This window comes from Strongylocentrotus purpuratus, unplaced genomic scaffold (assembly GCF_000002235.5).
Source record: "Strongylocentrotus purpuratus isolate Spur 01 unplaced genomic scaffold, Spur_5.0 spur5_scaffold_16, whole genome shotgun sequence".
Classification (NCBI taxonomy): Eukaryota; Metazoa; Echinodermata; class Echinoidea; order Camarodonta; family Strongylocentrotidae; genus Strongylocentrotus; species Strongylocentrotus purpuratus.
In genome coordinates, this window is record NW_022145601.1 from 11,574,433 (window position 1) to 11,646,521 (window position 72,089).

The window sequence follows — 72,089 nt, forward strand, 5'->3', positions numbered from 1 at the left end:
AGCCACGTGAAGCATCTGAAGTTCCCGTCATGTTCATCTTGAAGCAAAAAGTCACGAAGCGTATCGCCTTCAAAGTACTGTACAACGGTAATATCAAGGGCAAGAACTCCTTTGGGGTAGGGGGTGGCTTAAAGACTTCCACTGGCAGAGAAAAGCGTATTCTTGTGCGGTTTTAGGAATGGTTATTTGCCTGAGCTTCGGGCAAGCTGTGACAAAACATCAGATTTAACACAAACATAACATCCACAAACACTTTTGGGGGAGGCGTTTTAACTAGTTGTGTAAGAAAGACATGAGATTATACGAATTTACAAAAACGGATTTGTATGGATACTGGACAAACTGCTCTCGAAAACAAAAATGAACTTTTTACCGCTTTTGTCAATACTGGTATCATTTTTACATGTGAAAAGATTCTACTACTACTGATAACAGCGAATTTGACCCACATCATTGGAAGTCCGTTTGTATAGGGCAACCCTGTATTTTATTATGTACATTATTTTTACGTGCAATGTTGTATAGTTCATTTGGTGTAGCAAACGCACCATGGCAAGTGACTCCAATTTGGAATAATAAACGTTTTAGGCTAATTGCTTCTCATCACTTTGATATCGTGTATTCATAATTTATAGATAAATGTATAAATTTATAGATGTGCCGCACGAGAATCCAATTGCCCAATCAACTCCGACAGGATCTGCATCGTCCAAAGGCAAAACTGAACCAACTGATGTTGGACGGGGAACATCCAAATGTAAGATTTAAAGACAAATATTAATACATTTTTCTATTTTTGTTTTTTCATCAACAAACCTTTTGGTATGCAGGGCATCGTTTCACGAAAGCGTCATGGGTATATACAAGTGAAAAACGAGTGTAAAAATAATACGCATTCAATGGGATCTCGGCGAGCTTGTTATATGAAACAATTTCCTTGTTGTAAAGAGACGATTTGAACGAAATCGAACAACTAACCATGTATTTGTGATTTTGATTGACTATTGCATTTTCAGCATCTCAGCTCTCCGAAGAGCCGACAAGAAGCGAGCATCGTGATCTTGAAACGATAGTTCCAACATCACCTGAGCCTGCATACACAAAGGGTAAGACTTTATCCTATCAGGAGCGGTTCTGGAGGAATACATATGTATGTTTATGTGGTTTTTTGGGGGGGGGGGGACGGGGGAGGGAGGGGGTGGGGTAGTGGGAGTGGGGTCTTCTAGCATCCGTTTTCTACATAAGCTTGTTTTTGGGGAAGGGGGGGGGGAAGCGGAATTAGAACCGCTACTGCGGCCTATATATGTGCTTGGAATTAGTCTTTGTTTTAAATGTTATTTAATGTATTATCAATTATTTTTATACCTTATAATTTTCACCTCTTCGCTACATGTTCAATGATATTATCTCAATCATGTCAATAAACCAAACTAATACAACATAAGTCGAGGGTAAACTTGCGATAAATAACGGATCAAGTCACACATCATTTTCTAAAAGCTTTTTGTTTTACATTGCTTTTTTTCCAGACGGAAGTAGTCCTACTGAAATTCTTACAAGGCCTAGCCCATTGACTCCACCATCGACAAAGTCACAGTTATGTGAACATGCCTACCAAGTCACACATGATTTAGTAACAGAGACAGGAGCAATCGGTAAGGAGCTGAAGGTTAAAGTCGTGTTCTGTGCTCTGTAACAACGAAAAAGTCAATTTTATCTCCCAAAAATTAGTCTTATCATCTCCTCAATCAATCGTAACTTTAAGACGAATCGTTACTGACATTTAATTTTGTGTTACAGATAGTAACGAACGAACATCCTTTGGCAAAACATTAATCTATATATGCTACACTCGACCCATATGTAATAAGTGGGTAGGCTACCTTGAACGGCTGGAAATTAACCGGGGTAATAATATCATAAGTACTTTGGAAGCACATATACTTGTGATATACGCTTATTTCCTTTAGACGCTCTTTGGAAATTCGAAATATGTTATTGATTTACGACATATCATCAATTTGTTCGGTTTGTTTTAAGCTCCGACATCATCGACAGTGCCCGTCCATCCGGCAGAGTCTGCAGCAGAGGGTAGGCCTACAATGGGAGCCTTAGCCCTACCAGCATTGGCGAAAGACGTTTTCCAAGAATTGGGTCCAAAATTTTCAGAAGATCAGCGTTCTGGAAACTTCTATTTCAGCTTCCAACAAGTCCAAGCGAATAATTCTCAAGGAAATACTGTTGCCTCTCCCCCTGTTCCAATTGCTTCCATAGTACCTCCTATGCTACAGCATGAGCTGCGTTGCCGGTTGAACAGAGAAAGCCCAGTTTTTGATGACTGGAGGGGTCTTGCCAATCAGCTTAAACTTCAAGACTACATACAATCACTGGAGCAGTGCAAAAACCCGACTGAAGAACTACTCGTTCTTGCTGAGAGTCAAAAGAAGATTCAGAACCTTGGAGACTTGGCCAAGGCGTTCGAACGCATGAATCGTGGGGATTGTCAAGAGCTATGTGAGGACTTTGCGTTTGAGAGAACAATGTCGGCTGATCTTTGGAAGGATCAAATGGAAGATGATGACACAGACACCAGTGATTAGAAAACAGACTTAATCTGTTCCATATCACCCTTTAATCCAGGGTCTATGGCTCGTTATTTGGACAACCTATAAAAACAGCACTTTATGGTTGTTGTAAAAACACAACCATTGGATTTGCTCGAAGAATAATAAAGGTATACTTTAAGGTCGTATTCCCCTGATTTATTTAAGCCATATTCAGGGTATAAAATTCATGTTTAAAAGAAAACTTAGAATGACAGACCTATTTCCTTTTTGAACCTGCATTTATGGACAAAAGTCTGAATCCAGCGTCAGGTTTAAATACTAGCACAATTCGGGCCTATAAAAGTGACTAAACATTAGTTAAAGGGAATATATGCATGTTTGTCGGATATATTATTCCCCAATATTGCGTAAACCTTATTCAATTTGGAGTACATTATACCTATTGTGTAGACGCTTACCCTCTTATTATCTGCTTCGCTGCATCAAGATTGCTTTTAAAAGAACGAAGAAGTGAGATTCACTGTTGGAATATTCATCGATTTTAAGAAAGCAATTTTGACACATTTAATCATAAAACTACTAGCTAAGCTCTCGTATAATGCCACTCGAGGTTACCTCTTGCATGGTTTAAGGACTATCTCAGTAGCAGATCTCATATTGTTCAATGTAGTCAAACGTTATTTGAAAGGAATAAGATAAGATGTGGTGTTCCACCAGGATCAGTACTAGGGTCAACTTTGTTTTTAACTATATAAATGATCTTCCATCATTAACTGATTATTTCAATTTATTGCTGTTATTTTTGCAAATGATTCTAACATCAGTCATACTTATCAAGCTGACAAGTGCGAAATTAATGTGGATGAAGTAGTTTACAACACACAGAAAAACTGGCACATTGCTATAAACAAACTTCAACTAGTTCAATGAAACTTATATCATGTTCATAAGTAGTATGCGTAAAAACAGGTATAAATGGTAAACTGGAAATAGCTTGATAGGATATCAAGGAGGTTGATGTTGTCAATTATGATACACGTCTGCCATGGAATAGTCATATTCTTTATGTAAATCAGTGTATCAGGATTGCAACATTTCGTTCCTAGGCGTACTTTGACATTATCCATTATCATATAACACGTGGATAAAACCACACAGGTGTAGGGAAGCAACATAAGGTTAGCCTATTAAAGGAAACCAAAATCTTCATACTAATTAATTTTTATTGTAAAGTTTAAGATATTTGAAAAATATCAGTGAAAATTTGAACAAAATCGGGCAATGAATAAGGAAGTAAGAGGTTTTTGAAATGACTAGTCACTAGAGGGCGGTATTCAATTTGATGACATCATCTGTGGACAACTCTCCATGCCTTTTGTACATCAAATTTCAAGTTTTTCCTTTTTTCTTGTGATTGAGATAATGTGCTCCCCCGAAAGCAAGATATAGAATGCAAAATGATATTCTACTTCACATGTTATGAAGTCGGATCAAGAACACAAATAAATACGAAGAAAACAAAAAAATTGTGAAATTTTATGTACAAAAGGCATGGAGAGTTGTTCACAGATGATGTCATCAAATTGAATACCGCCCTCTAGTGACTAGTCATTTTAAAAAGCTCTTACTTCCTTATTCCTTGCCCGATTTTGTTCAAATTTTCACTGATTTCATTCAAATCTTTTAAACTTTACAATAAAAGTAACTTAGTATGAAGGTTTTGGTTTCCTTTAAGGAGCATATTGTATTCACAGAAAATGGCAGTTCGTGCTTTTTTCATTTAGAGAGGCTCCGACTCGCAGGCCCAGGTTTAAAACCAGCTGGCTGATCTTACTTTCACATTCTTACTGTCCGAACCTCGCGAGTCTTCTCATTCTTTTGTATCCCAAGTTGGCCACTCAGTATTCAAATTTGCATTTCTTTTCTTATTTAAAATCTTTATATATCAAATTGAAATCCAACTACCACATAAGTCTGTGAATATTGATGTGCATCTCCTCTTTCTTTTTTTCTTCTTTTTTCTGTCTTCTTCCCCTTTTACCAATATTTTGTTCCTCCATATTTGTATTATTATGTATCCTTTGAGGGTAGTCATACTATCAAGCTTTGCTTATTTTGTCAACCCTCCTGTTTGATGTTCTCGATTAGTTACACCCAGCCTTACTTTATTCTACATATATTCTTTTGTCATGTGTAAATTTGCAATGTTTGTTTGTTATATATTTGTAAAAATGCAAAAGAAAAAGAAAATCAAACAGAAATAAATAAATCAATTCAAATCAAATCAAATCAAATTACTCATACAGCTCAATTACTTTCATGTTTGATCTGTTTAATAAAAGTTTGTCTTATATTTTGATAGATTACTGTGATATTCTAGAGTATAGCTACTCCACAGGGCAAACAGAAGGTGACCAATTACGTCTGCCAAAATTTAGAACGACACATGGTCGATCTCCATTGTCTCTTGTGGTTAGTTACTTGATTACCTATTAATGTCAGATTATGTTACAACACATTTGTTGAACAAATCATGAATCAAAAATCCATGCAAATAGTCTGTATGTGTACAACAATTATATTTCGTATTTTGTAAGACATTGTTAAAGTTATATATTTGTATAGTATTGATTGCAATAGTAAATTAATTTCTTTGTTTGTGTTTTGCTTTCTGAAAGTTACTTGTACAAAATACATTGTTGAGCTGTGTATAAGGCGTTAGGGTCGACTAGCTCATATGCTATTATCCGCCCATTTTACCAACCAATATTTTCTCTTCTTGTACATATAAATATCGTTGTATGGAATAAATGGTAATTATTTGCTTTTCGTAAATAAATCTATCAAATACAAAAATCTAATAAAAATAATAAACACTGACAGGATTGTAACCAGAAAAGTGATGTACATGTTTATGGAAGTGAATTAACATCAACTCAAATCACATGATATGAAATGAATTCAACATTTGAAAGTATCTAGAAGGAACCACAGGTATTAAATTGAATATTGTGTTTAAGATTACAAAAACAACTAGACATATAATACTTGTTTGGAACAAGTATAGGTGGGCTGGTCAACTAAAATTTGAAAACAAAATAGAGCAAAAATAAGCGAGATACTGCTTAATTTTTTTTTAAAAAACAATATCATGTAGATTCATTACGTGAACGAAATTTACCTTCTATAGTCATGACACGCAACTTAAGAAATTTCTGATATGTGCCCTTTAATCGTAATTTTTACTCTGATGACGGCAGCAAAATGAATAATGGTTATTAAACTTGTAGAGAATTATCTTAGCTACAACATATCGAAATTTGGAAGAAAATTGATCAATATTTACAGGGATACAGTCAATTTTCCATAAATATGCTGACGTCATAATATGCAAATACGTATTTTGAGTTCCAAGGCCATTATGATGATGTCACGATACACTTAATGGGCAAATGAGACGTGGAATCATATCTCCGACTCATACTCTATCTAAATATGAAAACAAATTGAAGGTCACGGTTCATTTCAAAGAGCTATAATGGATTTTGTATAGGCATGTTTTTGCCCATATATGCTATGTATTAAAAGAGCTCGCGCGCACGGACATTTATCTTGAATTGACGCTCATCTTGTTATTAAAGGTCATAAAGAGATAAACATGGTATCAAATTCCTCGAAAAAATATGAGAAATATCATAAAAGAAAAAAAATGGCGATTTTACGTTTTGTAATGGTGTTACGCGCGAAAACGCGCGCGCATTCGCGCGTGCGCGATTTTTTATAAAATGCTTACAATGACCTGAAACGTATGCAAAATAAATTTGAGACGATTTTGAGCATTAATTTTTTTTTGCGCGCGCACTTACACGCGGACGTACGCGCACGCGCGCGTTTTTGGACATGAAATTGAACGGACTGATATTGACCTTGATCATGATAAACATGATTGAGAAATACCTTTTGGTTATGAAGATATGATCATGAGTAAATTTTCAGAAAATTTCACAAAATGGCGCCTAGATGACGTCATCAGTCAAGGTCAAGGTTGAAAACCTAACTGTGTTATGTCCATATGCCTATACATATGTGTGCTAAATTTCAAAGCATTTGAATAAATCATTACAAAGTTATCATGCTAACAAAAAAGTGGGTCGAAATAAGAAAAATAAACTAGACATATAATACTTGTTTGGAACAAGTATAGGTGGGCTGGTCAACTAAAATTTGAAAACAAAATAGAGCAAAATTAAGCGAGATACTGCTTAAAAATTCTTAAAAAACACTATCATGTAGATTCATTACGTGAACGAAATTCACCTTCTATAGTCATAACACGCAAATTATGAAATTTCTGACATGAGGCCTTTAATCAAAATTTTCACTCTGATGACGTTATCAAAATGAAAAATGATTGTTATTGATCTTGTAGAGAATTGACTTAGCTACAACATATCTAAATATGGAAGAAATTCGATCAATATTTACAGAGATACATTTAATTTTACATAAATATGCTGACGTCATAATATGCAAATTCGTATTTTGAGTTCCAAGGCCATTATGATGATTTCACGATACACTTAATGGCCAAAAGAGACATGAAATCATATCTCCGAATCATACTCTATCAAAATATGAAAAAAATATTGGTGTCCAGTTGCATTCTACAGAGCTATAATGGCGCACGCACGGAGATTTATCTTGAATGGACGCTCATCTTGTTATTAATGGTCATAAAGAGATAAACATGGTTTCAAATTGTTCGAAAATATATGAGAAATATCATGAAAGAAAAACAAATTGCAATTCTATGTTGTGTAATGGTGTAACGCGCAAAAACGCGCGCGCATGCGCGTGTGCGCGATTTTTTATAAAATGCTTAAAATGACCTTAAACGTATTCAAACAAAATTTGAGACGATTTTGAGCATTTAAAAAATTTGCGCGCGCATTGACGCGCGGAAGTACGCGCACGCGCGCGTTTTTTTACATGAAATTGACTGGACTGATATTGACCTTAATCATGGAAAATATGAATGAGAAATGATTTACCGTTATGAAAATATGATCATAAGTAAATTTTCAGAAAATTTCACAAAATGGCGCCTAGATGACGTCATCAGTCAAGGTCAAGGTTGAAAACCTTACTTTGTTTTGTCCATATGGCTATAAATATGTGTGCTAAATATCAAATCATTTGATTGAGCCATTTTCAACTTATCTTGTTAACAAAAAAGTGGGTCGAAATAAGAAAAATAAACTAGATTTGTAATACTTGTTTGGAACAAGTATAGGTGGGCTGGTCGAACTAAAATTTGAGACAAAATAAAGGGTACATATGAGATAGCTTATTGTCTCAGCTACAACATACTTGAATTTCAGCGTAAACGAAGCTAAACGACAGAGATATTGCTCGCGAAAGAATCCAGTTTTGAGAAAAAAATCATGTCCCATAGAGAATACACGCAAAATGTGAAAATTGACATGCCTCCTTTAATCACAAAAATACGCCATGATGCTTTTGTCAAAATGAAAATTTGTGATACCTTCATTTGTAAAAAATTGTCTCAGCTACAACACATCAAAATTTGGAAGACAATCGATCAATATTTACAGAGAAACAATCAATTTTCTAAAAATATGCTGACGTCATAATATGCAAATTGAAATTTTGAGTTTGGAGGCCATTATGATGACGTCATGAGTTAATTGAGGGTCAAATGAGACATGAAATCATATCTCCAATTCATACTTTATCAAAATATGACCCCCAAATTGGGGTCACCGTGCATCCTAAGGAGCTACAGTGGATCTTATATAGGCATGTTTTTGTCCATATATGCTATGTATTACAAGAGCTCGCGCGCACGGAAATTTATGTTAAACGGTCGATCATTCCGTTATTAATAGTCATAAAGAGACAAACATGGTATCAATTTGTTTGTAAAAATATGTGGAATATTATGAAAGAAAAAAAAAGGCGATTCTATGTTGTGTAATATTTTTACGCGCGAAAACGCGCGCGCCGCGCGCATGCGCGTGTGTGTGCGCGATTTTTTATAAAATGCTTAGAATGGCCTAAAACGTATGTAAAATGATTTTGAGATGATTTTGAGCATTCAAAAAATTTGCGCGCGCATTGACGCACGGACGTGCGCGCATGCGCGCGTTATTTGACCTGCAATTGACCGGACGGATATTGACCTTGGTCATGATGAATATGAATGAGAAATACCTTTTGGTTATGAAGATATGATCATAAGTTGATTTTCGTAAAATTTTACAAAATGGCGCCTAGATGACGTCATCAGCAAAGGTCAATGTTGAAAACGTTATTATGCTTTGTACATATGCCTATACATATGTGTGCCAAATTTCAAGGCATTTGATTGAGCCATTTTTAAGTTATCTTGCTAACAAAAAAGCGGTTAGAAATAAGAAAAATATTTAATAACTAGACATATAATACTTGTTTGGAACAAGTATAGGTGGGCTGGTCAACAAACATTTGAGACAAAATAAGGCAAAAATAAGCGACATACTGCTTACAAATTCTTAAAAGACAATATCATGTAGATTCATAACGTGAACTAAATTCACCTTCTATAGGCATAACACGCAAATTATGAAGTTTTTGACATGAGGCCTTTAATCAAAATTTTCACTATGATGACGTCATCAAAATGAAAAATGGTTATTACTGCGCTTGTAGAGAATTGTCTTAGCTACAACATATCGAAATTTTGAAGAAAATTGATCAATATTTACAGAGATACAATCAATTTTACATAAATATGCTGACGTCATAATATGCAAATTCGTATTTTGAGTTCCAAGGCCATTGTGATGATGTCAAGATACACTTAATGGCCAAATGAGACATGGAATCATATTTCCGACTCATACTCTATCTAAATATGAACAAAATTTGAGGATCCCGGTGCATTCCAAAGTGCTATAACGGATTTTGTATAGGCATGTTTTTGCCCATATATGCTATGTATTAAAAGAGCTCGCGCGCACTGACATTTATCTTGAATTTACGCTCATCTTGTTAATAATGGTCATAAAGAGATAAACATGGTATCAAATTCCTTGAAAAAATATGAGAAATATCATGAAAGAAAAAAAAATGGCGATTCTATGTTTTTTAATGGTGTTACGCGCGAAAACGCGCGCGCATGCTCGTATGCGCGATTTTTTATAAAATGCTTAAAATGACCTAGAACGTATGCAAAATAAATTTGAGACGATTTTGAGCATTTACAAATTTTGCGCGCGCAAGGACGCGCGGACGTACGCGCGTGCGCGCGTTTTTTGACATGAAATTGACCGGACTGATATTGACCTTGATCATAATAAATATGAATGAGAAATACCTTTTGGTTATGAAGATATGATCATGAGTTGATTTTCAGAAAATTTCACAAAATGGCGCCTAGATGACGTCATCAGTCAAGGTCAAGGTTGAAAACCTTACCGTGTTTTGTCCATATGCCTATACATATGTGTGCCAAATTTCAAGGCATTTGATTGAACCATTTTCAAGATATCTTGTTAACAAAAAAGTGGGTAGAATTAAGAAAAATAAATAAATAAATAAATAAAGGCGATTTTAACAAAAATATAAGGTGGTCTGTATTAGATACAGCCCACCTGATAATAAAGAAAGGCGATTTTAACAAAAATATAAGGTGGTCTGTATTAGATACAGCCCACCTGATAAAGACGATTTTAACAAAAATATAAGGTGGTCTGTATTAGATACAGCCCACCTGATAAAGACGATTTTAACAAAAATATAAGGTGGTCTGTATTAGATACAGCCCACCTGATAATAATAAATAAATAAAGGCAATTCTAACGAAATTATAAGGTGGTCTGTACGTTATACAGCCCACCTGATAAATGAATAAATAAATAATAATAAAGGCAATTTTAACAAAGATATAAGGTGGTCTGTATTAGATACAGCCCACCTGATAAATAATAAATAAATAAAGGCGATTTTAACAAAAATATAAGGTGGCCTGTATTAGATACAGCCCACCTGATTAGCTCCTGTGGCCAGGAGCAAGGCAAGACCAGCGATTTTATTGCCTTTCATATGCGAGTATCCTTTTTTTTTAATGTCATTAAAAAACAAAAAATATATATTGGAGAGACGAAATCTTTACAAAGAAGACAACTAAGGAATTAAGGAAGAAATCTGCCAAAATAAAGGGGATCCCTCATAAAAAAACTGAACATAATTACGTTTTGCGTACTGAGATCCTTCTCATTCAAACGTTTATTACAAATGGGTTCGTCTTTTATGTTATTTTATTCGACACTTATTCTTCTTCATACTTATCAAACTGTTTATGTATTTTTTATGTACATATATATTTTTAATTGCATTGGATTAATTGAACTTTTATGTATATCATGATGATATTCGTTATAGATAGGTATGATAGGCGCTCCTTTGTTATGAAGTTCATTAATTTTGTATGAAAGCCAACAAAATTGAAACTCATGATTGCAAACGTTTGAATAAATCGGTCAAATAATAAAGCAGTTATGAATGTTTGAAAAATGATATCTCTAAATCTATATGCGAATCTCAAATTGGCAATTGGGTCAATGGACTGTGATGTATTCGTGGACAATTCTTTCGTTGTTGTGTACAAAAATATCAGGATTTTCTGTTTTTCTCCTTAGTGCCTTCTTCCATGGGGCACTCCTACATGTACATACAATGTATTATGGATAGCATATTACATTATATATTTTATATGATATGTATTTTTATTTGTGTTTGAAATAAATTGAATTGAATTAAGTTGAATATATTGTGAGAATCTCAGTTTGAAAAGAAATGACATATTTGCACACCCAATGACGTTAGATTACCAGTCATTCATAAAGGGCATTGACTGGAACGCGGTCCTATACAGAGTGAGTCAGAAAAAATGTCCCACTTTGTACAAGTTGTAATGTTTGAAGTATGAATATTTAATCATGGGTTTCATGAAATTCTTGATAGAGTTATCCTCCTAGTACATTAAGGTACCATTTTCATTTGAATCTCTGCATGCATGACTGAACATCAGACAATCTTTACAAGACTGCCAGATCTTACTTGCGCCAAGTTACCGGGTGAGGAATAAAACAGTGCATTGAACAAAGACAGTCAGACAGACACACACACACACACGCACACACACACGCAAACCCACACGCACACACCGTGACAATTGTTTCATAATTTCCCCTTTTCTGATTAAGCAATGATTTTTATCAAGATCGTTGAATGTTTAAGTGGCATAGCCCTGACAATATTTCCCTTTAGTACAAATTCACTACTACCATCATGTCATCATCATCATCATCATTGTCATCATCTTAATCTTCATCATCATCATCATCATGAAGCACAACATCCGCCAATACGCACCAAGAGGACAGCAGCCACTCAACTTTCCGTACGAGAGGTAGAATTCCCGTCAAAAAGTAACAGTTTGGGTGGGCCTTGTCTGTCTGGCAGTCTGTGTTCAAAACACTATTTTATTCCTCATCTAGCTACTTGGTGCAAGTGAGATCTGGCAGTCTTGTAAAGAATGTCTGATGTTCAGTCATGCATGCAGAGATTCAAATGAAAATGGTACCTAAATGTACTGGGAGGATAACTCTATCAAGAGATATCATGAAATCCACGATCCACGATCTTGATAAAAATCATTGCTTAATCAGAAAAGGGGAAATTATGAAACAATTGTCACGGTGTGTGCGTGTGGGTTTGCGTGTGTGTGTGCGTGTGTGTGTGTGTGTGTCTGTCTGACTGTCTTTGTTCAATGCACTGTTTTATTCCTCAACCGGTAACTTGGCGCAAGTAAGATCTGGCAGTTTTGTAAACATTGTCTGATGTTCAGTCATGCATGCAGACATTCAAATGAAAATGGTACCTAAATGTACTGGGAGGATAACTCTATCAAGAGATATCATGAAAACCACGATTCAATGTTCTTACTTCAAACAATACAACTTTAAAAAGTGGGACATTTTTTTTCTGACTCACTCTGTAGAGCTCTCAATGCTTCATCAGTGAAGGGTTTTATACACAAATAATTTGGCAGAAAGAGAATAAATTGCTGAGATTATTACATGTATCATGCGTGTTTGTATTTGACAACACTGAAAGTGAACGCTAATCAGTATACGCTCTTAGAATTTAATTGCATGTAGGTAGCTGCTGGTTGTTTAGAGAACTACCCGATTCTTGACAATGTTTTTAACAATTCAGCGCCACAGGTTTTGACCATTCTAGAAGCAATTTACTTACAACAGATATATATTTCATACCATGAAACAATACATGTTGGGGTTATATTCTGAAAACTTCTGATTTTCGGAATACTGAATTAAAGGTATAGTTAGGGTATTCAATCCACAGATGATCCTTCAGCAACGACTTTCTCGGATCCAGTACTCCAGTTTGTATAAACAATTTGACATGGACAAACCTAGGTAACTTTAAACAAAAGTTAAGATATCTGAGGATGTTTGAGGTGATTCGAACCATGTGCTAATTACGAACTGGTCTACACATTATTCTACACAGACCGATTTAATTGTTGATGTTTATATGTGACCAAGCCTATCTAACCTTATATCTCAGTCATACCAATGCGACCGATACCATACTGACTACTCATCAAATTAAAATATTCCCCTATTATATTAAACTCTACCCGTATTATCCAAATCCCTTTTTAATTCATGCAAAAACTATTGCCTTTGTGACCCCTTTCCTCTTACTGGAGAATACGCATTTACAATGTATTATAATTTCTAAACCCTGTTCAATATATCCCGATTTGATCTGAAATTAAAGAAAGAACCTTGAATTCTAAATGTAAATCAATCAACACAAGAACACCTATACTGTGAAAAGTACCAATAACAACTTCAATCCCACATTAAACTCAATATGTTTCTTGCAAAATAATACCCACAGATTTATCCTTGCACTCAGAAAATATCTGGGATAGAAAAGAAAAGGAAAGAAAAGAACAAGAAAGGATAGATTGTTAAAATTCATCACTATAACAATAATACATTCCGAAAACTTGTCTTTGGAGGACAGTGACATAACAATCACGAACCATAATATTGTCTGCTGAATGGAACAAAAAAATAAAGGTGATGTTTAAGTAGTTGCAGTCCCCAGAAAAAGATCCATAAAGAAAATAGAAGTGAACCTTATTCTTGTAATACGTACTACAACAAATCAAATACAAAGACATCCACGTGCACCCAGACCAGAGCAGAGCACCGATTACATTATCCACAGAGGCCAACAATAAGTCAGTTTGAACTCGTTGGGGCCGGTACGAAGCCGGTGTGCCAGTGTGACTGGGGTATTAATCATACCTCCAAACCGACTTCAAATCGACCGATTCTTATAGCGATTCGGGGCAATGTTATAGTGTGTCCGGTCTTTAGTCGGTCTGGCATCTTCTGTTAGTTGAACCACACATGAATCAAAATTTGTCTTTTTTATTTTTAGAACTCATTCTCAAGATATAGGATGATTGTCCATTTTTTTTTACTAGTAAAAGAAAATTCTGAGAATGTATTCAATATGAGAATTATGAGAAAGTAATATATTTTGAGCAAAGTGCATAATATATGTACATGGAGAAAGACGAATGACTAGCACTTTGTTAGCATCTCATAATGCTTATTATTGATGGAGATATACTGACAAATTTGGTTTATATTCTGCCACTTCTAGATCAATGAAGCGAGTACTCTACATCAGCAGGTTACAGAATTACACATGTAGAGTTTCAAAGAAAAGCGATGGTTGAGATTGTATTCATTTATTTTCCTCTGTCCTTTTCATCTTTCTCTCTTTTTCCTGTTTTCTCTCATATTTCTTAGTATTCGATATGTTTGAGTGTGTGTGTTTGTGTGCGTGGGGAAGGGGGAATCAACCTAGCACTGGTTATGAATGAGGCGTAATGAAATATTGATCCGCCATGTTCTTTTTGTTTCGCGCAAAATTAATCTGAAACCAGGTATAGTTCAGGCCCAAATAAATACAGAGGAATGGCAAGGCAATGCGACTGTATTGTCGCAATACGCAGTACAGTAATGTAGGCAGACTTCTACAGCCGAATACGGATCTGAATGCAAAGTCCAATTTATGTAATGCTTTCATATAATCACGCTTGAGTATTCCTTCAGAATAGACCAAATATCATCGGTATAACAGGGTACGGGCTAATTTACACAGTAGTTCAATGTCACATTACAATAAGAAACATGGTGTTTGGAGAGCACGGTGATATATTATCATCAAGAGAAAAACGTTGTGGGTGTGAATTGCGTTAAACATGGCGCTGTTTTCAGCAGCAGCAAAAGGAGACTTCCTGAAGATACAATCATTAATCGACTCGGAGGACAAGTCAGAGGATTCGGGAGGAGTTGATGTAAACTGCTCGGATGCGTCAGGCAAGACGGCCCTCCACATTGCTTCGGAAAATGGACATTTGAAAACGGTTAAATGCCTTACCAATCTTGGAGCAAACGTGAATGTAATCGATGCTAACCTACAGACATCGGTTCACTTATGCTCAAAGATAGGCCATCTTCATGTGGTAGAGCTGTTAATGAACGAAGGAGCAGATATTGAAATTGGTGACAAAGATGGGTTTACAGCTCTTCACATAGCATCATTCGAGGGTCATTTTGACATTGTCAAATACCTCGTTGAGAAAGGGGCACAGCTAGACAAATGTGACAAAACCGACAGGACACCCTTGTCTTGTGCTTCTCAAGAAGGCCATCTTGAAGTCGTCGAGTATTTCGTGAGCAAAGGAGCAGGCATTGAAATTGGTGATAATTATGGGGTTACAGCTCTTCATAAAGCATTATTCAATGGTCATCTTGATATTGCCGAATACCTTGTTAGGAAAGGGGCACAGCTTGACAAATGTGACAAGAAAGGCAGGACACCCTTGTCGTGGGCTTCTCAAAAAGGCCACATTGAAGTCGTCGAGTATATCGTGAACAAAGAAGCAGACATTGAAATTGGTGATAAAGATGGGGTTGCAGCTCTTCATAAAGCATCATTCAATGGTCATCTTGATGTTGTCAAATACCTTGGTAGAAAAGGGGCACAGCTTGACAAATGTGACAAAAACGACAGGACACCCTTGTATTGGGCTTCCGCAGAAGGCCATCTTGAAGTCGTCGAGTTTCTTGTGAACGAAGGAGCAGGCATTGAAATTGGTGATAAATATGGGGTTACAGCTCTCCACAGAGCATCATTCAAGGGTCATCTTGATATTGTTAAATACCTTGTTATGAAAGGGGCACAGCTTGACAAATGTGACAAAAGCGAAAGGACACCGTTGTTTTGTGCTTCTCAAGAAGGCCACCTTGAAGTTGTCGAGTATATCGTGAACGAAGGAGCAGGCATTGAAATTGGTGATAAAGATGGGGTTACAGCTCTTCAAAGAGCATCATTCAATGGTCATCTTGATATTGTCAAATACCTTGGTAGGAAAGGGGCACAGCTTGACAAATGTGACAACAAAGACAGGACACCCTTGTATTGGGCTTCAGCAGAAGGCCATCATGAAGTCGTCGAGTTTCTTGTGAACGAAGGAGCAGGCATTGAAATTTGTGATAAAGATGGGGTTACAGCTCTTCACAAAGCATCCTTTAAGGGACATCTTGATATTGTCAAATATCTTGGTAGGAAAGGGGCACAGCTTGACAAATGTGACAAAAACGACAGGACACCCTTGTATTGGGCTTCCGCAGAAGGCCATCTTGAAGTCGTCGAGTGTCTTGTGAACGAAGGAGCAGGCATTAAAATTGGTGATAAATATGGGGTTACAGCTCTCCACAGAGTATCATTCCAGGGTCATCTTGATGTTGTCAAATACCTTGTTATGAAAGGGGCACAGCTTGACAAACGTGACAAAAACGACAGGACACCCTTGTTTTGTGCTTCTCAAGAAGGCCATCTTGACGTCGTCGAGTATATCGTTAACAAAGGAGCAGGTATCGAAATTGGTGATAAAGATGGGATAACAGCTCTTCACATAGCTTCACTCAAGGGTCATCTTGATATTGTCAAATACCTTGTTAGGAAAGGTGCAGACCCGGGGAAACTTGCTAATGAAGAGGACCACCATGACTACCTTCGCAGTACTTTTCGTGGTAAGGCTTTCCCTGGCTTCATGCCCCCATACTCCCGAACATACGATCCATATCGTACCAGTCCACAAGACATTTCTCGCTTCATGAGGAAGAGCAACACAAAAGAGACAATGAATATTAGTCTGGACGAGTGCAGCATCAAGGTTCCAATTTCACCAGACGATGTGGACAGAGCCAAATATATCACAGCAGAAGCATTGACAACCGTTCCACATGACTTAAACCTGGAAAAAGACGAAGTTATCATCTCAGTTGGGCTCAAGCTATCCCCTCCTGGTCTTCAGTTTAAAACTCCGGTGGAAGTCACGGTCTTGCATAGCGCTATTTTCACCAACCCAGACAAGGCAGAAATTGTGCTATACACCCGAAGAACTGGTAAGATCTTCCTTTTACCATATATCCCATATGTCCATATAAATTCCTTTCTCTTGTTGTGACAGTGCAGAGAGCCCCTGACTGCCACGACGAACCCATCACAATTATGACAGAGATCTTCACACAAAATTAATCCTTTCCTCCTATTCTTGGTATCATATGACCTCACTTCAAGGTTGATATTCCTTTCAGAATGATCGTATTCACTGAGTTTTACTTGATAAACTTCTATTAGAATAGAAATTCACTTAATTTTTTTTCTTCAGTCTTTGTGTTTGAATAACTTATTAGTTGCACAGTTCATACAGCCGCCATTTTCCACATTCTTGTGGAAAGATCGTAGGGAATTGTAGGAATTAAACAAACAAAGATTAAGCATGATCTTAAACATGAAATTGTTTGTGAATAACCAAACGCCAAATAGCAGTTGACATCTTTTAATGACGTTGCTCATAAATAAACAATGACCTTCCAACAAAGCTTCCCAGTCAATCTGCAAACCTTACCTAAAGAAATACTTTCCTTTCTTTGTTATACTAAATCCCTTAGCGTTGACAGTTTACTGCGTAACAAAATTAACACGGTCCCCTCTTTCTATGTGTGTCTTTTTGATAGTGTCTGATGAATTTTCAAGGATAGTTCCTGCTTCTGACAAAGCTGCCCGGTTTGTAGTCGCAAAGAATCACCTTACTCTGTACCTGGACCATTTCTCGGAATGGTGGATTATCTCCTTAATCAAGAGATACTTCATCGGTAAACGGCTCATCTGTACGCCATACGTTCCTCTGTCAACATACAGAGACGTGTTGAACCGCATCTATCTCGTCATTCAAGACGACTTCTACGGCATGAAAGAGGTAGTTTTATTGGTTATTCATTTTCAGACTTTGTCCAATCGATTTCATAATTTTGCATCTAATTTCGTCAAAGTCAAATCAAGTTCGTCATCTTTTGCTGCCAACGTACCATGCAATTTTGCCCTTTTGCAACCGATTTCGTCAAAGCGTCATCCAAATACACCCCTCGTTCGTTATAAGGACTTGTTTTTGCGACGAATATGAATGAAATTCTCTTGAAATCGATTGCACAAAGACGAATTTGGACCGCATGATGAGACGAATTCGAATGAAATCTGACGGAAATAAATGGACAACCGTTGATATTGATTGACTATTCACTAACTTGGATGACAGTATTTCTAGATTGAATTTGACATTCGTACGAATCCGAATTCCTAGGGTAAAATTAAAGTGCACGAAAATGAATTTGAATTAAATAAATGTTAAAATGAATAGGAAATCCTATAGTAAGTCAATGGAACTTACACTGTATTTTTGTTTGTTTAGCAAACACTGAAATTGGAACAAAAAGTTTTTAGACCATATTTATTGAGATGACTGTCAATTCAATTCAAACCAGATACCCGTTTAACATCTTGGAGTAGATGATCATGTAGAGACCCATAAAAGATTAATTGCCTGTTTTGTGGAGGTGTCGTGGTATAGTCGTTCATTCAATTGAATCCAAGGGTTAAGGGTTCGAATGCTATAGCCCGGCGCTAACGTTCTTTGGCAAGACATTAATCCATATTTTACACGAAAGTGTAACCGAGTACCGGATAATTGCTGGAGTATATTGCAGTGCCATCTGAAAGAACAGCTTTATTTCTAAGTTTGTTCTCGTTATTTGTTGCAATTATTATTATCATTTTCATTATCATCCTGTCAATGTTGATTCTTCTGTTCAAACTTTTGCAGGATACCATACGAGACTACAAAGTAGCCTTTCCCGGTGAGCAGTACTGTGTATATTGGGGAAAGGGACCCCTTTTTGTCAGACATCAGGAAAACGAAGACGAGGTGTCAAACAAGGTAAGAAATGATTTTGTTGTTTCCCCCGAAGGAAATTATCCTGACAAACGATCGCCATTCTGCATGGCCTAATATATATTTTTCTACATTATCAAAAAACAGGGGCTAGAACTTTCTTAAAGCGACACTGAACTGATGAAATTTCGGCCTTAGCGTACTGTTCATTGCGCATCGCTATCTCACGGTCTATTTGCCAACGGTGTGTAGTCCAATACCTTAAAGCCTATCTGCACTAGTTTGGCCAGGATTGATTAGACCTCCCTGCATGGTCACTGACAGGTGGTTATCTCCTCAAATCAGCTCTCATTTAACATAAGAAAAAGGGGACCATGGGGGACCAACTGTCACCGATTAGGCATTGTTTGCTATACAGAGGGCGCAAGTAGCTATAAGTAGTGTAGTGGGGCTATACTGATACGCTTAATTGATGGTTATCTCTGATTTTCTTAGGAACTTGAAGAATGTGCTTTCTTTGACATGACGACCCATCGGATGCCGTTCATTCTTCAGCGACGTGAAAAAATAGTATCCGGAGTTCTCGTCACTTTCATCTTGAAGCAAAAAATCACGAAGGAAATCGGCTTTACAGTATGGTACACAGGTAATATCAATGAATTCCTTTTTGGGGGAGGGGGTGGCTTTAAAACTCTCACTGGCAGTGCTGGCAGAGAAAATAGTATTCTTCTGCAGTTTCAGGAATGATTATATGCCTGAGCTTCGAACAAGCTGTAACATATCTTCACAATAAACCCAAACAAACTCCAATGACATTATTTCTTTCATTTGAGATAATTTGTAATGACTTGTGTACTGAAAAAGACGCGAGTTTACACGAATTTTGTTACGCATTTTTATTGAAACTGAACGAAATGCTCCCCAAAACAAAAAATTAACCCTTTACCAGTTTTGTCGATCCTGGCACTATTTTTTCATGTGAACAGATTCTACACCGCTGGTACCAGTGAATTTCACCCCACATCATTGGAAGTATGCTAGTGCGTTTATACTGGTCCAACCTGTAGGTATATATATAATATATATGTATAATGTACAATTTGTTTCCGTGCAATGCTAAATATTTCATTTAGGGTAGCAAAAGAACCATGGCAAGTTACTCCTATTTCGAAAAAAGTATCATTTTAGGCTAATCGCTTCTCATCACTTTGATATCATGTATTCACAATTTAGATGTCCCCGACGAGAATCCAGTTACCCAATCAACTCCGAAAGGATCTGCATCGTCCAAAGGCAAAGCTGAACCAAATGATGTTGGACGGGGAACATCCAAATGTAAGATTAAAAGAAAATGTATTAGTACTATTTTTTCCTTTTATTTGTTTTGTTTGTTTCATACATAAATTTCGATATGCAGGGCATCGTTTTACGAAAGCGTCATGAGTACAAATGGGAAATGTGTGTAGAAAAATTAACACGCTTTTCAATGGGATACCGGCGAGCTTGTTACATGAAACAATGTCCTTATTTTCAGATGATTTGAACAAAATCGAAATAATAACATCGTAAGGAGACACACAAAAGCTTTTAATCTTGCGATTTACTCTCGTGATTGCGAGATGAATTTTATTTGTGCTATTCTGATTTGATTTTGATTGATTTTTGCTTTATCAGCATCTCAGCTCTCCGAAGAGCTGACAAGAAGCGAGCATCATGATCTTGAAGCGATAGGTTCAACATCACGTGAGCCTGCAGGCACAAAGGGTAAGACTATGGCCTATCAGGAGCGGTTCTGGAGGAATACCTATGAATATCTTCTTCTTTTTTTGGGGGGGGGGGAGGGAGGGGGCAGGAGGGAGTAGCAGGAGGTGGAGTCTTCTAGCATTATGTGCTTCTTTTGGGGGAAGGGGGGAGGGGCATTAGAACCGCTTCTGCGAGCCCATATTCTTGAAATTAGTTTTTGTTTTAGATATTATTTAATGTTCAATCAATGTATTTTTATACCGTATAATTTTTACTCTGTAAATTGAACCATTTTATCTTTTTGCTACATGTTCCATGATTTTATCTCAATCATTTCAATAACCCAACCTAATACAATTTAATCCAAGGGCCGACTTGGGATAAATAACAGATCAGTCAGAGTTCTTTACAACACAGGGCGAAGTCTGGTTTTAAAAAAAATTTTAAAGCTTTTTTTACGTTGCTTTTTTTAGATGAAAGTAGTTCTACTGAAGTCCTTACAAGGCCTAGGCCATTAACTCCATCATCGATAGAGTCACCGTCATGTGAACATGACTACCAAGTCACACGTGAATTGGTAACAGAGACAGAGACAGTTGGTAAGGAGCTGAAAGATAAAGTCATGTTCTGGGCTCCGTAACAACACAAATGTCAATTGTACCTCCAAAAAATTAAGTTTATCTCCTCGATCAATCGTAAATTTAAGGTGACATTTGATGTTATGTTACAGATAGTAACGAACAAACACCCTTTTGACAAAACATCAATCTATATATGCTACACTTGTCCGATGTGTAAAAGTAGGTAGGATACCTGAAATGGTTACTGGAACTTGAACGGGTTAATAATATATTAAGTACTTTGCAAGCACATATAATTGTGATATACGCTTATTTCCTTTACACGCTCTTATAAAGTATCCATAGTACCTCCTACGCTACAGCATGAGCTGCGTTGTCGGTTGAACAGAGAAAGCCCAGTTTTTGATGACTGGAGGGGTCTTGCCAATCAGCTGGGACTTGGAGACTACATACAAACACTGGGGCAGTGCAAAAACCCGACTGAAGAACTACTCGTTCTTGCTGAGAGTCAAAAGAAGATTCAGAACCTTGGGGACCTGGCTAAGGCGTTCGAACGCATGAATCGTGGGGATTGTCAAGAGCTATGTGAGGACTATGCGTTTGAGAGAACAATGTCGGCTGATCTTTGGAAGGATCAAATGGAAGATGATGACACAGAAACCAGTGATTAGAAAACAGACTTAATCTGTTCCATATCACCCTTTAATCCAGGGTCTATGGCTCGTTATTTGGACAACCTATCAAAACAGCACTTTATGGTTGTTGTAGTCCGCCACTTATAATTCAGCTATCTGTCATTTGGTTTAAAAACACAACAATTGGATTTGCTCGAAGAATAATAAAGGTATACTTTAAGGTCGTATTCCCCTGATTTATTTAAGCCATATTCAGGGTATAAAATTCATGTTTAAAAGAAAACTTAGAATGACAGACCTATTTCCTTTTTGAACCTGCTTTTATGGACAAAAGTCTGAATCCAGCGCCAGGTTTAAATACTAGCACAATTCGGGCCTATAAAAGTGACTAAACATTAGTTAAAGAGAATATATGCATGTTTGTCGGATATATTATTCCCCAATATTGCGTAAACCTTATTCAATTTGGAGTACATTATACCTATTGTGTAGACGCTTACACTCTTATTATCTGCTTCGCTGCATCAAGATTGCTTTTAAAAGAACGAAGAAGTGAGATTCACTGTTGGAATATTCATCGATTTTAAGAAAGCAATTTTGACACATTTAATCATAATACTACTAGCTAAGCTCTCTTATAATGCCACTCGAGGTTACCTCTTGCATGGTTTAAGGACTATCTCAGTAGCAGATCTCATATTGTTCAATGTAGTCAAACGTTATTTGAATGGAATAAGATAAGATGTGGTGTTCCACCAGGATCAGTACTAGGGCCAACTTTGTTTTTAACTATATAAATGATCTGCCATCATTAACTGATTATTTCAAATTATTGCTGTTATTTTTGCAAATGATTCTAACATAAGTCATACATATCAAGCTGACCAGTGCGAGATTAATGTGGATGAAGTAGTTTACAACACACAGAAAAACTGGCACATTGCTATAAACAAACTTCAACTAGTTCAATGAAACTTATATCATGTTCATAAGTAGTATGCGTAAAAACAGGTATAAATGGTAAACTGGAAATAGCTTGATAGGATATCAAGGAGGTTGATGTTGTCAATTATGATACACGTCTGCCATGGAATAGTCATATTCGTTATGTAAATCAGTGTATCAGGATTGCAACATTTTATTCTTAGGCGTACTTTGACATTATCCATTATCATATAAAACGTGGATAAAACCACACAGGTGTGGGGAAGCAATATTAGGTTAGCCTATTAAGAAGCATATAGTATTCACAGAAAATGGCAGTTCGTGCTTTTTTCAATTTCAATTTCAATTTCAATTTCAATTTATTTGCTCATAAAAATCCAGAAAACACATGCAAACATTCATAAATCGACATGATACAAAGGGTAAAATTCACAAGAAAAATTAATAACAAAGTATACATTTGGATTAAGTATGAGAGGGACAGCAAGAAAGGAACAAGCCTTGTGATTAGCTGACCCTGTAACATAATACATTAAGGACGCTACAAAAAATAACAAATCACTTACAACAACTTAAAGGGGGGGGGGGGTATGCCTATACATTTGCATTGAGAGAGTGAAGAACTCATACAGCTTAACTACTCTCGTGTTTGATCTGTTTAATAAAAGTTTGCCTCATATTTTGATAACTGTGATATTCTAGAGTATAGCTACTCCACAAGGCAAGCAGAAGATTCTCTTGTGGTCTGTTACTTGGTTTCATATTAATGTCAGATTCTGTTACAACACATTTGTTGAACAAATCATGAATCGAAAATCCATGCAAATAGTCTGTATATGTACACAAATTATCTTTCATATCATCAGTTTGTATCTTGTAAGACGTTGTTAAAGTTATTTATTTTTATGTTATTGATTGTAATGGTAATCAATTTCTTTGTTTTTGTTTTGTTTTCTGAAGGTAACTTGTACAAAATACATGGTTTAGCTGTAAGACGTTAGGGTTGACTAGCACATATGCTATTATTCGCCCATTTCACCAACCAATATTTTCTCTTCTTGTTCACATAAATACCGTTGTATGAAATGCATGGTTCTTATTTGCTGTTGGTAAATGAATCAATCGAATACAAAAATCTCATAAAAATTCTTAACATTGACAGGATTATAAAAGTGATGTAGATGTATATGGAAATAAATTAACATCAACTCAAATCACATCAAATGAAATGAATTCAACATTTGAATGAATCCAGAAGGAACCACAGGTGTTAAATTGAACATTTTGTTTATTAATGAAAACAATGAGCTCCTGTTGTATGTAAAGCCAGCGATTTTATTCCAGGGGGGGGGGGGGCAACAGCCGGAAAACGCAACATTAAAGATGTATTGATAGCATTCTTTGATAGCATTCTTTGCATTTAATTAAACTAACACACCTTGACAAATAGCGGGGAATAAAGGGGATCCCTCATAAAAACTGAACATTATTACGTTTTGCGTGAGATCCTTCTCATGCAAACATTTATTACAAAGGGGTTCGTCTTTTATGTTACCTTTATTCCACGTTTATTCTTCTTCATACTTATCAAACCGTGTATGTATACTTTATGTACATATATAAATATTTAATTGCAATGGATTGATTGAAATTTTATGTTATCATGATGATATTCGTTATAGATAGGTATGATAGGCGCTCCTTTGTTATATATAAGTTCATTAATTTTGTGTGAAAGCAGAAAAATAAGAAATCCATGATTGCAAACGTTTGAATAAATCGGTCAAATAATGAAGCAGTTATGAATGTTTGAAACATTATATCTCTTAATCTATATGCGAATCTCAAATTGGCAATCGGGTCAATGGATTGTGATGACTGTATTCGTGGACAATTATTTCGTTTGTTGTGTACACAAATATCAGTATTTTCTGTTTTTCTCCTTAGTGCCTTCTTCCATGGGGCACTCCTACATACAATGTATTATGGATAGCATATTATATTATATATTTTATATGATATGTGTTTTTATTTGTGTTTGAAATAAATTGAATCGAATTAAATTGAATATATTGTGAGAATCTCAGTTTGAAAAGAAATGACATGTTTGCACTACCAATGACGTTAGAATACCAGTCATTCAAAAAGGGCATTGACTGGAACGCGGTTCTATATAGAGTGAGTCATAAAAAATGTCCCACTTTTTAAAAGTTGTAATGTTTGAAGTATGAATATTTAATCATGGGTTTCATGATATTTCTTGATAGAGTTATCCTCCTAGTACATTTAGGTACCATTTTCATTTGAATCTCTGCATGCATGACTGAACATCAGACAATCTTTACAATACTGCCAGATCTCACTTGCGCCAAGTTACTGGGTGAGGTATAAAACAGTGCATTGAACAAAGGCAGTCAGACAGAAACAGACTCACAGACACACGCACACACAGCACACACCTTGACGATTATTTCATAATTTCCCCTTTCTGATTAAGCAATGATTTTTATCAAGATCGCTGAATGTTTAAGTGGCATAGCCCTGACAATATTTCCCTTTAGTACAAATTCACTACCACCATCATGTCATCATCATCATCATTATCATCTTAATCTTCATCATCATCATCATCATCATCATCATGAAGCACAACATCCGCCAATACGCACCAAGAGGACTGCGGCCACTTTTCGTACGAGAAGAAGAATTCCCGACAAAAAGTAACGGTTTGGGTGGTCCTTGTCGGCCTGGCAGTCTGTGTTCAAAACACTATTCTATTCCTCACCTAGCTACTTGGCGCAAGTGAAATATGGCAGTCCTGTAAAGAATGTCTGATGTTCAGTCATGCATGCAGAGATTCAAATGAAAATGGTACCTAAATGTACTGGGAGGATAACTCTATCAAGAGATATCATGAAATCAGCGATTAAATATTCATACTTCAAACAATACAACTTTTAAAAAGTGGGACATTTTTTTTCTGACTCACTCTGTAGAGCTCTCAATGCTTCATCAGTCGAGGGGTTTATACACATATAATTTTGGCAGAAAGACAATAAGTTGCCGAGATTATTACATGTATCATCCGTGTGTGTATTTGGTAACAAAGTGAACGCTAATCAGTATACGCTCTTAGAATTAAGTTGCATGTAGGTAGCTGCTGGTTGTTTTAGAGAATTACCCGATTCTTGGCAATGATTTTAAAACTTCAGCGCCACAGCTTTTGACCATTCTAGGGGCAATTTACTTACAACAGATTCATATTTTATACCATCAAGCTATTCATATTGGGGGTGATATTCTGAAAACTTCTGATTTTCAGAATACTGAATTAAAGATATGTTAAGGGTATTTCAACCCACAAATGAACCTTCAGCAACGCCTTTCTCGGATCCAGTACTGCAGTTTGTATACTATTTGATATGGGCAGACTTAGGTTACTTGTACAGAAGTTAGAATATTTATCCTTGCACTAAGTAAATAGCTGAGATTTTTTGTTCTTTTCCCTGGTTCCTTTTACATTTAAGAAAAGAAAAGTACAATAAAGGGATAGTTTGTCAAAGTCCATCACTATAACAATTATATATTCTGAACATTTTGGAGGACAGTGACACAAAAATCATGAAACATAATATTTTCTTCTTAATGGAATACATAAATAAAGGTGATATTTAAGTAGATCCTCGGAGAAATATAGAAGTGAACCTTATCTTGTAATACGTACTACGAACTAGAAATCAAATACGTACTACGTACTACAAATCCAATACAAAGACATCCACGTGCACCCAGACCAGACAACCGATTACATTATCCACAGTGGCCAAAAATAAGTCAGTTTGGACTCTTTGGAGTCAGTGCAAAGTCGGTTTGCCATGCAGTGTGACTGAGGTATTAATCATACCTCCAAAAAACCGACTTCAAATCGACCGATTCTCGGCGATTCGGGGCAATATAATAGTGTGTCCGGTCTTTTGTCGGTCTGGCGTCTTCTGTTAGTTGAACAATCCGTGAATCTAAATTTCTCTCTTTCATTTGAAGAACTAGTTTTCAAAAAAAGAGGATGTTAGTTTATCTTTTTCACTAACAAAGTTCTGAGAATGTATTAAATATGAGATTATTGCAAATGCATGAATTATGAGCGAAGGGCTCGGGTATGAAGTGCATATTTAAATTAAGAAAGACGAATAGTAAGCACCTTGTTTAATAGCATGTTATAATGACTAATTGATGAAGATATACTGACAAGTTTGGTTTATATCCTGACAATTCTAGAGAAATGAAGCGAGCACTCTACATCAACAGGTAACAGCATTTCACAATCTATAGAGTGTTCAAGGAAAGCGATGATAGAGACCATTTTTTTTTCTCTCCCTTTCGTCTTTCTCTTTTTTTCTTTTTTCCCGCAAATCAGAAACCAGGTATATTTTTGGCAATAGGATTGTATTGTTGTAATACACTGTCCAGTATTGTTTTCAGACTTCTAAAGCCGATAGGGATATGAGTGCAAAGTCCAATTTATGAAATGTTTTCATATAATCACGCTTGATTGCTCCTACAGAATAGACCAAATAGAAAACGCTACTAAAGGGTACGTGCCAATTTACCCAGTATTTCAATGTCACATTACAATAAGTAACATGGTGTTTGGAAAGCACGGTAATATCATAGAGACAAAAACGTTGCGGGTTTGAATTACGTTTAACATGGCGCTGTTTTCAGCAGCAGCAAAAGGAGACGTCCTGAAGATACAATCATTAATCGTCTCAGAAGACAAATCAAAGGGTTCGGGAGGAGTTGATGTAAACTGCTCGGATGCGTCTGGCAAGACACCCCTTCACATTGCTTCGGAAAACGGACATTTGCAAACGGTTGAATGGCTTACCCATCATGGAGCAAAAGTGAATGTAATCGATGCTAACCTACAGACATCGGTTCACTTATGCTCAAAGATAGGCCATCTTCATGTGGTAGAGCTGTTAGTGAAGGAAGGAGCAGATATTGAAATTTGTGACAAAGATGAGTTTACAGCTCTTCACATAGCATCATTCGAGGGTCATGTTGACATTGTCAAATACCTTGTTAGCAAAGGGGCAGAGCTGGAGAGACTTGCTAATGATTACTGGACACCACTAAACCTTGCTTTAGACGGTGGCCATCTAGACATCGCGGAGTACCTTTTGACAAAAAAAGCCAACATTAATAGGTGTGGTAAAGGTGGATGTACAGCTCTACATACTGCCTCACAAACTGGTAACATTGATGGAGTGAAATATCTAACCAGTCATGGAGCTGAGCTGGATAGGAGCACTGAAGATGGTAAGACCGCACTTAGTTTGGCTTCATTGGAGGGACACCTTAACATTGTCAAAGTTCTCGTTAACGAAGGGGCACAGCTTGACAAATGTGACGATATCGACAGGACACCCTTGTCTTATGCTTCTCAAGAAGGCCATCTAGAAGTCGTCGAGTATATCGTGAACGAAGGGGCAGGCATTGAAATTGGTGATAAAGATGGGGTTACAGCTCTTCACATTGCATCATTCAAGGGTCATCTTGATAATGTCAAATACCTTGTTAGGAAAGGGGCACAGCTTGACATATGTGACAACAACTACAGGACACCCTTGTCTTATGCTTCCCAAAAAGGCCATCTTGAAGTCGTCGAGTTTCTTGTGAACGAAGGAGCATGCATTGAAATTGGTAATAAAGATGGGGTTACAGCTCTCCACAGAGCATCATTCAATGGTTATCTTGATATTGTCAAATACCTTGTTAGTAAAGGTGCAGACCTGGGGAAACTTGCTAATGAAGAGGACCACTATGACTACCTTCCCAGTACGTTCGGTAGTAAGGCTCTCCCTAGCTTAATGCCCCGCCCATACTCCCCAACATACGATCCATATCTTACCAGTAAACAAGACAGCTCTAGCTCCTCGAGGAAGAGTATCACAGAAGAGACAAAGATTATAAGTCTGGACGAGTACAGCATCAAGGTTCCAATTTCACCAGACGATGTGGACAGAGCCAAATATATCACAGCAGAAGCATTGACAACCATTCCATCTGACTTAAAGCTGGACAAAGACGAAGTTATCATCTCAGTTGGGCTCAAGCTTTCCCCTCCTGGTCTTCAGTTTAAAACTCCGGTGGAAGTCACGGTCTCGCATAGCGCTATTTTCACCAACCCAGACAAGGCAGAGATTGTGCTATACACCCGAAGGACTGGTAAGATCTTCCTATTACCATAGATCCCATATTTACATATAAATTCCTTTCTCTTGTTGTGACAGTGCAGAGAGCACCTGACTGCCACGACGACCCCATCACAATTATGACAGAGATCTTCACACAAAATTAATTCTACCCTACTTTTCTTGGTATCACATGACCTCGCTTCAATGTTTATATTCCTCTGAGAATGTTTTTATTCACTGAGTTTTGCATGATCAAATTCTATTAGAATAACAATTCACTTAAAGAAAAATTGTTTCAGTCTTTGTGTTTGAATAACTTATAAATCGCACAGTTTATATACAGCCGCTGTTTTCAGGATTCGTTTTGAAAGATCGAAGGGAATTATGAGTATTGATTTAATGCATAAAACATTTTGTTAATAGCCAATCACCAAAAAGCAATTGACATTTTTTAATGTCATTGTTCATGAGTAAAACAATGACCCTCCAACAAGGCTCCCCAGTAAACCCGCAAAAGTTACAAAAATACTTTATTTCTGAAAAGTAAATCCCAGAGTATGACAGTTCACTACGTAACAAAATTAAGACGGTCCCCTTTTTTGTGCCCGTCTTGTTTAAAGGGTCTGATGAATTTTCAAGGATAGTTCCTGCTTCTGACAAAGCTGCTCGGTGTGTAGTCGCAAAGAATCACCTTACTCTGTACTTGGACCATTTCTCGGAATGGTGGATTATTTCCTTAATCAGGAGATACTTCATCGGTAAACGGCTCATCTGTACGCCTTACGTTCCCCTGTCAACATACAGAGATGTGTTAAACCGCATCTATCTCGTCATTAAAGACGACTTCTGCGGCATGAAAGAGGTATATTTATCATAAATTAACGGTTCGGTATAGTTTTAGCTGAATAAGAAGTTGAAGTCCATTTTAAAATTTATTGAATATAAATGAATGTTAAATTAGACAGGAAATCCTTTAGTAAGTCCATGCAACTAAGATATATAATAATTGTTTTTGTTTGTATAGCAAACGCTGGAATTAGGACGGAAAGTTGTTTTACCATGTTCATTGAAATAACTTTTATTTGTGTCCCCGGTCTTCCAGTGGTTACGATGTCAATACTTGTCTAACGTTTTCTGAGTAGTTGGCAGCGTACACGGAGGGGTAGGGGGGGGGGGGGAGGGGACGGGGGCGGTTACACACAATATAAAACAAATCACAGATATAATATTCAAACCCGATAAACGTTTCACATCTTGAAGTAAATATTCAGTGTATTTGATTACCTTCATTTGCTGCAGTACACTGCAGTGCCCTCTGGAAGAGCGGCATTATTGCAACTATAATTACTATATTCTTATTACTATTATTGTCATTATTATTATTTCAATATTGATTCATATATGTTCAACCTTTTGTAGGATACCATACGAGACTACCAGGTAGCCTTTCTTGGTGAGCAGTACTGTGTATATTGGGGAAAAGGACCCCTTTCTGTCAGACATCTGGAAAACAAAGAGGAAGTGTCAAAAGAGGTAACAATCCCAATATAATTGTTACTGTTGTTTCCCCCGAAGAAAATTATCCTGACAAACAAATCATCCGTTACCTATTCTGTAGGTCCTAATATACATCTTTTGCATTACCAAAGATATAGAGATTTCTTAAAGCGATACCGACATTATGAACTTTTCTCTTTAGCGTACTGTTCATTGCACAACACCATCTCATTATAATATAATTTCAGGAAACTCGATTCAAACATGGGTCATAATTCATAAAATAACTTTAAAATTACGACTATGGCACCGTTCCCTATAACTTCGTAGGGTATTAATTGATGGTTATCTCTGATTTTCTTAGGAACTTGAAGAATGTGCTTTCTTTGACATGACTACCCATCGGATGCCGTTCACTCTTCAGCCACGTGAAAAAGTAGTATCCGGAGTTCTCGTCACTCTCATCTTGAAGCAAAAAATCACGAAGAAGATCATCTTTCCAGTACAGTACAACGGTAATGTCAAGAGCATGGATTCCTTTCGGGGGAGGGAGGGGGTGGGGGGGGGGGGGGGGCTTAAAGACCTCCACTGGCAGTGCTGGCAGAGAAGATCGTATTCTGGCGCAGTTTCAGGAATGGTTATTTACCTGATCTTCGGACAAGCTGTAACAAAACGTCAGATTAAACACAAACGTAACACTTCAAAACATTATTTCTTTCAATTAAGATAATTATTAATGAGATGTGTAAGAAAGACGTCCGATTATCCGAATTTTTAAAACGCAATTTCATTGATACCGGACAAAATGCTATTTGGATATTTGGAAAGATTATACTACTGCTAGTACCAGTATGCTAGTGCTTATATTTTGGGCCACCCTGTACACACACACACACATATATATATATATATCATATGCACATTATGTTTACGTGCAATGCTAAACATTTCATTTAGTGTAGCTAAAGCACCATGGCAAGTGACTCCAAGTTGGAATAATTATCATTTTAGGCTAATCGCTTCTCATCACTTTGATATCATGTATTCATGATTTAGATGTGCCGCATGAGAATCCAAATGCCCAATCAACTCCGACAGGAACTGCATCGTCCAAAGGCAAAGCTGAACCAACTGATATTGGACGGAGATCATCCAAATGTAAGATTTAAAGATAAACATTAATAATTTTTTTCCCTTTTTTGTTTTTTCATACACAAACCTTTTGATATGCAGGGCATCGTTTCACTAAACCGTCATGGGTACAAATGAAACAGGAATGTAAAATAACACGCATTCAATGGAATTTCGGTGAGCTTGGTATATGAAACAATTTCCTTATTGTAAAGAGACGATTGGAACGAAATCGAACAACTCACCATATATTTGTGCTATTCTGATTTGATTTTGATTGATTATTGTATCATCAGCATCTCAGTTCTCCGAAGAGCTGACGAGAAGCGAGCATCATGATCTTGAAACGATAGGTTCAACATCACCTGAGCCTACAGACACAAAGGGTAAGACTATGGCCTATCATGAGCGGTTCTGGAGGAATACATATGTATATGGGTTTTTTTTAGGGGGGAGGGGGCAGGAGGGGGGGGGGGGGGGGGTAGCAGGGAGTGGGGTCTTTGTTTTCTACATGTGCTACTTTTAGGGGAAGGGGGAGGGACATAAGAACCGCTACTGCGGCCTATATTCTTGAAATTTGCCTTGCTTTTTTTTTTAATGTGGTAATTGAATGAGGTGGTCGTTATTTTACCTGACTGCTAAGAAAGCATACTGCTTGTAAGTAAGCAACCAGACGGCCGACGGCTTTAGGTCCTCCCGAGGGACCTGGTAATGAGGATTAATGCCTTACCAAAGGGCACTAGCGCATCGACTTGGTTTCGAACCCGGGTCACCGGATCACGAGACCACTGCTCTACCGACTGAGCTATCGCGCCTCAGTTTTTAACTCCTTTGGTTTAAATCATATTCTTTACTATATTATTGATGTATATTTTATATCGTATGATTTTTACTCTGTAAATTGAACAATTTCATCTCAACACTACATGTTCCATGATATTATCCCAATGATTTCAATAAACCAAAATAATACAATATAATTCGACAGTCGACTTGCGATGATAACGGATCAGTCAGATTTCTTTACAGCACAAGTCGGGGTCTGGTTTAATCATTTTTAAAAGCTTTTTTTTTACGTTGCTTTATTTCAGACGGAGGTATTCCTACTGAAGCACTTACAAGACCTAGCCCTTTGACTCCGCCATCGGTAGAGTCACCGCCAAGTGAACATGCCTACCAAGTCACACATGATTTGGTAACAGAAAGAGGAGCAATTGGTAAGGAGCTAAAATATTAAGGTGTGTCCTGGGCTCTGTAACAAAAAAGTCAATTATTTCTCCCAAAAATTTATCTTATCTCCTCAATCAATCGTAACTTTAAGGTGACATTTGATGCTATGTTACATATATTAACGAACGAAATCCTTTGGCAAAACATTATTGTTTATAATTATGCTACACTCGATACATGTGTAATAAGTGGGCAGGTTACCTGAAACGGTTGCTTGAACATAACCGGGATAATAGAGTCCTTGAGAAGCGCATATATATATATATATTGTGATAACACGCTTATTTCATTTACATGCTCTACGGAAATTTGAAAGATATAATCGAATTACTCATATCATCTTTTGTTCGTTTTGTTTTAAGCTTTTTCATCATCGACAGTGCCCGTCCAACCGGTAGAGTCTGCAGCAGAGAGGACAATGGGAGCCCCACCAGGAATTGTGGCAAACATTGTCCAAGAATTGATTCCAGGACTTACAGCAGATCGGAATATGCACCAGCTTCCTGGGAACGTCTATATCAACGTCCAAGGGATGGTCATCAACAACCCCCAAGGGAATAATTCTCAGGGAAATACTGTTGCCCATGCTCCTGTTGCAATTGCTTCCGTAGTACCTCCTAGGCTACAGCATGAGCTGCGTTGCCGGTTGAACAGAGAAAGCCCAGTTTTTGATGACTGGAGGGGTCTTGCCGATCAGCTGGGACTTGGAGACTACATACAATCACTGGAGCAGAGCAAGAATCCGACTAAAGAACTACTCGTACTTGCTGAGAGTCAAAAGAAGATTCAGAAACCTTGGGGACTTGGCCAAGGCGTTCGAACGCATGAATCGTGGGGATTGTCAAGAACTCTGCGAGAACTGTGCGTTTGAGAGAACAAAGTCAGCTGATCCTCGGAAGGATCAAATGGAAGATGATGACACAGATACCAGTGATTAGGGAACATACTCGATCTGTTCCATATCAACCTTTAACCCAGGGTCTATGGCTCATTGTTCCTCAATCTCACTTCTTCGTTCCTGTAAAAGCAAGCAATGTAATAATCTTGATGCAACGAAGCATATTACAAGAGTGGAAACATACATCAAATTTCATGTTTTTCCTTCTTTCCTGTGATTGAGATAACCTACTTCCCTGAAAGTAAGGTATAGAATGTAAAAATGATATTCTACTTCAGATGTTATGAAGTCGGATCAAGAACACAAATAAAAACGAATAAAACGAAAGAATTGTGAAATTTGATGTACAAAAGGCATGGAGAGTTGTCCACAAATGATGTCATCAAATTGAATATCGCCCTCTAGTGACTAGTCATTTCAAAAAGCTTTAACTTCCTTTTTCCTTGCCCGATTTTGTTCAAATTTTCACCGATTTTATTCAAATATCTTAAACTTAAAAATAAAAGTAACTTAGTATGAAGGTTTTGGTTCCCTTTAAGTAAATTAGTGTATCAGGATGAAAGTTGGAGTACTTTGACAATATCCATTATCATATAAAAAGTGGATAAAACCACACAGGTGTGGGAAAGCAATATTAAGAAGCATATTATATTAAAAACATTATATTCGCAGAAAATGGAAGTTCGTGCTTTTTTTCATTAAGAGAGTGAAGAACTTATACAGCTCCACTACTTCATGTTTGATCTGTTTAATGAAAGTTTGCCTCATATTTTGATAGATTACTGTGATATTCTAGAGTATAGCTACTCCACAGGGCAAACAGAAGGTGACCAATTACGTCTGCCAAAATTTAGAACGACACATGGTCGATTTTTATTGTCTCTTGTGATTAGATACTTGATTACCTATAATGTCAGATTCTGTTACAACACATTTGTTTAACAAATCATAAATAAAAATTCAATGCAAATAGTCTGTATGTGTAGAAAAATTATATTTCGTATTATCAGTTTGAATCTTGTAAGACATTGTTAAAGTTATATATTTTATAGAATTGATTGCAATACTAAATTAATTTCTTTGTTTTTGTTTTGTTTTGTAAAGTTTACTAGTACAAAATACATTGTTTAGCTGTAAGGCGTTAGGGTCAAATAGCACATATGCTATTATCCAACCATTTTACCAACCAATATTTTCTCTTCTTGTACATATAAAAATTGTTGTATGAAATGAATAGTATTTATTTGCTGTTCGTAAATAAATCAATCAATTCAAAAATATAATGAAAGAAATAATAAACATTGACAGGATTGTAACCAGAAAAGTGATGTACATGTACCGTACATGGAAATGTATTAACATCAATTCAAAACACATCAAATTAAATGAATTCAACATTTGAAGTATCTAGAATGAACCAGAGGTGTTAAATTGAACATTTTGTTTAAGATAATGAAAACAATGAGCTCCTGTTGCATGCAAAGCCAGCGATTTTATTCCTTGGGGGGGGGGGGGGGCAACAGCCGGAAAACGCAACATTCAAGACGTATTGATAGCATTCTTTGAAAGCATTTTTTGCATTTAATTAAACTAACACAACTTGACAAATAGCGGGGAATAAAGGGGATCCCTCATAAAACTGAACATTATTGCGTTTTGCGTGAGATCCTTCTCATTCAAACGTTTCTTACAAAGGGGTTCGTCTTTTATGTCACCTTTATTCGACGTTTATTCTTCTTTATACTTATCAAACTGTTGATGTATACTTTATGTACATATATATTTTTAATTGCATTGAATTAATTGAACTTTTATGTATATCATGATGATATTCGTTATAGATAGGTATGATAGGCGCTCCTTTGTTATAAGTTCATTAATTTTGTGTGAAAGCAGAGAAATAAGAAACTCATGATTGCAAACGTTTTAATAAATCGATCAAAAATAACGCAGTTATGAATGTTTGAATAATGATATCTCTTAATCTATATGCGAATCTCAAATTGGCAATTGGGTCAATGGATTGTGATGAATTCGTGGACAATTCTTGTTTGTTGTGTACAAAAATATCATTATTTTCTGTTTTTCTCGTTAGTGCCTTCTTACATGGGGCACTCCTACATACAATGTATTATGGATAGCATATTATATTATGTATTTTATATGAAATGTGTTTATATTTGTGTTTGAAATAAATTGAATCGAATTAAATTGAATAAATTGTGAGAATCTCAGTTTGAAAAGAAATTACATATTTGCACACCCAGTGACATTAGAATACCATTCATTCAAAAAGGGCATTGAATGGAACGCGGTCCTATACAGAGTGAGTCAGAAAAAATGTCCCACTTTTTAAAAGTTCTAATGTTTGAAGTATGAATATTTAATCATGGGTTTCATGATATGTCTTGATAGAGTTATCCTCCTAGTACATTTAGGTACCATTTTCATTTGAATCTCTGCATGCATGACGGAACATCAGACAATCTTTACAAGACTGCCAGATCTCACTTGCGCCAAATGACCGGGTGAGGAATAAAACAGTGCATTGAATAAAGACAGTTAGACAGACACACACACACACACACACGCACACACACCAGACGCACACGCACACACACACATGCATGCACACACACGCACACACACACACACACGCATACACAGCACACACCTTGACAATTGTTTCATAATTTCCCCTTTTCTGATTAAGCAATGATTTTTTATCAAGATCGCTGAATGTTTAAGTGGCATATACCCTGACAATATTTCCCTTAAGTACAAATTCACTACCACCATCATGTCATCACCATCATCATTGTCATCATCTTAATCTTCATCATCATCTTCATCATCATGAAGCACAACATCCGCCAATACGCACCAAGAGGACAGCGGCCACTCAACTTTTCCCTAACCCTCTGGCAGTCTTTGTTCAAAACACTATTTTATTCCTCACCTAGCTACTTGGCGCAAGTCAGATCTGGCAGTCTTGTAAAGAATGTCTGATGTTCAGTCTTACATGCAGAGATTCAAATGTAAATGGTACCTAAATGTAATGGGAGGATAACTCTATCAAGATATATCATGAAATCAACGATTAAATATTTATACTTTAAACAATACCACTTTTACAAATTTGGACATTTTTTTCTGACTCACTCTGTAGAGCTCTCAATGCTTCATCAGTCACGAGTTTCATACACAAATAATTTTGGCAGAAAGAGAATAAATTGCTGAGATTATTACATGTATCATGCGTGTGTGTATTTGACAACAAAGTGAACGCTAATCAGTATACGCTCTTAGAATTAAATTGCATGTAGGTAGCTGCTGGTTGTTTTAGAGAATTACCCGATTCTTGGCAATGATTTTAAAAAGTCAGCGCCATAGGGTTTTGACCATTCTAGGGCAATATATATTTCATACCATAAAGCAATACATGTTGGGGTGATTTTCTGAAAACTTCTGATTTTCGGAATACTGAATTAAAGGTATAGCTAGGGTATTTCAACCCACAGATGAACCCACAAATGAACTTTTAGCAACGACTTTCTCGGATCCAGTACTCCAGTTTGTATACATTTGACATTGGAAGACCAAGGTTACTTTGTACAGAAGGTAGAATATCTGTGGATGTTTGAGGTGATTTGAACCATGTGCTAATTACGAACTGGTCTACACATTATTCTACACAGACCGATTTAATTGTTGATGTTTATGTGTGACCAATCCTCTCTAACCTTATATCTCAATCATATAAACGAGACCGATACCAGACTACTCATCACGAAAAATATCCTCCTATTATACTTTTCTCATTCCCCCTACCCGTATTATCCAAATCTCTTTTCAAATTCATCAAAAACTCTAGCATTTTAAACACCTTTCCTCGTACTGGAAAATATACATTTGCAATGTATCATAATTTCTAAATCCTGTTAAATATCTTTCATTGGAATGTATCTTCCAATTTGATCTGAAACTAAAGAAAGAACCTTCAAATCTAAATGTGAATTAATCAACCCAAGAACACCTATTCTGTGTAAAGTACCAGGACTTAAATGACAACTTCCATCTCACATTAAACTCCATATATTTCATATGGAAACGTTTGCTTGTATTTGTCTCATAAAAGAATTTGATCACGAACTGACTCCCACACGGTGTTGAGTGCTCAGGGGTCATAGGCCACTGGCTTCATCGGGCAGGTAGTTCCATTATGTGAATGGGTAAATTTACCTTTACAAAATGAGGGGACACATTACATTGTAAAATAGGGACACACATTGTTTTTATTGTGCAGAACATACTCTTTTATTGACTTACTTATTGCATGGAACTATAAAACCAAAATGCATTTTGTATTCTAACAATTGGAGTACAAAGAATAATAACAGGTGAATGAAATGCATAAACACCACAAACACCTGGGGAGGAAGCATTCATAAATTTGAATACGATGAAACTATAAAACCAAAATGAAAATTGCGTTCTGGCAATTGGAGTACAAAGCATGATAGTAGGTGAATGAAATGCTTCAGCAGCAACACAAACACCTGGGAAGCTAGGAAGCATCCATAAATTAATTTAGTTGATAAACGACTCCGCATGTGGACGTTTGTTGGAGCAGAAAGCAGTGGATTCTTAACAACACGAACCCATTTAACAGAATGTCGGAACGTTAATTAAATTTGGCGCGGTTGGAAAATGCATTTTTCTACCCTGCGACTTTAATGGTACGATCCAGTAAATTAAAACAGTAAAATGGGTCTTAATTTAAAATTACTCATTAAACAAAACCCAAAACTTCAGTGATATCAGAAAAAATATGTTATATCTTACTAATAATTGAAAAAAGATGTATAAACATTGTGAAAGTGTCGCATTTTACGATAAAAGACACCGATTTAGCGAAGATGACGTCATTAGTGCGCTTGCATCAGGGAATTCAAGGTCAAAATGTCAATTCAGACGCTGATAAGTTATTGGTCGAGCCTTTTTGTTTCCTTTATTCCGACAAAATTGTACAATCAATCAAAATAAGTTTGATACCAGAAGAAAGCTAACGATTAGTATTTTCATTAACCGCTTGCCCCAAAGTCTTCTGACCACAGTGAAACGAGTGAGAGCTTGCGAGAGCGGCCAAAGTGTGATTGAAACTCGCTATTTGCTCTTCTCCAACGTAAAAAGAGACGACATTGTGCTGGATAAATGTATTTTTTCCGACAAAAGTACAGAAAATTTGCATATGGTCTTTTTATATTATACTTTATGAAATGTTACCCGAATGACTTCCGGGCGCCCCAATGCTGGAAAGAAACGCACATTTTAGGAAACTTCACTTTTTCATGGAAAAATGCTTATTTGTTCTATGCACGCAAGTCAGATTGAGCGGATGATACAACGTTTCCATATGCTTACAACATAATATCTGCATATTTATCTTTGCACTCAGAAAATATCAGGGATCATTTGTTCTTTTCCCTGATTTCTTTTTCCTTTAAGGAAGGAAAGAAAAGTATAAGAAAGGATAGATTGTTAAAATCCATCACTATAACAATAAAAAATTCGGAACACTTCTCTTTGGAGGACAGTGACATCACAATCACGAACCATAATATTGTCTGCTGAATGGAACAAAAAAATAAAGGTGATATTTAAATATTTATAGTCTCCAGAAGAAAATCCATGAAGAAAATTGAAGTGAACCATGTTTTTGTAATACTACGACAAATCAAATACAAATACATCCAGACCAGACCAGACAACCGATTATATTATCCACAGAGGCCAAACAAAATAGGTCAGTTTGAACTTTTTGGAGTCGGTGCGAAGTCGGTTTGCCAGTGTGACTGAGGGACCGATTCTCGGCGAGTTGGAGCAATGTAATTGTGTCTCCGGTCTGTTGTCGGTCTTGTATCTTCTGTCAGTTGAACTACCCGTGAATCGAAATTTCTCTATTTCATATGTAAAACTTATTTTAAAGAGCGAAGATGTTAGTTCATCCTCTTTTTACTAAAAGATTTCTGAGAATGTATTCAATATGAGAATTATGAAAGTTATGCATTTTGACCAAAGTATGAAGTGCATATGTACATGGAGAGAGGCGAATAATTGGCACTTCGTTAGCATCTTTTAATGCTTAATTGGTGGCGATACACTATCAAATTTGGACATAAATTCTAGAGAAATGAAGCGAGTACTCTACATCAGCAGTTTACAGCATTACACATGTAGAGTGTTAATGAAAAGCGATAGTAGAGATCGTATTCCTTTTCCTTTCTCTGTCCCTTTTATCTTTCTCTCTTTTCCCTGTTTTCTCTCATATTTCTTAGTAATCGATGTGTCTGAGTGTGTGTGTTTGTGTGCGTGGGGAGGGGGAGGCAGGTCAACCTAGCATTGGTTATGGATGAGTCGTAATGAAATATTGATCCGCCATGTTCTTTTTCTATCGCGCAGATCTAAAACCAGGTTTATTTCAGCCCCCCCCCCCCCAATAAACAACAAATAAAGAGAAATTGCAAGGCAATAGAACTGTATTGTTGCAGAACGCAGTACAGTAATGTAGGCAGACTTCTAAAGCCGAATACAGAACTGAATGCAAAGTCCAATTTATGTATTGCTTTCATATAATCACGCTTGAGCGTTCCTTCAGAATAGACCAAATATCATCGCTACTAAAGGGTACGGGCTAATTTACACAGCAGTTTAATGTCACATTACAATAAGTAACATGGTGTTTGGAGAGCACGGTAATATCATAGAGAGAAAAACGTTGTGGGTGTGAATTACGTTAAACATGGCGCTCTTTTCAGCAGCAGCAAAAGGAGACTTCCTGAAGATACAATCATTAATCGACTCGGAAGACAAGTCAGAGGATTCGGGAGGAGTTGATGTAAACTGCACGAATGCATCTGGCAAAACACCCCTTCACATTGCTTCGGAAAACGGACATTTGCAAACGGTTAAATGCCTCACCCACCATGGAGCAAAAGTGAATGTGATCGATGCTAACCTACAAACATCGGTTCATTTATGCTCGAAGAAAGGCCATCTTCATGTGGTACAGATGTTAGTGAACGAAGGGGCAGATATTGAAATTGGTGACAAAGATGGGTTTACAGCTCTTCACGTAGCATCATTCAATGGTCATTTTGATGTTGTCAAATACCTTGTTACTAAAGGGGCAGAGCTGGAGAGACTTGGTAATGATTACTGGACACCTCTACACCTTGCTTTAGACAGTGGCCATCTTGATATTGCAGATTACCTTTTGACAGAAGGAGCCAACATTAACACATGTGGTAAAGATGGATATTCAGCTCTACATACTGCATCACAAACTGGTGATATTGATGTAGTGAAATATCTAACCAGTCAAGGAGCAGAACTGGATAGGAGCACTGACGATGGTTGGACCGCACTTACTTTGGCTTCATTTGGCGGACGCCTTGACATTGTCAAATACCTTGTTAGTAAAGGGTCTCAACTTGACAAATGTGACAAAACCGACAGGACCCCCTTGTATTGTGCTTCTCAAGAAGGCCATTTTAAAGTCGTCCAGTATATCGTGAACAAAGGGGCAGGCATTGAAATTGGCGATAAAGATGGGTTTACGGCTCTTCACATTGCATCCTTCAAGGGTCATCTTGATATTGTCAAATACCTTGTTAGGAAAGGGGCACAGCTTAACAAATGTAACAAAAACGACAGGACACCCTTGTCTTGTGCTTCCCAAAAAGGCCATCTTGAAGTCGTCGAGTTTCTTGTGAACGAAGGAGCATGCATTGAAATTGGTAATAAAGATGGGGTTACAGCTCTCCACAAAGCATCATTCAATGGTCATCTTGATATTGTCAAATACCTTGTTAGTAAAGGTGCAGACCCGGGGAAACTTGCTAATGAAGAGGACCACTATGACTACCTTCGCAGTACGTTCGGTAGTAAGGCTCTCCCTAGCTTAATGCCCCGCCCATACTCCCCAACATACGATCCATATCTTACCAGTAAACAAGACAGCTCTAGCTCCTCGAGGAAGAGTATCACAGAAGAGACAAAGATTATAAGTCTGGACGAGTACAGCATCAAGGTTCCAATTTCACCAGACGATGTGGACAGAGCCAAATATATCACAGCAGAAGCATTGACAACCATTCCACCTGACTTAAAGCTGGACAAAGACGAAGTTATCATCTCAGTTGGGCTCAAGCTATCCCCTCCTGGTCTTCAGTTTAAAACTCCGGTGGAAGTCACGGTCTCGCATAGCGCTATTTTCACCAACCCAGACAAGGCAGAAATTGTGCTATACACCCGAAGGACTGGTAAGATCTTCCTATTATCATAGATCCCATATTTACATATAAATTCCTTTCTCTTGTTGTGACAGTGCAGAGAGCACCTGACTGCCACGACGACCCCATCACAATTATGACAGAGATCTTCACACAAAATTAATTCTACCCTACTTTTCTTGGTATCACATGACCTCGCTTCAATGTTTATATTCCTCTGAGAATGTTTTTATTCACTGAGTTTTACATGATCAAATTCTATTAGAATAACAATTCACTGAAAGAAAAATTGTTTCAGTCTTTGTGTTTGAATAACTTATAAATCGCCCAGTTTATATACAGCCGCTGTTTTCAGGATTCGTGTGGAAAGATCGAAGGGAATTATGAGTATTGATTTAATGCATAAAACATTTTGTTAATAGCCAATCACCAAAAAGCAATTGACATTTTTTAATGTCATTGTTCATGAGTAAAACAATGACCCTCCAACAAGGCTCCCCAGTAAACCCGCAAAAGTTACAAAAATACTTTATTTCTGAAAAGTAAATCCCAGAGTATGACAGTTCACTACGTAACAAAATTAACACGGTCCCCTTTTTTGTGCCCGTCTTGTTAAAAGGGTCTGATGAATTTTCAAGGATAGTTCCTGCTTCTGACAAAGCTGCTCGGTGTGTAGTCGCAAAGAATCACCTTACTCTGTACTTGGACCATTTCTCGGAATGGTGGATTATTTCCTTAATCAGGAGATACTTCATCGGTAAACGGCTCATCTGTACGCCTTACGTTCCCCTGTCAACATACAGAGATGTGTTAAACCGCATCTATCTCGTCATTAAAGACGACTTCTGCGGCATGAAAGAGGTATATTTATCATAAATTAACGGTTCGGTATAGTTTTAGCTGAATAAGAAGTTGAAGTCCATTTTAAAATTTATTGAATATAAATGAATGTTAAATTAGACAGGAAATCCTTTAGTAAGTCCACGCAACTAAGATATATAATAATTGTTTTTGTTTGTATAGCAAACGCTGGAATTAGGACGGAGAGTTGTTTTACCATGTTCATTGAAATAACTTTTATTTGTGTCCCCGGTCTTCCAGTGGTTACGATGTCAATACTTGTCTAACGTTTTCTGAGTAGTTGGCAGCGTACACGGAGGGGTAGGGGGGGGGAGGGGACGGGGGCGATTACACACAATATAAAACAAATCACAGATATAATATTCAAACCCGATAAACGTTTCACATCTTGAAGTAAATATTCAGTGTATTTGATTACCTTCATTTGCTGCAGTACACTGCAGTGCCCTCTGGAAGAGCGGCATTATTGCAACTATAATTACTATATTCTTATTACTATTATTGTCATTATTATTATTTCAATATTGATTCATATATGTTCAACCTTTTGTAGGATACCATACGAGACTACCAGGTAGCCTTTCTTAGTGAGCAGTACTGTGTATATTGGGGAAAAGGACCCCTTTCTGTCAGACATCTGGAAAACAAAGAGGAAGTGTCAAAAGAGGTAAAAATCCCAATATAATTGTTACTATTGTTTCCCCCGAAGAAAATTATCCTGACAAACAAATCGTCCGTTACCTATTCTGTAGGTCCTAATATATATCTTTTTCATTACCAAAGATATAGAGATTTCTTAAAGCGATACCGACATTATGAACTTTTCTCTTTAGCGTACTGTTCATTGCACAACACCATCTCATTATAATATAATTTCAGGAAACTCGATTCAAACATGGGTCATAATTCATGATATAACTTTAAAATTACGACTATGGCACCGTTCCCTATAACTTCGTAGGGTATTAATTGATGGTTATCTCTGATTTTCTTAGGAACTTGAAGAATGTGCTTTCTTTGACATGACTACCCATCGGATGCCGTTCACTCTTCAGCCACGTGAAAAAGTAGTATCCGGAGTTCTCGTCACTCTCATCTTAAAGCAAAAAATCACGAAGAAGATCATCTTTCCAGTACAGTACAACGGTAATGTCAAGCGCATGGATTCCTTTCGGGGGGAGGGAGGGGTGGGGGGGGGGGGGGCTTAAAGACCTTCACTGGCAGTGCTGGCAGAGAAGATCGTATTCTTGCGCAGTTTCAGGAATGGTTATTTGCCTGATCTTCGGACAAGCTGTAACAAAACGTCAGATTAAACACAAACATAACACTTCAAAACATTATATCTTTCAATTTAGATAATTTTTAATGACATGTGTAAGAAAGACGTCCGATTATCCGAATATATCATATGCACATTATGTTTACGTGCAATGCTAAACATTTCATTTAGTGTAGCTAAAGCACCGTGGCAAGTGACTCCAAGTTGGAATAATTATCATTTTAGGCTAATCGCTTCTCATTACTTTGATATCATGTATTCATGATTTAGATGTGCCGCATGAGAATCCAAATGCCCAATCAACTCCGACAGGAACTGCATCGTCCAAAGGCAAAGCTGAACCAACTGATGTTGGACGGAGATCATCCAAATGTAAGATTTAAAGATAAACATTAATACATTTTTTCCCTTTTTTGTTTTTTCATACACAAACCTTTTGATATGTAGGGCATCGTTTCACTAAACCGTCATGGGTACAAATGAAACAGGAATGTAAAATAACACGCATTCAATGGAATTTCGGTGAGCTTGGTATATGAAACAATTTCCTTCTTGTAAAGAGACGATTGGAACGAAATCGAGCAACTAACCATATATTTGTGCTATTCTGATTTGATTTTGATTGATTATTGTATCATCAGCATCTCAGTTCTCCGAAGAGCTGACGAGAAGCGAGCATCATGATCTTGAAACGATAGGTTCAACATCATCTGAGCCTGCAGACACAAAGGGTAAGACTATGGCCTATCATGAGCGGTTCTGGAGGAATACATATGTATATGTGTTTTGTTTTGTTTTGTTTTGTTTTGTTTTGTTTTTTTTTTTTTTTTTTTTTTGGGGGGGGGGAGAGAGGGGCAGGAGGGGGGAGGGGGTAGCAGGGATTGGGGTCTTCGTTCTCTACATGTGCTACTTTTAGGGGAAGGGGGAGGGACATAAGAACCGCTACTGCGGCCTATATTCTTGAAATTTGCCTTGTTTTTTTTTTAATGTGGTAATTGAATGAGGTGGTCGTTATTTTACCTGACTGCTAAGAAAGCATACTGCTTGTAAGTAAGCAACCAGACGGCCGACGGCTTTAGGTCCTCCCGAGGGACCTGGTAATGAGGATTAATGCCTTACCAAAGGGCACTAGCGCATCGACTTGGTTTCGAACCCGGGTCACCGGATCACGAGACCACTGCTCTACCGACTGAGCTATCGCGCCTCAGTTTTTAAATCCTTTGGTTTAAATCATATTCTTTACTATATTATTGATGTATATTTTATATCGTATGATTTTTACTCTGTAAATTGAACAATTTCATCTCAACACTACATGTTCCATGATATTATCCCAATGATTTCAATAAACCAAAATAATACAATATAATTCGACAGTCGACTTGCGATGATAACGGATCAGTCAGATTTCTTTACAGCACAAGTCGGGGTCTGGTTTAATCATTTTTAAAAGCTTTTTTTACGTTGCTTTATTTCAGACGGAGGTATTCCTACTGAAGCACTTACAAGACCTAGCCCTTTGACTCCGCCATCGGTAGAGTCACCGCCAAGTGAACATGCCTACCAAGTCACACATGATTTGGTAACAGAAAGTGGAGCAATTGGTAAGGAGCTAAAATATTAAGGTGTGTCCTGGGCTCTGTAACAAAAAAGTCAATTATTTCTCCCAAAAATTTATCTTATCTCCTCAATCAATCGTATCTTTAAGGTGACATTTGATGTTATGTTACAGATAGTAGCGAACGAAATCCTTTGGCAAAACATTATTGTTTATAATTACGCTACACTCGATCCATGTGTAATAAGTGGGCAGGTTACCTGAAAAGGTTGCTGGAATTTAACCGGGGTAATAATATCAAAAGCCCTTGAGAAGCGCATTATTGTGATATACGCTTATTTCCTTTACATGCTCTACAGAAATTTAAACGATGTAATTGATTTACGTCATATCACCTTTTTGTTCGTTTTGTTTTAAGCTCCGACATCATCGACAGAGCCCGTCCTTTCATTAGATTCTGCAGCAGAGGGGAAAGTGGGAGTCTTAGACCGACCAGCATTTGTGGAAAACATTGTCCAAGAATTCGCTCCAGGACTTTCAGCAGATCGAAATATCAACCAGCGTACTGGAAACGTCTATATCAACGTCAACAATATCAAAGTCATCAACAATCCCCAAGGGAATAATCCTCATGGAAATATTGCTGCCCCTGCCCCTGTTCCAATTGCTTTCATAGTACCTCCTAGGCTACAGCATGAGCTGCGTTGCCGGTTGAACAGAGAAAGCCCAGTTTTTGATGACTGGAGGGGTCTTGCCAATCAGCTTGAACTTCAAGACTACATACAATCACTGGAGCAGTGCAAGAATCCGACTGAAGAACTACTCGTTCTTGCTGAGAGTCAAAAGAAGATTCGGAACCTTGGAGACTTGACTAAGGCGTTCGAACGCATGAATCGTGGGGATTGTCAAGAGCTCTGCGAGAACTATGCGTTTGAGAGAACAAAGTCAGCTGATCCTCGGAAGGATCAAATGGAAGATGATGACACAGACATCAGTGATTAGGGAACAGGCTCAATCTGTTCCATATCACCCTTTAATCCATGGTCTATGGCTCGTTATTTGGACAACATGAACATAGCACCATAATTACGGTTGTTTTAATCCGACATGTACCTGTCGTTTGGTTTTCGCAAAAAAAACAAACATTCAATGAGTTTTCTCGAAAAATAATAAAGGTATACTCTAATTCATTTAAGCCTTATCCTAAACTTAGTTCTCAGACCAATTTTCTTTTTAACCCAATTTTTTGACGATGTCTCAATCCAACGTCCAGTTTAAATATTAGTACAATTCGGGCCTAATAAATTGACCAAACATTGGTCAAAGAGGAAATATGCATGCATTTTGGGTATATTACTACCCAATATTACATAAACCTTGTTCAATTATTAGTACATTATACAAATTATTGTGTAAACGCTCGCTGCATCAAGATTATGACATTGATTGCTTTTACACGAACAAAGCAGTGAGATTCACTTTGAAATATTCATCGATTTTAAGAAAGCAACTTTGACACATTTAATCATTATTCACTAGCTAAACTCTATTATAATGGCATTCGAGGTTTACCTCTTGCATGGTTTAAGGACTATATCAGTAGCAGATCTCATATTGTTCAATGTGGTCAAACGTTATTTGAATGGAATACAATAAGATGTGGGGTTCCACCAGGATCAGTACTAGGGCCAACTTTGTTTTTAACTGTATTAATGATCTGCCATCATTAACTGATTATGTCAATTTATTGCTGTTAATTTTGCAAATGTTTCTAACATAAGTCATACTTATCAAGCTGACCAGTGCGAAATTAATGTGGATGAAGTAGTTTACAACACACAGACAAACTAGCACATTGCTATAAACAAACTTCAACTAGTTCAATGAAACTTATATCATGTTCATAAGTAGTTTGCGTAAAAACAGGTATAAATGGTAAACTGAACATAGCTGGAGAGGGAATCCAAGCGGTTGATGATACCACTTATGATAGAAATCTGCCATGGAATAGTCATATTCGTTATGTAAATCAGTGTATCATAAGTGCAACATTTTGTTCCTAGGCGTGCTTTGACATTATCCATTATCATATAAAACGTGGATAAAATCACACAGGTGTGGGGAAGCAATATAAGGTTAGCCTATTAAGAAGCATATTGTATTCACAGAAAATAGCAGTTCGTGCTTTTTTCATTTAGAGAGGGAATTACTCATACAGCTCAACTACTTTCATGTTTGATCTGTTTGATGAAATTTGTCTCATATGTTGATATATAGTGCAAAGAGTATACATGTATAGAGTATAGTTACTCCACAAGGCAAACAGAAGATTAACAATTACGTCTGCCAAAATTTAGAACGACACATGGTCGATTTCCATTGTCTCTTGTGATTAGTTACTTGATTACCTATTAATGTTAGAATATGTTACAACACATTTGATGAACAAATCATGAATCGAAAATCCATGCAAAAAGTCTGTATGTGTACAACAATTATATTTCGTATTTTGTAAGACATTGTTAAAGTTATATATTTGTATAGTATTGATTGCAATAGTACATTCATTTCTTTTTTTTTTTCCTTTTTTTTTTCTGAAGGTTACTTGTACAAAATACATTGGTTAGCTGTTAGGCGTTAGGATCGATTACATACCTCACTTAAGAAATCCAGCCATCTGATTGGTCGAAATTGCATTCATAAACTTTAACTATTTCTGTAAAATTCCCAGTAACCATGGTTAAAACAGTTCTAAAATCCCAGTAACCATGGTTACCGGGAAAATAGTTCAGTCTCCATGGTTACCCCATAGGTTTACATGTTAAAAAATGGTTTGAGCGATCAAGGATACCGTACGTGTGCGAAGAATTGGTCGGTATTTTCATACAAGACAAGACAATTCCAAACAAGACAAAAATGACTAAAGAAACTGTCCCAAGATTTCAACTTATCAAATGCAAGACACGCTGACAGCAAGAACAACAAAAAGGGTACGTGAAATTATCCATAAACATGTTCGTTTAGTTGCTGAAAATGGAGTACCAGCATAGACGTAGACGAAAATAGATCTAGTTGTCAGGGTGTCTGATCGCGCACCCGATGTTGTGTACAAAAATTCTCAGGCTTCCCATAGAGATTACACGCAATGCAGTCTTTATGCAGTCTACGTGCATTTCGCGACCATGCAAAAAAAGTCAAGTTTTTTTTTTCAATTCGAGATTCAAACCTTTATCTTTTGTGATCCTGAAGGTGATACTCAATAAGTGAGGTGTCATATGAAAGCGCAGGTTCTTTTCTCTATTCCCCACAGGGCCGGCCACCCCCTAAATTGTAAAAATATCTTGCTTAGACTAGAATCTAGATCTAGTCTACTCTCAAAGATACACTCATAAAAAACAACCGTGCAGATAAACTAGAGAAAGGCCAAGGTGGTGTCATTAGTTGACTCTTTTGTTTTCGGCATATAAAAGTATTAATGACTGCTTTAATATTCGAGAAGTAGTTGTTTTTATACGCTCTCGGGAAGGTTACAATTGGGCTATTGCCCTCGGCACGCCTCGGGCAATAGCACAATTGTAACCTTCCCTTGAGCGTATAAAAACAACTATTTCTCTCAAAGCAGTCATTAATACTATACTATCACATATGCAAATATTCGGCGCCCATTTTGCATACCAATATTTTCTCTTCTTGTACATATAAATACCGTTGTATGAAATGCATGGTATTTATTTGCTGTTACTAAATAAATCAATCAAATAAAAACAAATTTAATGAAAATTCTAAACATTGACAGGATTGTAATCATAAAAGTGATATACATGTACATGGAAATTATTAACATCAACTCAAATGAAATCAAATTAAATGAATTCAACATTTGAAAGCATCTAGCAGAAACCACAGGTGTTAAATTGAATACTCTGTTTAAGAAAATGAAAACAATGAGCTCCTGTTGTATGCAAAGCCAGCGATTTTATTCCTTGGGGGAGGGGGGGGGGGTGCAACAGCCGGAAAACGCAACCTTCAAGACATATTGATAGCATTCTTTGAAAGCATTCTTTGCATTTAATTAAACTAACACACCTTGACAAATAGCGGTGAATAAAGGGGATCCCTCATAAAAACTGAACATTATTACGTTTTGCCTGAGATCCTTCTCATTCAAACGTTAATTCCAAAGGGGTTCGTCTTTTATGTTACCTTTATTCGACGTTTATTCTTCTTCAAACTATTTATCAATACTTTATGTACATATATCTTTTTAATTGCATTGGATTAATTGAACTGTTATGTATATCATAATGATATTCGTTATAGATAGGTATGATAGGCGCTCCTTTGTTATAAGTTCATTAATTTTGCGTTAAAGCAGAAAAATAAGAAACTCATGATTGCAAACGTTTGAATAAATCGGTCAAATAATAAAGCAGTTATGAATGTTTGAAAAATGATATCTCTAAATCTATATGCGAATCTCAAATTGGCAATTGGGTCAATGGATTGTGATGTATTCTTGGACAATTCTTTCGTTTGTTGTGTACAAAAATATCAGTATTATCTGTTTTTCTCCTTGCCTTCTTCCATTGGGCACTCCTACGTACATATATATGTATATATTATATATTTTATATCATATGTGTTTTTATTTGTGTTTGAAATGAATTGAATCGAATTAAATTGAATATATTATGAGAATCTCAGTTTGTATAGAAATTACATATTTGCACACCCAATGGCGTTAGAATACCTTTCATTCAAAAAGGGCATTGACTGAAACGCGGTCCTAAAGAGCTCTCAATGCTTCATCCGTCAAGGTTTCATAAACAAATAATGTTGGCAGAGACGGAATAAAGTGCGGAGATTATCACATATATCATGCATGTTTCTGCAAACGGACTTGAAATTGTTTGTTTGTTTTTATTTCCGAAATCCATATATACATACAAGTTTAAAAAACTTTCATATAAAAGACATTTCAAACGATAAGAAAGTAAGTAAATGTGTTAGGTATAGACTAACGGTTGGATAGCCCATTTCAGAACCATTTTCAAAATGGTCCTGTTCTTCCATGGGGTCCGAAAGCAAAAATCATAAATTTACATACAATATCAATTTTTATAAAAATCATAGTAATTTACCAATACACTACCACCCCTTATCGATTCCCCTAACCTCACACCCACCCGCAACCCTCTCGATACTGCCAACCCCTCCCGCTACCCCTTTCCAAGTCCTCCAGTGTATATTATCGTCCGATTCTTAGCGATTCGGGGCAATGTTATAGTGTGTCCGGGTTGTTGTTGGTCTGGCATCTTCTGTCTGTTGAGCAGCCCGTGAATCGAAATTTCTCTATTTCATTTTTAGAACTCATTTTCAAGAACGAGGATGTTAGTCCATCTTTTTTTATTAAACACAATTCTGAGAATGTATTCAATATGAGAATAATGAAAGTAATACATTATGAGCAAAGGGTGCGAGTATGAAGTGCATATGTGCATGGAGAACGGCGAATAACATGCACTTTGTTAGCATCTTATTATGCTTAATTGATGGCGATACTATGAAAAATTTGGTTTATATTCTGCCAATTCTAGAGGTATGAAGCAAGTACTCTACACCAACCGAATACATCATTACACATTCATATAGAGTTTTACCGGAAAGCGATATTATATGTGGATATCTTTTTCATTCTCTTTCCCTTTCGTATTTCTCTCTTTTTCCTGTTTTCTCTCATTTTTCCTAGTATTCGATGTGTTTGAGTGTGTGTGTTTAGTGCGTGGGAAGGGGTGGGGGGGGGAGATCTACCTAGCAATCATTATGAATGAGGCGTTATGAAATATTGATCCGCCATGTTCTTTTTCTTTCGCGCAGATCTAAAACCAGGTATAGTTCAGGCCAAAAGAAATACAGAGAAATGGCAAGGCAATAGGGCTGTATTGTCGCAATACGCAGTACGGTAATGTAGGCAGACTTCTACAGCCGAATACGGATCTGAATGCAAAGTCCAATTTATGTACTGCTTTCATATATCACGCTTGAGTGTTCCTTCAGAATAGACCAAATATCATCGGTACTACAGGGTACAGGCTAATTTACAAAGTAGTTCAATGTTACATTACAATAAGAAACATGGTGCTTGGAGAGCACGGTGATATATTATCATCAAGAGAAAAACGTTGTGGGTGTGAATTGCGTTAAACATGGCGCTATTTTCAGCGGCAGCAAAAGGAGACTTCCTGAAGATACAATCATTAATCGACTCGGAGGACAAGTCAGAGGATTCGGGAGGAGTTGATGTAAACTGCTCGGATGCGTCAGGCAAGACGGCCCTTCACATTGCTTCGGAAAATGGACATTTGCAAACGGTTAAATGCTTTACCAATCTTGGAGCAAAAGTGAATGTGGTCGATGCTAACCTACATACATCGCTTCACTTATGTTCAAAGATAGGCCATCTTCATGTGGTAGAGCTGTTAGTGAACGAAGGAGCAGATATTGAAATTAGTGATAAAGATGGGTTTACATCTCTTCACATAGCATCACGCAAGGATCATCTTGATATTGTCAAATACCTTGTTAGTAAAGGGGGAGACCTGGGGAAACTTGCCAATGGTTACTGGACACCTCTACTCCTTGCCTTCGACGGTGGCCATCTATGCATTGCAGAGTACCTTTTGACAGAAGGAGCCAACATTAACACGTGTGGTGAAGGTGGATATACAGCTCTACATACTGCATCACAAACTGGTAATATCGATGGGGTAAAATTTCTAACCAGTCAAGGAGCAGAGCTGGATAGGAGCACTGGCGATGGTTGGACCGCACTTAGTCTGGCCTCGTTTGGAGGACGCCTTGACATTGTCAAAGTTCTCGTTAACGAAGGGGCTCAGCTTGACAAATTTGACGAAGCCGATAGGACACCCTTACATTGTGCTTCTCAAAAAGGCCATCTTGAAGTTGTCGAGTACATTCTGAACAAAGGAGCAGGCATTGAAATTGGTGATAAGATGGTTTTACGGCTCTTCACATAGCATCATTCAATGGTCATCTTGATATTGTCAAATACCTTGTTAGGAAAGGGGCACAGCTTGACAAATGTGTCAAAAACGGCAGGACTCCCTTGTCTTGTGCTTCTCAAGAAGGCCATCTTGAAGTCGTCGAGTATATCGTGAACGAAGGAGCAGGCATTGAAATTGGTGATCAAGGTGGGGTTACAGCTCTTCATAATGCATCATTCAAGGGTCATCTCGATATTGTCAAATACCTTGTTAGGAAAGGGGCACAGCTTGACAAATGTGACCAAAACGGCAAGTCACCCTCGTCTTGTGCTTCTAAAGAAGGCCAACTTCATGTGGTAGAGCTGTTAGTGAACGAAGGAGCAGATATTGAAATTAGTGATAAAGATGGGTTTACAACTCTTCACATAGCATCACGCAAGGGTCATCTTGATATTGTCAAATACCTTGTTAGTAAAGGGGGAGACCTGGGGAAACTTGCCAATGATTACTGGACACCTCTACTCCTTGCCTTTGACGGTGGCCATCTAAGCATTGCAGAGTACCTTTTGACAGAAGGAGCCAACATTAACACGTGTGGTGAAGGTGGATATACAGCTCTACATACTGCATCACAAACTGGTAATATCGATGGGGTAAATTTTCTAACCAGTCAAGGAGCAGAGCTGGATAGGAGCACTGGCGATGGTTGGACCGCACTTAGTCTGGCCTCATTTGGAGGACGCCTTGACATTATCAAAGTTCTAGTTAACGAAGGGGCTCAGCTTGACAAATTTGACGAAGCCGATAGGACACCCTTACATTGTGCTTCTCAAGAAGGCCATCTTGAAGTTGTCGAGTACATTCTGAACAAAGGAGCAGGCATTGAAATTGGTGATAAAGATGGTTTTACGGCTCTTCACATAGCATCATTCAATGGTCATCTTGATATTGTCAAATACCTTGTTAGGAAAGGGGCACAGCTTGACAAATGTGACAAAAACGGCAGGACTCCCTTGTCGTGTGCTTCTCAAGAAGGCCATCTTGAAGTCGTCGAGTATATCGTGAACGAAGGAGCAGGCATTGAAATTGGTGATCAAGGTGGGGTTACAGCTCTTCATGAAGCATCATTCAAGGGTCATCTTGATATTGTCAAATACCTTGTTAGGAAAGGGGCACGGTTTGACAAATGTGACCAAAACGACAGGACACCCTTGTCTTGTGCTTCTCAAGAAGGCCATCTTGAAGTCGTCGAGTATATCGTGAACGAAGGAGCAGGCATTGAAATTGGTGATCAAGGTGGGGTTACAGCTCTTCATGAAGCATCATTCAAGGGTCATCTTGATATTGTCAAATACCTTGTTAGGAAAGGGGCACAGCTTGACAAATGTGACCAAAACGGCAGGACACCCTTGTCTTGTGCTTCTCAAGAAGGTCATCTTGAAGTCGTCGAGTATATCGTGAACGAAGGAGCAGGCATTGAAATTGGTGATTAAGGTGGGGTTACAGCTCTTCATGAAGCATCATTCAAGGGTCATCTTGATATTGTCAAATACCTTGTTAGGAAAGGGGCACAGCTTGACAAATGTGACCAAAACGGCAAGACACCCTTGTCTTGTGCTTCTCAAGAAGGTCATCTTGAAGTCGTCGGGTATATCGTGAACGAAGGAGCAGGCATTGAAATTGGTGATCAAGGTGGGGTTACAGCTCTTCATAAAGCATCATTCAAGGGTCATCTTGATATTGTCAAATACCTTGTTAGGAAAGGGGCACAGCTCGACAAATGTGACCAAAACGGCAAGACACCCTTGTCTTGTGCTTCTCAAGAAGGTCATCTTGAAGTCGTCGAGTATATCGTGAACGAAGGAGCAGGCATTGAATTTGGTGATAAAGATGGATTTACAGTTCTTCACATCGCATCATTCATGGGTCATCTTGATATTGTCAAATACCTTGTTAGGAAAGGGGCAGACCTGGGGAGACTTAATGCTACTGGTTACTGGACACCTTCATGCCTTGCTTCTAAGTGTGGCCATATGGATATCTATGAATTTCTTTTAGAAAGAGAAGCAACAAATACCGTTCAGCCATTGTTTGGGTTGGACAGGAAAAAATATCGGAAACGTCGCGGTGGTGGTGAGGCCTACCTTGGCGATATGCCCCCATACTTCCGATCATAGGACCCAGTTCTCATCAGTCCACGAGACAGCTCTCACTTCCCGAGGGAAATCATCAAAGACGAGACAAAGATTATAAGTCTCGACGAGTACAGCATCAAGGTTCCGATTTCACGAGACGATGTGGACAGAGCCAAATATATCACAGCAGAAGCATTGACAACCATTCCACCTGACTTAAACCTGGAAAAAGACGAAGTCATCATCTCAGTTGGGCTCAAGCTGTCCCCTCCTGGTTTTCAATTTAAAACTCCGGTAGAAGTCAAGATCTTGCATAGCGCTATTTTCAGCAACCCAGACAAGGCAGAAATTGTGCTATACACTCGAAGGACTGGTAAGATCTTCCTATTACTATAGATCCCATATTTCCACATAAATTCCCTTCCCTTCCGCTGTGTTTGCGAGAGAGTAAATTCCCGTTCCTTTTATTTCCCGCACTTCGTCTAATCATTTTAATTCGCTCTTAGATTTATATTTAATTGAAGGTGTACTGTTGATCCGCAAACCTTACAAAAAATACTTTTTTTCTTTATCATATGAAATTAAATCCCTGATCATTGACAGTTCACTGCTTAAAAAAAATTAACACGGTCCTCTCTTTCTATGTGTGTCTTTTTGATAGCGTCTGATGAATTTTCAAGGATAGTTCCTGCTTTTGACAAAACTGCCCGGTGTGTAGTCGCAAAGAATCACCTTACTCTGTACCTAGACCATTTCTCGGAATGGTGGATTATCTCCTTAATCAAGAGATACTTCATCGGTAAACGGCTCATCTGTACGCCATACGTTCCCCTGTCAACATACAGAGACGTGTTGAACCGCATCTATCTCGTCATTAAAGACGACTTCTACGGCATGAAAGAGGTAGTTTAATTGGTTATTCATTTTCAGACTTTGTCCAATCGATTTCATAATTTTGCATCTAATTTCGTCAGAGTCAAATCAAGTTCGTCATCTTTGGCTGCCAACGTACAATTGCATGAAGCAATTTTGCCCTTTTGCAACCGATTTCGTCAAAGCGTCATTCAAATACACCCCTCGTTCGTTATAAGGACTTGTCTATGCGACGAATATGAATGAAATTCTCTTGAAATCGATTGCACAAAGACGAATTTGGACCGCACGATGAGACGAATTCGAATGAAATCTGACGGAAATAAATGGACAAGCGTTGATATTGATTGACTATTCGCTAACTTGGATGACAGGATTTCTAGATTGAATTTGACATTCGCACGAATCCGAATTCCTAGGGTAAAATTAAAGTGCACGAAAATGAATTTGAATTAAATAAATGTTAAAATTAATAGGAAATCGTATAGTAAGTCAATGGAACTTACACTGTATTTTTGTTTGTTTAGCAAACACTGGAATTGGGACAAAAAGTTTTATAACCATATTTATTGAGATAACTGTCAATTCAATTCAAACCGGATAAACGTTTCACATCGTGGAGTAGATGATCATGTAGAGACCCATAAAAGATTAATTGCCTGTTTTGTGGAGGTGTCGTGGTATAGTCGTTCATTCAATTGAATCCAAGGGTTAAGGGTTCGAATGCTATAGCCCGGCACTAACGTTCTTTGGCAAGACATTAATCCACATTTTACACGAAAGTGTAACAGAGTACCTGATAATTGCTGGAGTATATTGCAGTGCCATCTGAAAGAACAGCTTTATTTCTAAGTTTGTTCTCGTTATTTGTTGCAATTATTATTATCATTTTCATTATCATCCTGTCAATGTTGATTCTTCTGTTCAAACTTTTGCAGGATACCATACGAGACTACAAAGTAGCCTTTCCCGGTGAGCAGTACTGTGTTTATTGGGGAAAGGGAGCTCTATTTGTCAGACATCTGGAAAATGAAGTCGAGGTGTCAAACAAGGTAAGAACTACAATATAAATGATTTCGTTGTTTCTCCAGAAGGAAATTATCCTGACAAACGATCGTCCGTTACCTATTATGCATGGCCTAATATATATTTGTCTACATTACCAAAAACACGGGCTAGAGGTTCCTTAAATCGGCACTGAACTGATGAACTGTTCATTGCACAGCGCTATCTCATGGTCTATTTGCCAACAGTGTGTAATCCAATACCTTAAAGCCTATCCGCACTAATTTGGCCAGGATGGATTAGACCTCCCTGGATAGTAACTGACAGGTGGTTATCTCATCAAATCAGCTCTCAATTAACATAAGAAAAAGGGGATTATAGGGGACCAATGGTCACCGATTAGGCATTATTTGCTATATAGAGGGCGCAAGTAGCTATGAGTAGTGTATAGTGGGCCTTTAATACGCTTAATTGATGGTTATCTCTGATTTCTTTAGGAACTTGAAGAATGTGCTTTCTTCGACATGACGACCCATCGGATGCCGTTCACTCTTCAGCCACGTGAAAGAATAGTATCCGGAGTTCTCGTCACTTTCATCTTGAAGCAAAAAATCACCAAGGATATCGGCTTTACAGTATGGTACAAAGGTAATATCAATGAATTTCTTTGGGGGGAGGGGGTGGCTTAAAAACGCTCACTGGCAGTACCGGCAGAGAAGATCGTATTTTTGTGCAGTTTCAGGAATGGTTATTTGCCTGAAATTCGGACAAACTGTAAAAAAAACAAAATCTTTCTTTTCAGGTAACTTTGAATGACTTGTGTATGAAACACTTGAGATTTTACGAAGTTTAAAAACGAATTTTTATTGATACTGGACAAAATGCTCCTGAAAACAAAAGTGAACTCTTTACCAGTTTTGTCGATCCTGACACCATTTTTTCATGTGATATGATTCTACTAAGTGCTGGTACCAGTGATCTTGACCTACATCATTGAAACTATGCTAGTCCGTTTATATAGGGCTCATGGGTTGATCAGTCAAAACAAGATCTGAATATCCGAAAGGCGAAAGCCTGGACGGCTTTGAACAAGCTGACAGCCATCTTGAAATCAAACCTCGGTAGACAACTGAAAGTCCGTTTCTTTAGAGCTTCAGTGGAAAATGAACTGCTCTATGGATCAGAAGCCTGGACATTGACGAATATCCTGTAAAACAACTGGATGGTTGCTATACAAGACTCTGAGAGAGCATTTAGAAAAAGACACCCGTCTACAAAGGCAGGAACTCCCAAAGATCATGGAGAATAGAACTCAATGGAAAAATCTTGTCAAATCGGTGCGAGTACGCTCGACCTAGTTAGTAGTACATTATTTGTACGTGCAATGCTATACAGTTCATTTGGTGTAGCAAAAGTACCATGGCAAGTGACTCCAATTTGGAATAATTATCATTTTAGGCTAATCGCTTCTCATCACATTGATATCATGTATTCAAAATTCAGATGTGCCGCATGAGAATCCAAGTGCCCAATCAACTCCGACAGGATCTGCATCGTCCAAAGGCAAAGTTGAACCAACTGATGTTGGACGGGGAACATCCAAATGTAAGATTTAAAAAATATATACTAATACTATTTTTCCTTTTGATATGCAGGGCATCGTTTCATGAAACCTAAATGGCTACAAGTGAAAAATGTAGTGTACAAAATGAACACGCTTTAAATGGGATGTCGGCGAGCTTGTTGCATATGAAGCAATGTCCTTCTTTTGAGAAAATTTGAACAAAATCGAAACAAATAACGTTGTGAGGAGGCTTTTAATCTTGCGATTTACTCTCATGAGTGCAAGATGAAAACATGTTTTGTAATTGTGCTATTCTGATTTAATTTACTATTGCATTTCAGCATCTCAGCTCTCCGAAGAGCAGACAAGAAGCAAGCATCATGATCTTGAAACGATAGGTTCAACATCACCTGAGCCTTCAGACACAAAGGGTAAGACTATATATCCTATCAGGAGCGGTTCTGTAGGAATACATGTATATATGTTATTATCTTTTGGGACAGTGGGGGAGGGGGGAGGGTCGCAGGGTGTGGGGTATTCTAGAGTTCGTTTTTACATGTGGTTATTAATGTTGGGGAAGGGGGGGGGGGCTCTAAAACCAATACTGCGACCCATATTCTTTAAATTATCCTTTGTTTTAAATATCCTTTTTTTTTAAATGTACATGTATTATCAATGTATTTTTATATCGTATAATTTTAAATCTGTAAATTGAACTATTTCATCTTTCATGATTCCATGATTTTATCACAATCCTTCCAATAACCCAAACTAATACAATATAATCCGAGGGTCAACTTGCGATAGATAAGGGATCAGTCAGAGTTCTTAACAACACAGGGCGAAGTCTTGTTTTAATCATTTTGAAAAAGCTTTTTGTACGTTGCTTTTTTTCAGATGAAAGTAGTCCTACTGAAGTCCGTACAAGGCCTAGGCCATTAACTCCATCATCGATAGAGTCACCGCCATGTGAACATGCCTACCAAGTCACACATGACTTTGTAACTGAGATAGAGACAGTTGGTAAGGAGCTGAAAGATAAAGTCGTGTTCAGGGCTCTGTTACAACACAAATTTCAATTGTACCTCAAAAAAATTAAGCTTATCTCCTCAATCAATCGTAACTTTAAGGTGACATTTGATGTTATGTTACAGATAGTAACGAACGAAACCTTTGGCAAAACATTATTGTTAATAATTATGCTACACTTGATCCATGTGTAATAAGTGGGCAGGCTTCCTGAAACGGTTGCTGGAACTTAACCGGGGTTATAATATCTATAGCTATTTAGAAGCGCATATATTGTGATATACGTTTATTACTTTTAAGTCCTCTACGGAAATTTGAACGATGTAATTGATTTATACGTCATAACATCTTTGTGTTCGTTTTGTTTTAAGCTTTGACGTTATCGAAAGTGCCCGTCTATTCATTAGAGTCTGCAGCAGAGGGGGCGATGGGAGTCCTAGCCCCACCAGCATGGTTTAATGTGGTTTAATCATTTTCTATAACCTTTTTTTTTTACATTGCTTTATTTCAGACGGAAGTAGTCCTACTGAAGTTCTTACAAGACCTAGCCCTTTGATTTCACCAGCAGAGTCACTGTCACGGGAACATGCCTACCGAGTCACAAATGATTTTGTAACGGAGACAGTAGCCTCACCAGCGTGTGCGGCAAACATTGTCCAAAAATTGGTTCCAGGACTTCCAGCCGACCAAATGCACCCGCGTTCTGGGGACGTCTATAATATTATGGTTATCAACAATCCCAAAGAAAAAGATTCTGAAGGAAATACTGTTGCCCCTGCCCCTGTTGCAATTGCTTCCATAGTACCTCCTAGGCTACTGCATGAGCTGCGTTGCCGGTTGAACAGAGAAAGCCCAGTTTTTGGTGACTGGAGGGGTCTTGCCAGTGAGCTGGGACTTGGAGACTACATTCAATCACTGGAGCAGTGCAAGAATCCGACTGAAGAACTACTCGTTCTTGCTGAGAGTCAAAAGAAGATTCGGAACCTTGGAGACTTGACTAAGGCGTTCGAACGCATGAATCGTGGGGATTGTCAAGAGCTCTGCGAGAACTATGCGTTTGAGAGAACAAAGTCAGCTGATCCTCGGAAGGATCAAATGGAAGATGATGACACAGACATCAGTGATTAGGGAACAGGCTCAATCTGTTCCATATCACCCTTTAATCCATGGTCTATGGCTCGTTATTTGGACAACATGAACATAGCACCATAATTACGGTTGTTTTAATCCGACATGTACCTGTCGTTTGGTTTTCGCAAAAAAACAAACATTCAATGAGTTTTCTCGAAAAATAATAAAGGTATACTCTAATTCATTTAAGCCTTATCCTAAACTTAGTTCTCAGACCAATTTTCTTTTTAACCCAATTTTTTGACGATGTCTCAATCCAACGTCCAGTTTAAATATTAGTACAATTCGGGCCTAATAAATTGACCAAACATTGGTCAAAGAGGAAATATGCATGCATTTTGGGTATATTACTACCCAATATTACATAAACCTTGTTCAATTATTAGTACATTATACAAATTATTGTGTAAACGCTCGCTGCATCAAGATTATGACATTGATTGCTTTTACACGAACAAAGCAGTGAGATTCACTTTGAAATATTCATCGATTTTAAGAAAGCAACTTTGACACATTTAATCATTATTCACTAGCTAAACTCTATTATAATGGCATTCGAGGTTTACCTCGTGCATGGTTTAAGAACTATCTCAGTAGCAGATCTCATAATGTTCAATGTGGTCAAACGTTATTTGAATGGAATAAAATAAGATGTGGGGTTCCACCAAGATCAGTACAAATAAGATCCAGAACCTTGGGGACTTGGCTAAGGCGTTCGAACGCATGAATCGTGGGGATTGTCAAGAGCTCTGCGAGAACTATGCGTTTGAGAGAACAAAGTCAGCTGATCCTCGGAATGATCAAATAGAAGATGATGACACAGACACCAGTGATTAGGGAACAGGCTCAATGTGTTCCATATCACCATTTAATCCAGGGTCTATGGCTCGTTATTTGGACAACGTTATGAGCATAGCACTATACGTACGGTTGTTGTAATCCAACAAGTACCTGTCTTTTGGTTTAAAAAAAAAAATCAAAATCAATAGATTTGCTCGAAACATAATAAAGGTATACTCTAATTCATTTAAGCCTTATCCTAAACTTAGTTCTTAGACCAATTTTCTTTTTTAACCCAATTTTTGGACAAAAGTCTCAATCCAGCGTCCGGTTTAAATATTAGTACAAGTCGGGCCTATGAAATTGACCAAACATTGGTCAAAGAGGAAATATGCATGTATTTTGGGTACATTACTACCCAATATTGCGTAAACCTTGTTCACTTTTGAGTACATTATACCCATTATTGTGTAAACGCTCGCCCTCTTGTTATATGTTTCGCTGCATCAAGATTATTACATTGTATGCTTTTACAAGAACGAAGCAGTAAGATTCACTTTGAAATATTCATCGATTTTAAGAAAGCAACTTTGACACATTTAATCATTATTCACTAGCTAAACTGTATTATAATGGCATTCGAGGTTTACCTCGTGCATGGTTTAAGGACTATCTCAGTAGCAGATCTCATAATGTTCAATGTGGTCAAACGTTATTTGAATGGAATAAAATAAGATGTGGTGTTCCACCAAGATCAGTACTAGGGCCAACTTTGTTTTTAACTATATAAATGATCTGCCATCATTAACTGATTATGTCAATTTATTGCTGTTAATTTTGCAAATGATTCTAACATAGTCAAACTAAGTCATACTTATCCAGCTGACCAGAGCGAAATTAATGTGGATGAAGTAATTTACAACACACAGAAAAATTGGCACATTGCTAACAAACTTACAACTAATTCAATGAAACTTATATCATGTTCATAAGTAGTTTGCGTAAAAACAGGTATAAATGGTAAACTGGAAATAGCTTGATAGGATATCAAGGAGGTTGATGTTGTCAATTATGATACACGTCTGCCATGGAATAGTCATATTCGTTATGTAAATCAGTGTATCAGGATTGCAACATTTTGTTCCTAGGCGTACTTTGACAGTATCCATCACCATATAAAACGTGGATAAAACCACACAGGTGTGGTGAAGCAATATAAGGTTAGCCTATTAAGAAGCATATAGTATTCACAGAAAATAGCAGTTCGTGCTTTTTTCATTTAGAGAGTGAATTACTCGTACAGCTTAACTACTTTCATGTTTGATCTGTTTATAATAAAAGTTTGTCTCATATGTTGATATATAGTGTATAGAGTATTTGTGGAGTAACTATAGCACGACATATGGTCGATTTCCATTGTCTCTTGTGATTAGTTACATGATTACCTATTAATGTCATATTATGTTACAACACATTTGTTGAACAAATCATGAATCGAAAATCCATGCAAATAGTCTGTACAAACCTCCTGTATGTGTGCAACAATTATATTTCGTATTTTGTAAGACATTGTTAAAGTTATATATTTTGATAGTATTGATTGCAATAGTACATTAATTTCTTTGTTTTTGTTTTGTTTTTTTGAAAGTTACTTGTACAAAATACATTGTTGAGCTGTGCATAAGGCGTTAGGGTCGACTAGCACATATGCTGTTATCCGCCCAATTTACCAACCAATATTTTCTCTTCTTGTACATATAAATATCGTTGTATTAAATAAATGGTACTTATTTGCTTTTCGTAAATAAATCTATCAAATACGAAAATCTAATAAAAATATTAACATTGACAGGATTGTAACCAGAAAAGTAATGTACATGTACATGGAAGTGAATTAACATCAACTCAAATCACATAAAATGAAATGAATTCAACATTTGAAAGTATCTAGAAGGAACCACAGGTGTTAAATTGCATATTTTGTTTAAGATAATTAAAACAATTAGCTCCTGTGGCCAGGAGCAAGGCAAGACCAGCGATTTTATTGCCTTTCACAAGCGAGTATCCTTTTTTTATGTCATTAAAAAAACAAAATATATATATGAGAGAGACAAAATCTTTATAAAAAAGACAACTAAGGAAGGAAGAAATCTGCCAAATTAAAGGGGATCCCTCATAACAACTGAACACTATTACGTTTTGCGTGAGATCCTTCTCATTCAAACGTTAATTACAAATGGGTTCGTCTTTTATGTTAACTTTATTCGACGTTTATTCTTCTTCATACTTATCAAACTGTTTATGTATACTTTGTGTACATATATGTTTTTAATTGTATTGGATTAATTGAACTTTTATGTATAGCATGATGATATTCGTTATAGATAGGTATGATAGGCGCTCCTTTGTTATATAAGTTCATTAATTTTGTGTGAAAGCAGAAAAATAAGAAACTCATGATTGCAAGCGTTTGAATAAATCGATCAAATAATAAAGCAGTTATGAATGTTTGAAAAATGATATCTCTAAATCTATATGCGAATCTCAAATTGGCAATTGGGTCAATGGATTGTGATGTATTCGTGGACAATTCTTGTTTGTTGTGTACACAAATATCAGTATTTTCTATTTTCTCCTTAGTGCCTTCTTCCATAGGGCACTCCTACATACAATGTATTATGGATAGCATATTATATTATATATTTTATATGATATGTGTTTATATTTGTGTTTGAAATAAATTGAATCGAATTAAATTGAATATATTGTGAGAATCTCAGTTTGAAAAGAAATTATATATTTGCACACCCAATGACGTTAGAATACCAGTCATTCAAAAAGGGCATTGACTGGAACGCGGTCCTATACAGAGTGAGTCAAAAAAATGTCCCACTTTTTAAAAGTTGTACCGTTTGAAGTATGAATATTTAATCATGGGTTTCATGATATGTCTTGATAGAGTTATCCTCCTAGTACATATAGGTACCATTTTCATTTGAATCTCTGCATTTTTTCTGACTCACTCTGTAGAGCTCTCAATGCTTCATCAGTCAGGGGTTTCGTACACAAATAATTTTGGCAGAAAGAGAATAAATTGCTGAGATTATTATATGTATCATGCGTGTGTGTATTTGACAACAAAGTGAACGCTAATCAGTATACGCTCTTAGAATTTAATTACATGTAGGTAGCTGCTGGTTGTTTTAGTGAATTACCCGATTCTAGGCAATGGTGTGAAAAATTCAGTGCCACAGGTTTTGACCATTCTAGGGGCAATTTACTTACAACAGAATCATATTTCATACCATCAAGCAATACATATTGGGGGTGATATTCTGAAAACTTCTGATTTTCAGAATACCGAATTAAAAGTATGTTAAGGGTATTTCAACCCACAAATGAACCTTCAGCAACGACTTTCTCGGATCCAGTACTCCAGTTTGTACATACAATTTGACATTTGAAGACCTAGGTTACTTTGTACAAAAGTTAGAATATCTGTAGATGTTTGAGGTGATTTGAACCATGTGCTAATTGCGAACTGGTCTACACATTATTCTACACAGACCAATTTAATTGTTGATGTTTATGTGTGACCAATCCTTTCTCACCTTATATCTCAATCAAATAAATGAGACTGCTACCAGACTACTCATCATAATATAATATCCTCCTATTTTAATGATCTCATTTCCCATACCCGTATCATCCAAATCTCTTTTCAAATTCAGGCAAAAACTCTAGCCTTTGTAACACCTTTCCTCGTACTTGTAGATATACATTTGTATGTATCATAATTTCTAAACACTGTTAAATATCTTTCATTGGAATGTATCTCCCAAATTGATCTGAAATTAAAGAAAGATTCTTTAAATCTAAATGTGAATTAATCTGTGTAAATTACATGACTAAAATAACAACTTCCACCCAACATTAAACTCCACGTATCTTCGTTATCAGAATAGTTATCATTGCACTCAGAAAATATATGGGATCTTTCGGTTTTTTCCCTGATTCCTTTTTCATTTAAGAAAAGAAAAGTACAAGAAAGGGATAGATTGTTAAAAACCATCACTATAACAATAATATATTTTGAACACTTTGGAGGACAGTGAAACAACAAAAACAAATCATTACATTGTCTTCTGAATGGAATAACAAATAAAGGTGATAAAGGATCCTCGATGAAAAAATAGAAGTGAACCTTATATTCTTGTAATACGTACTACGACACATCAAATACAAAGACATCCACACCAAGACCAGACAAGACAACCGATAACATTATCCACAGAGGCCAAAAATAAGTCAGTTTGGACTCTTTGGAGTCGGTGCAAAGTCGGTTTGCCAGTGTGACTGAGGTATTAATCATACCTCGAAAACCGACTTCAAATCGACCGATTCTCAGCGATTCGGGGAAATGTAATAATGTGTCCGGTTGTCGGTCTGGCATCTTCTGTCATTTAAACCACCAGTGAATCGAATTTTCCATATTTCATATTTAGTACTTATTCTCTAGAATAAGGATGTTAGTTCATCTTCTTAACTGACATAATTAAGAGAATGTATTCAAAATGAGAATAATGAAAGTTTTGAAATTTTGAGCAAAGGGCTCAAGTGTGAAGTGCATATGTGCATGGAGAGACATGAATAATTAACACTTTGTGAGCACCTTATAATGCTTAGTTGATGGGAATATACTGACAAAATTGGTTTATATCCTCCCAATTCTAGATAAATGAATCGAGAACTCTATATCAACAGGTTACAGCATTACACATGCAGAGTGTTAAAGAAAAGCGGTGGTAGAGATTGTATTCTTTTATTTTCCTCTCTCCTTTTGGTCTTCTCTCTTTTCCTTGTTTTCTCTCATATTTCTTAGTATTCGATGTGTTTGTTTGTGTGTGTGTTTGTGTGCGTGGGGAAGGGGGGCAGGTCAACCTAGCACTGGTTATGAATGAGGCGTAAAGAAATATTGATCCGCCATGTTTTTGTTTTTTTTCGCGCAGATCTAAAACCAGTTATATTTCAGGCCCCCAAAATACAGAGAAACAGCATGGCAATAGGACTGTTAATTGTCGCAATACGCAGTACGGTAATGTAGGCAGACTTCTAAAGCCGAATACGAATCTGAATGCAAAGTCCAATTCATAGAATGCTTTCATACAATCACGCTTGAATGTTCCTTCAGAATAGACCAAATATCATCACTACTAAATGGTACGGGCTAATTTACACAGTAGTTCAATGTTACATTGCAATAAGTAACATGGTGTTTGGAGAGCACGGTGATATATTATCATCAAGAGAAAAACGTTGTGGGTGTGAATTGCGTTCAACATGGCGCTGTTTTCAGCAGCAGCAAAAGGAGACTTCCTGAAGATACAATCATTAATCGACTCGGAGGACAAGTCAGAGGATTCGGGAGGAGTTGATGTAAACTGCTCGGATGCGTCAGGCAAGACGGCCCTCCACATTGCTTCGGAAAATGGACATTTGCAAACGGTTAAATGCCTTATCCATCATGGAGCAAAAGTGAATGTGGTGGATGCTAACCTACAGACATCGGTTCACTTATGCTCAAAGGAAGGCCATCTTCATGTGGTAGAGCTGTTAGTGAACGAAGGAGCAGATATTGATTTTGGTGACAACATCGGGGTAACAGCTCTTCACATAGCATCATTCAAGGGCCATCTTGATATTGTCAAATACCTTGTTAGGAAAGGGGCACAGCTTGACAAATGTGACAAAAAAGGCAGGACTCCCTTGTCTTGTGCTTCCCAAAAAGGCCATCTCCAAGTCGTGGAGTTTATTGTAAACGAAAGAGCAGGCATTGGAATTGATGATAAAGAAGGGTTTACAGCTCTTTACATTGCGTCCTTCAAGGGCCATCTTGATATTGTCAAATACCTTGTTAGGAAAGGGGCACAGCTTGACAAATGTGACAAAAACGACAGGACACCCTTGTGTTGTGCTTCCCAAAAAGGCCATCTTGAAGTCGTCGAGTTTATTGTGAACGAAGGAGCAGACATTGAAATTAGTGATAAAGACGGGTTTACAGCTCTTCACATAGCATCATTCAATGGTCATCTTGATATTGTCAAATACCTTGTTAGTAAAGGGGCAGACCTGGGGAGACTAGGTAATGATTACTATACACCTCTACTCCTTGTTTTAGACGGTGGCCATCTTGACATTGCAGATTACCTTTTGACAGAAGGAGCCAACATTAACACGTGTGGTAAAGGTGGATATTCAGCTCTACATACTGCATCACAAACTGGTGATATTGATGTAGTGAAATATCTAACCAGTCAAGGAGCAGAGCTGGATAGGAGCACTGACGATGGTTGGACCGCACTTACTTTGGCTTCATTTGGCGGACGCCTTGACATTGTCAAATTCCTTGTTAGTAAAGGCCGGGGCTCAGCTTGACAAATGTGATAAAAACGACAGGACACCCTTGTTTTATGCTTCTCAAGAAGGCCATCTTGAAGTCGTCGAGTATATCGTGAACAAAGGAGCAGGCATTGAAATCGGTGATAAAGATGGGTTTACAGCTCTTCACATAGCATCACTCAAGGGTTATCTTGATATTGTCAAATACCTCGTTAGTAAAGGGGCAGACCTGTGGAGACTTGCTGATGATTACTGGACACCTTCAGGCCTTGCTCTTAATGGTGGCCATCTGGATATACATGAATTTCTTTTAAATAGAGAAGCAAGAAAGATCGTTAAGCCATTCATTGGGTTTGAAGAGGACCACTATGACTACATTCGCAGTACGTTTGGTAGTAAGGCTCTCCATAGCTTAATGCCCCGCCCATACTCCCCAACATACGATCCATATCTTACCAGTAAACAAGACAGCTCTAGCTCCTCGAGGAAGAGTATCACAGAAGAGACAAAGATTATAAGTCTGGACGAGTACAGCATCAAGGTTCCAATTTCACCAGACGATGTGGACAGAGCCAAATATATCACAGCAGAAGCATTGACAACCATTCCACCTGACTTAAAGCTGGACAAAGACGAAGTTATCATCTCAGTTGGGCTCAAGCTATCCCCTCCTGGTCTTCAGTTTAAAACTCCGGTGGAAGTCACGGTCTCGCATAGCGCTATTTTCACCAACCCAGACAAGGCAGAAATTGTGCTATACACCCGAAGGACTGGTAAGATCTCCCTATTACCATAGATCCCATATTTCCATATAAATTCCTTCTCTTGTTGTGACAGTGCAGAGAGCCCCTGACTGCCACGACGAACCCATCACAATTATGACAGAGATCTTCACACAAAATCCTTCCCTACTATTCTTGATATCATATGACCTCACTTCAATGTTGACATTCCTCTGGGAATGTTCTTATTCACTGAGTTTTACTTGATAAATTTCTATTAGAATAGAAATTCGCTTGAAATAAAATCTGTTTCAGTCTTTGTGTTTGAATAACTTTTACATCGCACAGTTCAAACAGCCGCTCTTTTCGGGATTCTTGTAGAAAGATCGAAAGAAAGTATGAGAATGATTTAATGCATAAAACATTTTGTTAATAGCCAATTACCAAAAAGCATTTGACATTTTTGTTTACGTCATTGACCATCATAGTCAACAATTACCCTCCAACAAGGCTCCTCAGTGAACCCGCAAAACTTATTTCATTTCTTTATTTGTGAAACTAATCCCAGAGTATGACATTTCACTGCGTAACAAAATTAACACGGTTCCCTCTCTTTTGTTGTTGTTGTTGACAGAGTCTGATGAATTTTCAAGGATATTTCTTGCTTCTGACAAAGCTGCTCGGTGTGTAGTCGCCAAAAATCACCTTACTCTGTACTTAGACCATTTCTCGGAATGGTGGATTATCTCCTTAATCAGGAGATACTTCATCGGTAAACGGCTCATCTGTACGCCCTACGTTCCCCTGTCAACGGCCAGAGATGTCATGAACTACATCTTGCTAATTATTAAAGACGACTTCTGCGGCATGAAAGAGGTAGATTTATCATGAATTAACAGTTCGGTATTATGTTATCTGAAAAAGAATTCAAATAAATAAATGTTGAAATGGACAGAAAATCCTTTAGTAACTCCATGCAGTTTATAGCAAGCAATGGAATTGGGACGGAACGTTTTTTTTACCATGTTCTTTTAATTGCCTTTTGTTGTGCCCCCGGTCTTCCAGTGGTTACGATGTCAATACTTGTTTGTCTAACGTTTTCTTAGCAGAGGGGTCCGTGGTCGGAGGGGGAAGAGGGGGGGGGGGCAGGGTGGTCACAACAAATATCCAAAAAGATACAGATATAATATTAAAAACTGATAAACATTCGCATCTTGAAGTAAATGATTAGTTCGAGACTTTATTTTTACCACCCAGGTGTATCTGAGTCCCTTGCAATTGCTGCAGTACATTGCAGTGCCCTCTGGAAGAACAGCACTATTACAATTATTGCAACTTTTATTATTATTATTACTATTATTGTCATCATCATTGTGTCAATATGGATCCATATATGTTCAACCTTTTGCAGGATACCATACAAGACTACAAGGTAGCCTTTCCTGGTGAGCAGTACTGTGTATATTGGGGACAAGGACCCCTATTTGTCCGACATTTGGAAAACGAAGACGAAGTGTCAACACAGGTAAAAATCTCAATATATTTGATACTGTAGTTTCCCCCGAAGTAAATTATCCTGACAAACAAATCGTCCGTTTCTTATTCGGCATAGTCTAATATATATATTTTTAACCTGGGGACTCAAAGTTACGAGGCCATTGCTTTGCCACTGAATCGTGACTGTTCACAGCGGGGGTTAGGGTAGGGGGCAGCCCCAACAAATCAAAACAAAACAAAGAAAATGCAATAAATGATCAATAATTCATTGAATTTCCCCGGTCCCTAACAGGAACAAATTCCTTTGTACGCCAATGCATTATGGTTCAAGGCATGACCACAGAGGATCGTTTTCTGCTGATGACCGGGGGAAAATGCATTGAATTATTGATAATTTCGTAGGGTGTTAATTTATGGTTATCTCTGATTTTCTTAGGAACTCGAAGAATGTGCTTTCTTTGACATGACGACCCATCGGATGCCGTTCACTCTTCAGCCACGTGAAAAAATAATATCCGGAGTTCTCGTCATATTCATCTTGAAGCAAAAAATCACGAAGCGTATCGCCTGCAAAGTACTGTACAAAGGTAATATCAAGGGCATGCATTCTTTTGGGGAGGGGGTGGCTTAAAGACTTCCACTGGCAGAGAAAAGTGTATTCTTGTGCAGTTCCAGGAATGATTATTTCCTGAGCTTCGGAGTGAAAAACATCAGATTTAACACGAACATAACATTCCACAAACATTATTTCTTTCTTTTTAGGCGTTTTAAATAAGTTGTGTAAGAAAGACGTTAATCACAGAATGCGGAGAAACAGGGTATGAAACACTGAAACGGATGGCTCAAGACCGAGAAACTTGGAGAGACACTTGATATAACATTTTGATTGGGTCACTGAACCTGTCATAAACTGACAGATCACTATTGATGATGAAGAAAGACGTGAGATTTTACGAATTCAAAAAACGCATTTTTATTGATACTAAACAAAAAAGCTCCTGAAAACAAAACTGAACTCTCTACCAGTTTTGTCGATCCTGGTATCATTTGTTCATGTGATATGATTCTACTACTGCTGGTACTAGTGAATTCGACCAATATCATTGGAACTAAGCTAGGCCGTGTATACAGCGCCACCCTGTACCGTATTATGTACGTTATTGTTTACGTGCAACGCTACACAGTTCATTTGGTGTAGCAAAAGCACAATGGCAAGTGACTCCAATTTGGAATAGTAATCATTTTAGGCTAATCGCTTCTCATCACGTTAAAATCATGTATTCACAATTCAGATGTGCCGCATGAGAATCCAATTGCCCAATCAACTCCGACAGGATCTGCATCGTCCAAAGGCAAAGCTGAACCAACTGATGTTGCACGGGGAACATCCAAATGTAAGATTTAAACCAAAAATATATTAATATTTTGTTTGGTTTTGATATGCAGGGCATCGTTTTACGAAACTGTCATGGGTACAAGTGAAAAACGTGTGTAAAAATATAACACGCTTTCAATGGGATGTCGGTGAGCTTGTTATAATTATGAAACAATGTCCTTATCTTGAGAAAATTTGAACAAAATCGAAACAAATAACGTTGTGAGTGAGCTTTTAATCTTGTGATTTACTCTCATGAGTGCAAGATGAAAAGCTTTTTTGTATTTGTGCTATTCTGATTTGATTGATTATTACATTTTCAGCACCACAGCTCCCCGGAGAGCAGTCAAGAAGCGAGCATCATCTTGAAACGATAGGTTCAACATCACCTGAGCCTGCAGACACAAAGGGTAAGACTATGTCCTATCAGGAGCGGTTCTGGAGAAATACATGTATAAATATTACCGTTTTTTTTTTGGAGGGCGCATCGGGATGCAGGGGATTGTTTTCTTCTAATTATCATTTTCTACATGTGCTCTTTTTTGGGGGGGGGGGGGCTCTAGAATCGCTACTGCGGCCTATATTTTTGAAATTGGCCTTTGTTTTAAATATCCTTTAATGTATTATCATTGTATTTTTAAACCGTATAATTTCTACTCTGTAAATTTAACAATTGTATCTCTTCACTACATGTTCCATGATATTTTCTCAATCATGTCAATACAAAAGAGTAATACAA

At 37.4% G+C, this 72,089-nt stretch overlaps 6 protein-coding genes and 3 long non-coding RNA genes across 9 annotated transcripts in view; all 9 read left to right on the forward strand.

Moving 5' to 3' along the window:
• The window catches only part of LOC100893871 (ankyrin-1-like), a 20,559-nt gene extending 17,959 nt beyond the window's left edge, over positions 1 to 2,600 (forward strand). Inside the window, exons 6-9 of the mRNA XM_030987378.1 lie at positions 1 to 156; positions 1,017 to 1,106; positions 1,530 to 1,655; positions 2,275 to 2,600. The exon at positions 1 to 156 is cut by the window's left edge and continues 58 nt beyond it. Of these exons, the coding sequence (XP_030843238.1) occupies positions 1 to 156; positions 1,017 to 1,106; positions 1,530 to 1,655; positions 2,275 to 2,600 (698 nt within the window). The remainder of the gene's footprint in view (positions 157 to 1,016; positions 1,107 to 1,529; positions 1,656 to 2,274) is intronic.
• Positions 2,601 to 14,949: 12,349 nt separating this feature from the next.
• LOC100893954 (ankyrin repeat domain-containing protein 50-like) lies at positions 14,950 to 17,294 on the forward strand. Its single transcript, XM_030987379.1, has 3 exons — positions 14,950 to 15,298; positions 16,586 to 17,161; positions 17,227 to 17,294. The coding sequence occupies exons 1-3, from the start codon at positions 14,950 to 14,952 to the stop codon at positions 17,292 to 17,294; spliced, it is 993 nt and encodes a 330-aa protein (XP_030843239.1).
• A 10,303-nt stretch (positions 17,295 to 27,597) lies between these two features.
• On the forward strand, positions 27,598 to 30,639 carry LOC115924662 (ankyrin-1-like). Its single transcript, XM_030987380.1, has 4 exons — positions 27,598 to 28,210; positions 28,541 to 29,119; positions 29,709 to 29,950; positions 30,508 to 30,639. Exons 1-4 carry the CDS (start codon positions 27,598 to 27,600, stop codon positions 30,637 to 30,639), a joined length of 1,566 nt encoding a protein of 521 aa, XP_030843240.1.
• A 9,961-nt stretch (positions 30,640 to 40,600) lies between these two features.
• On the forward strand, positions 40,601 to 43,014 carry LOC105441970 (ankyrin repeat domain-containing protein 50-like). Its single transcript, XM_030987381.1, has 2 exons — positions 40,601 to 42,168; positions 42,758 to 43,014. Exons 1-2 carry the CDS (start codon positions 40,647 to 40,649, stop codon positions 43,012 to 43,014), a joined length of 1,779 nt encoding a protein of 592 aa, XP_030843241.1. The 5' UTR covers positions 40,601 to 40,646.
• A 1,087-nt stretch (positions 43,015 to 44,101) lies between these two features.
• LOC105438091 lies at positions 44,102 to 45,009 on the forward strand. The gene is made up of 3 exons (XR_004064426.1): positions 44,102 to 44,145; positions 44,549 to 44,650; positions 44,920 to 45,009. It is a non-coding gene; the product is annotated as an uncharacterized LOC105438091 (long non-coding RNA).
• Positions 45,010 to 52,042: 7,033 nt separating this feature from the next.
• On the forward strand, positions 52,043 to 55,887 carry LOC754148 (ankyrin-3-like). The gene is made up of 5 exons (XM_030987383.1): positions 52,043 to 52,852; positions 52,930 to 53,007; positions 53,128 to 53,776; positions 55,025 to 55,348; positions 55,637 to 55,887. The coding sequence occupies exons 1-5, from the start codon at positions 52,043 to 52,045 to the stop codon at positions 55,885 to 55,887; spliced, it is 2,112 nt and encodes a 703-aa protein (XP_030843243.1).
• A 917-nt stretch (positions 55,888 to 56,804) lies between these two features.
• LOC115924770 lies at positions 56,805 to 58,452 on the forward strand. The gene is made up of 3 exons (XR_004064427.1): positions 56,805 to 56,900; positions 57,351 to 57,501; positions 58,357 to 58,452. It is a non-coding gene; the product is annotated as an uncharacterized LOC115924770 (long non-coding RNA).
• An 8,245-nt stretch (positions 58,453 to 66,697) lies between these two features.
• On the forward strand, positions 66,698 to 68,552 carry LOC115924664 (ankyrin repeat and SAM domain-containing protein 6-like). Its single transcript, XM_030987384.1, has 2 exons — positions 66,698 to 67,072; positions 67,941 to 68,552. The coding sequence occupies exons 1-2, from the start codon at positions 66,698 to 66,700 to the stop codon at positions 68,550 to 68,552; spliced, it is 987 nt and encodes a 328-aa protein (XP_030843244.1).
• A 2,973-nt stretch (positions 68,553 to 71,525) lies between these two features.
• The window catches only part of LOC115924771, a 1,507-nt gene continuing 943 nt past the window's right edge, over positions 71,526 to 72,089 (forward strand). The window contains exon 1 of the long non-coding RNA XR_004064428.1: positions 71,526 to 71,760. This is a non-coding gene — a long non-coding RNA (uncharacterized LOC115924771). The remainder of the gene's footprint in view (positions 71,761 to 72,089) is intronic.

What these genes read in the sequence shown, in the direction of transcription:
- LOC105441970 (XM_030987381.1), top strand. Translation starts at nt 40,647, where the DNA reads ATGGCGCTCTTTTCAGCAGCAGCAAAAGGAGACTTCCTGAAGATACAA. An exon ending in GCTATACACCCGAAGGACTG is followed by an intron (nt 42,169 to 42,757) that starts GTAAGATCTTCC and finishes TCTTGTTAAAAG; the next exon opens with GGTCTGATGAATTTTCAAGG.
- LOC100893954 (XM_030987379.1), top strand. Translation starts at nt 14,950, where the DNA reads ATGGCGCTGTTTTCAGCAGCAGCAAAAGGAGACTTCCTGAAGATACAA. An exon ending in TCACATAGCATCATTCGAGG is followed by an intron (nt 15,299 to 16,585) that starts GTCATTTTGACA and finishes CTTCTCAAGAAG; the next exon opens with GCCATCTTGACGTCGTCGAG. An exon ending in GCTATACACCCGAAGAACTG is followed by an intron (nt 17,162 to 17,226) that starts GTAAGATCTTCC and finishes TTGTTGTGACAG; the next exon opens with TGCAGAGAGCCCCTGACTGC.
- LOC115924662 (XM_030987380.1), top strand. Translation starts at nt 27,598, where the DNA reads ATGGCGCTGTTTTCAGCAGCAGCAAAAGGAGACGTCCTGAAGATACAA. An exon ending in GGATAGGAGCACTGAAGATG is followed by an intron (nt 28,211 to 28,540) that starts GTAAGACCGCAC and finishes CTTCCCAAAAAG; the next exon opens with GCCATCTTGAAGTCGTCGAG. An exon ending in GCTATACACCCGAAGGACTG is followed by an intron (nt 29,120 to 29,708) that starts GTAAGATCTTCC and finishes TCTTGTTTAAAG; the next exon opens with GGTCTGATGAATTTTCAAGG.
- LOC754148 (XM_030987383.1), top strand. Translation starts at nt 52,043, where the DNA reads ATGGCGCTATTTTCAGCGGCAGCAAAAGGAGACTTCCTGAAGATACAA. An exon ending in ATCTTGAAGTCGTCGAGTAT is followed by an intron (nt 53,008 to 53,127) that starts ATCGTGAACGAA and finishes AAAGGGGCACAG; the next exon opens with CTTGACAAATGTGACCAAAA. An exon ending in TCACATAGCATCATTCAATG is followed by an intron (nt 53,777 to 55,024) that starts GTCATCTTGATA and finishes CATAGGACCCAG; the next exon opens with TTCTCATCAGTCCACGAGAC.
- LOC115924664 (XM_030987384.1), top strand. Translation starts at nt 66,698, where the DNA reads ATGGCGCTGTTTTCAGCAGCAGCAAAAGGAGACTTCCTGAAGATACAA. An exon ending in TTGATATTGTCAAATACCTT is followed by an intron (nt 67,073 to 67,940) that starts GTTAGGAAAGGG and finishes GCATCACTCAAG; the next exon opens with GGTTATCTTGATATTGTCAA.